Below are 72,089 nucleotides of genomic sequence, written 5' to 3'. Positions count from 1 at the left end.
CCTCCAGGGCTCGGCAACGACTGGAACCAATCAACCGCCTTCCATCGCCTTTCCCTCTCCCCTCCTGAGAGGAACCGGAACGCCCTCGGAGCTTCTGCCAGGCCTACGAGCCAGTTGGCTGGGTTGGGGAACGGAGAGACCCCATGCGATCGCCTCCCATAGGAGCCCTGGCCACCGGCTGCGTTCACACGACACGCAGAACCCCGTTTCTGGGCTGGCTGGTCGTTGCGCGAGTCAAAAAGAGTCACCAGCAATGGGAAGCGATCGGTCTTGAGTTGACCTAATGACACCTAGAGTAGGAATCGACCCAGGAACTCAACCATGCCAATGTCCCAAAGATGTTTTTTATTTTCCAGAGGCAAACTGGACTTTCTGGTTTTGTTTTCTTAGAAGACGTTTGGCTTCTCACCCACAAGAAGATTCTTCAGCTATGACTGGCTGGTGGGATTCCCCACCAGCCAGTCAGAACTGAACAAGCTTCTTTGATGAGAAGCAAAAACGTCTTCCGAGAAAACAAAACCAACCAGAAAGTCCAGTGGCCCTTGAAAAAAAAACATCTTTGGGACAACCGTGATCTGGAGCAGGGTCTCCAACCTTGGCAACTCCCAGACTTGTGGACTTCAACTCCCAGAATTCCTCAGCCAGCTTGCTGGCTGAGGAATTCTGGGAGTTGAAGTCCACAAGTCTTAAAGTTGCCAAGGTTGGAGACCCCTGATCTGGAGGACTGGGAATATCCAGGTGGACAACCTTTACCAATCTTCACCTTGAACCTAGAAATCTGCTTTTTAAAAAGCTGGGTTAATTCTGTGGAGCTCCGTGAAGAGCACAAGGAGTGTGGAGGAAGGTATGTCATGCAGTGGTGGGATTCAACGTTTTTTTACTACCACTTCTGTGGGTGTGGCTTGGTGGGCGTGGCAGGGGAAGGATACTGCAAAATCTCCATTCCCTCCCCCACCCCACTAACCTACTTTCCAGCTCCGTTCTCCTGTGAAGGGCAACCAAAGAAGACCCCAGCCAATCAGCTGGGACTCGGGAGGCGGAGAATAGATGGGGGCGGAGCCAGTCAGAGGTGGTATTTGCTGGTTGTCCAAACTACTCAAAATTTCCACTACCGGTTCTCCAGAACTGGTCGGAACCTGCTGAATACCCACCTCTGATGTCATGACCATTCGGGTTTGGGTAAACCACGGCTTGTTGACTAAGTAAGATTTCACAGAAGAGGCCAAACTGAAAACAAACAAAGCCTTAAGGTTTGACTGGATTATCTGGATCCAACCTGGTTGGATCGTGGTGACCCCCAGATGTGGATTATTTGCAGGAACCTCTACAGCACCAGTGATGCCCTGAACACTGGACGAGAGTGGGGAGAGGAGAGTCCATTGGTCTTAAGAACTGCATTCCTAGATACTAAATATAATACGGGTTAAAACTTGATTAGAATCCTTTTATGGAAAGGGACCCAGTCGGTTATTATTTCCTAGATGTGTATCTTGCTTTTCCTTCAGGAGCTCAAAGGGTCTGTGCATAGTATTCCCTTCAATTCATTGTTCCCTAGAACAACATCCTTGTGAGGTAGGCTGGGCTGGGACAGAGGAACTGGCCAGTGGTGGGATTTAATTTTTTTTTTTTACTACCGGTTCTGTAGGGGTGGCTTAGTGAGCGTGGCAGAAGGATCCCATTCCCTCCTCACCCCACTAACCTGCTTTCCAGCTCCATTCTCCTGTGCAGGACAACCAAAGAAGACCCAGCTGATTATCTGGGACTCGGGAGGCAGAGAATAGATGGTGTGTGTGGGGCCAGTCAGAGGTGGGATTTGCCGGTTCTCCGAACGACTCAAAATTTCCGCTACCGGTTCTCCAGAACTGGTCAGAACCTGCTGAAGACCACCTCTGGAACTGGCCCAAAATCACCCAAAGTCACTCCCAAAGATGCTTTTTCAAGGGGCAACTGAACTTGAAGATGTTTTGTTTCTCGTCCAAGAAGCTTCTTCAGTTTTGATTGAACTCAACTGAGAAGCGAAACGAAAAACCAGAAAGTCCAGTTGCCTCTTGAAAAAGCACCTTTGGGACAACCGTGACCTGGATGACGGAAAATCTCCAGAGATACCTAGTGAATTCCCAGGGTTGAAGTGGAGATTTGAACCCAGGTCCCTCCGGTTTTGTTCTATATCCGAACCACCATACCCTGTTAGTTCTCTTTGGGCTTGATGGTATTGTGTGTTAGAGGTTACAGCAGAAATTCACGTCCAGAAAACACACAGATTTCGCAAGATCATTAACTTCTTTATAAACGTATTAACATGAGTAAACTTTACAATACCGTTTGTAGATTCTTTCAACGTAAGGTAAGCAAAACCACCAAGCAGCAGCAGCAGCTCAGAGCAGAACTCAGTTTCGGCAAGCAAGCAAGTTAGTTTCGCTTTCAATTCTCAGCAAAGCACACAGAGCCGAACCACACCCAGTTTGTCAGCTCCCATTGGCTGGTCTGTTGCCATGCTTACTCACTTGCTGACTTTGTTAACCATGTCCCTGCCAGTTAATGAATATACCCTGACATCGTGGGAGTCTAGAAAAAGGAGTTAATTCCATCCCAAGGTTAAACATGTCCTGGGCATCTTGTCCAAGGGAGATGTGAAGAGAAGAGGCAGCAAAAATGAACTGTTGTTCTCCAGTGAATACACGTAAGTTATTTGGTTTCAAATGAGGGCCTTCCTCAGTTTCCACGTGTCCATACTGGCTGGGGAGAACCATCATACTAACTTAACAAATGAGATGGTTCGCTTGGCAACCGTGGCAAGAAAAGTCGCAAAAATGGGACAAACTCACTTAACAAATAGTTTCACTTAGCAGCATAAATATTGGGCTCTACCCCACTTAGGGTAGAAAAGTTGGCTTGGGTTGCCCCAAAGAGTTCTCCCTTGTCTTCTGCTGCCCTGAAGTTCGCATTACAGTCAGGCTGAAGCTATTTTACAGCTAGTCCTCGAGTTACGACCACAGTGGAGTCCAACCTTTATGCCGCTGAGTGAGCTTGTCCCATCGGACGACGTTTCTTGCCACAGTTCTTAAAGTGAATCATCGCGTTGGTTAAGTTAGACACACGGTTGTTAAGTGACTCTGCCTTCCCCACTGACTTGGCTGGTCAGAAGGTCGCAAAAGGGGGGATCACGTGACCCCGGGACACTGCAACGGTCATAAATAGGAACCCCTGGCCAAGCAATTGAATTTGCATCACGTGACCATGGGGATGCTGCAGCAGTCGTATGGGTGATTAAAAAGTCACAAGTCACTGTTTCCAGTGTAACTTGGAAGGATCTTTAAATGAACTGTTGTAAGTCGAGGACTACCTGTATATTTTTCTGATCTATTTGATAGGATCAATCCAGGTAGCATTTCTCTCCTCTCCCCTTTCCTTTCCCCTTTCCCCTTCTGCTCCTCTCCCTCCTCCTTTCCCTCCCCTTCCCTCCCTCTCTCCCACTCCTCCCCTTTCCCCCTTTCCCTCCCTCTTCCTCTCCCTTTCCTTCACTCTCTCCTTCTCCCCTTCCCCTCCTCTCCCTTTCTCTGCCTCCCTCCCTCTCCCGCCCCTCCCCTTTCCCCTTCCACTCCTCTCCCTCCTTCTTTCCCTCCCTTTCCCTCCCTCTCTCTCCCACTCCTCCCCTTTCCCCCGTTCCCCTCCCTCTCCCTCTCCTTTTCTCTGCCTCCCTCTCTCTCCCACTCCTCCCCTTTCCCCTTCTGCTCCTCTCCCTCCTTTTTTCCCTCCCCTCCCTCCCTCTCTCTCTCCCACTCCTCCCCTTTCCCCCTTTCCCCTCCCTCTTCCTCTCCCTTTCCTTCACTCTCTCCTTCTCCCTTCCCCTCCTCTCCCTTTCTCTGCCTCCCTTTCCTTCAACAATACGGAAGCATTTGCTGTTTTAAATTTCCTTATTCTAAGCTGCAGCCTTAGAATTGACTTGCGGTCTCCGCTCCGAATACTTAACCTTCCTTGTGATTAGCTGGGATCTGCTAGGTGCCGCCATCTGCTGAGGACCAGGGACTTCCAACTCTTGCTCCCAGCCTCACCCCAGTCAGCCTTGTCCAATCCTGAGAGTAAATTTGTTCCCGCGATGTAAAAGATGAACGGTTACACGCAGCATTCAACTACTTGAAAAGATTTGCTATGTTTCGAATCCCTGTGCTGAATTTAATTAATTTTTTTTTTCATTTACATTTGAATTTATACTTTAAACAGATCGAACGCAAGCTTGGCCTAACTTAACCCACCTGATGTTGGTTATGCAAATGTCCTGGGGACTTTAACCAAACCTGTAGAAGATACACAGCTCTTAGCTAAAGAAACCTGTGCACCATCCCCATAAGCGATCCATACAGAGTGTGTGAACAAGTTCCTGAGTGCAGGTTGTCCTTCGTTTACAAGGGACGGTTCAAAGTTACAACAGCACTGAAAAAAAATGGTGGTATGATGGTTGTCCCCACTTCCCCTTTTGCTAACCAGTTGGGGAAAACAAATTCATTTAACAACCAACAACTGCAGTGATTCACTTAATAACCGTGGCAAGAAAGGTTATAAAATGGGGCAAAACTCATTTAACATCTGTCTCACTTAGAAACAAATGGTCCGTTATGGCCGTAAGATGAGGACTACCTGTATACCGATGTTGCAGTTTATGTTGTGTGCTCCGTGGTTAACCGAACTCCTAACTAACCTCTCTGACTTCACACCGCATTCTGGATACCCCTGTGGTTGGCTTTGTAATTCAATCACTCCATGGAGGGCATCTGTGGTTCAAACACAATCCTGTTCCTTGCCTTGGGCTACGAAATCTGATTGCCTTTCACCCCGCACTTCACTCAGCCTGCCAGAAATAAGGCTCAGTTCAAATTCCCTCTTCACTCTGATCTTCAGTTCAGGGTTGAGTTGGGTTCACACAACCTTCTAAAGTTCTGTTTAGCTTTAACCCGGCTTGGTCAACATAGTCAAAACCAAAAATCCTTCCAGTCAAACCTCGCATAGTTTTCTAGTTCTTTCCTCCCGGGTGTAGTATTTGCCTCCTCCTGGGATGGATATATTTATATTTGTATCTATATCTAAATCTATATCTATATCTATATGTATGGCATTCAGCTTTGTTCGGGTATTTCCCCACATCATTATAGTTGTGCTTTTAAAGTTGTGGCAACGTTTCAGCAGAATCTCATCGGCCATCATCAGGCTTCTGTATTGCGTTCGTCTGTGAGTCAGAGTTTCACAGCTGTTTCTGTTTTAAATTTGGTGCTAGCCTACTGCTGTGCCAGAATGGCTAGCACCAAATTTAAAACAGAAATGGCTGTAAAAGCCTGACTCACAGATGAACGCAATACAGAAGCCTGATGATGGCAGATGAGATTCTGCCGAAACGTTGCTACAACTTTAAAAGCACAACTATAATGATGTGGGAAAATACCCAAACAAAGCTGAATACCATACATATAAATACCCATGAAAACTTAAGAAAATATCTATATCTATATCTATATCTATATCTATATCTATATCTATATCTATCTTTCTATCTATCTATCTATCTATCTATCTATCTATCTATCTATCTATCTATCTATCTATCTATCTATCTATATTCTCAGTCTAGAAATTAAATATATATTTAAATTCTCAGTCTAGTCTATGTCCCTGGGACTTCCTGGTGATCTCCCATCCAAAGATCTACCTTTAGCTTCTTTAGATAAAGTTCAGGCTAAGCCAACACAAGTTGATTTAAATTATTGCTTAAAATGTCTCAATCTAGGCGTTATAAGGTATAAGGAGTTCCAAGGATGGATTAAAAACTTCCTCTCCCTTCCCCTCACCTGGGCCTTTGAATATACAGTATTCAGAATTCAGCCAGATAATGAATCTCCTTTGGTTTATATTTATTTATTTGTATCCTACCTTTATTATTTTTTACCAATAACTTCAGGAGGCGAATATATCTAACACACCTTCTTTCTCCTATTTTCCCCATGATAACAACCCCGTGATGTGGGTTGGGGTGAAAGAGAATGACTGGCTCAAGGTCACCCAGATGGAACTAGAACTCACAGTCTCCTGGTGATTGGCCCGAAGACACCCAGCTGGTTTTTTTGTCTAAGGCAGGACTCGAACTCACCATCTCCTGATGATTGATCCAAAGTCACCTAGCCGGATTTCATGCCTAATGCAGGACTCAAACTCACCATCTCCTGGTGATTGGCCCAAAGTCACCCAGCTGGTTTTTATGTCTAAGGCAGGACTCGAACTCACAATCACAGTCTCATTGTGATTGGCCCAAAGTCACCCCAGCTTTGATGTTCATGGCTAAAGGGGAGCTAGAACTCATACTCTCCCACATTCTAGCTTTGGGCCTTAACCACTAGAACCAAACTGGCTCACCATGGATGCATTTCCTGCATGGGTAGTTTACCTGGCAATTCAAAGGAAGGTTATCCACCTGTTAGAACTTTGAAGAAAGTCACCTACATAGGGAATGTCGGATCAACCTGCTTGCTTTTGGCTTGGCTTTCTGAACTGAGATTAAGTTTAATAGAGTTGGAAGGGACCTTGTAGGTCATCTAGTCCAACCCCCTCTCCCCCACCCAAGCAGAAGATCCTGCTTACACCATTTCACCCACCTGGTCCTGCTTATTAGCTGAGTATTTGATAAACCAGGTTTAAGCAAACCATACCTTAACTCCTTTGGTGTACAGAGCTACCACAGAGACAGAGGCCTGTCTCGATTTGAAGGAGGGTCAGTGACTCTGGGAGAGTCAATGAGTTGTCCTCTACCAGTTTATTATCCATACTACCACCTCTTACAATACTAGACCACCCAGTATCAACAGTAGAGACCTTCAAATTTCTAGGTTCTTTCATAAGACCTAAAATGGACACCTAACATCAAAAACGTCATCAAAAAAGCACAACAAAGAATGTTCTTTCTACGCCAACTCAGAAAGCTCAAACTGCCCAAGGAGCTGCTGATCCAGTTCTACAGAGGAATGATTGAGTCTGTCATCTGCACCTCTATAACTGTCTGGTTTGGTTCTGCAACCCAACAGGACAGACACAGACTTCAGAGAGTAATTAGGACTGCAGAAAAAAAACCATTGCCTTCCACGGAGGGCCTGTATACTGCACGAGTCAAAAAGAGGGCTGTGAAAATATTTACAGACCCCTCACATCCCGGACATAAACTGTTTCAACTCCTTCCCTCAAAACGACGCTACAGAGCACCGCACAGCAGAACAACTAGACACAAGAACAGTTTTTCCCCCCCAAAAAACCATCACTTTCTTTTTTTAAAAAAAACCCACCACTCGAAGGGGAGGGGGGGCCACCGAAGAGCAAACATAAACATCGTTTCCCCCACCCCATCGCCCTAATGAGTTCAATTACAATGTGGTAAACACATTGCCTCTACGCTTTAATTAAGCCTGCTGTCCAATTTTAACTCATTAGTAATTCATTAAGAGAACAGCCCTGAGCGAAGCTGCAAGAAGGAGGGGGGCTGGAGATGGCAGAAGGGTGGGGAGGGGGCGGATGGCGGGCACTGAGGCAAGCTCCTGTGGGCCTGGGGGAGCGGGGGGAGGAGGAGAACGGGGAGCAGAGGGGGGCTGCCCTCCGGCTACACAGGAATGTTAGCCTCCCCCCTTCCCCCACTGAAAGTTTTGGTGGGTGTGGGGGGGTCAGAGCATGCTTGGCTAGGCTCCAAGTATGACACCTCCAAGTATGTTGGATTCAAGACCCATCATCCACCTCCGGGCTGGGGCAAAGGGAACTGCAAATCCCAACCTTGGCAGAGACTTTCTTGCCGAATTGCTTCGTTGAGGTAACTAACCCAAGTTTCTCCTTAAAGCTTCTTGAGGTTGTGTGAAGGCCAGCAGGTTTTGGAATGTCTTTCAAGGACCATGGGCCTTTATCCTGGATGTGGAATATTAATAAGCTCCATAGAAAATTTGTATTAATTGTCTTCTCTCCATTTGTGAAGATAGATAGATAGATAGATAGATAGATAGATGGATGGATGGATGGATGGATGGATGGATGATAGATAGATAGATAGATAGATAGATAGATAGATAGATAGATAGATATAGATAAAAAGAATACTTTATTGGCCAAGTGTGATTAGACACACAAGGAATTTGTCTTGGTGTAAATGCTCTCAGTGTACATAAAAGAAAAGATACATTCATCAAGAGTCAAGAATCATAAGGTACAACACTTAATGATAGTCATAGGGTACAATAAGCAATCAAATCATACTAGGAAACAGTCAATATAAATCATAAGGATACAAGGAGCAAAGTTTCAGTCATAAAGTCACAAGTGAGAGGGGATGGGTGATAAGGAGTGACGAAAAGATTAATAGTAATAGTAGTGCAGACTTTGTAATAGTTGAACAGGGTTGAGGGAGTTATTTCTTCAGCAGAGTAATGGCTTTCGGGGGAAAAAACTGTTCTTGTGCCTAGTTGTTCTGGTGTGCAGTGCTCTAAATCCAAGATCTATTGTGGAGTAGGATATTATTATTATTATTATTATTATTATTATTATTATTATTATTATTATTGCATCCTGTCCAGCCTTTAGTCCAGAGGTCTCCAAACTTGGCAACTTTAAGACTTGTGGACTTCAACTCTGCTATGCTGGCTGGAGAATTCTGGGAGTTGAAGTCCACAAGACTTAAAGTTGCCAAGTTTGGGGACCCCTGCTTTAGTGTTCAAAGAAGGATGGTTCTATTCCATTCCACTCTACTCCACTCCATTCATTCCATTCCATTCCATTCCAGGCACTATTGGGTGTCCTTATAATAGGCATAACTACGATCAATTTAACCGAGATCAGTCTAACCATGGTCGACCTAGTTAAACCCAGTGAGTGTGGTTAGAGCTTCTCTACTTCATTCTGCCAGGCATTTGCCCCAAAGGATCGTCCTGACGATGCCCCCGCATTCTCCTTCTCGCATGTTACTATCCCTAGCTGCGACCTCTCTCTTTCCCTCTAGCCTGCCACGCCGGAGATCCTCCCCATCTTCCAGATTGTCAAGAACTACAACACCCATCCTTCTGGACTTCTCGGGGAACCCCCAAGGCCGGACAAGGCGGTTGGACTGAATATCTACCGCCGGGGAAGAAGACAGCAAACAAAACGGCTGGCGTTCTCTAACGGCCGGAGTACGTACAACCAGGTGTAGCGATCGCGGGAAGACGGCGCTGGCTTGTAACTCGACGGGCGTCGCTGCAGCCTGGTGGCCTCGCCATCCCAGCGGTTCTTCAAAGGATTGGAAACCTCGGCACAAGATCTGAATTGCCATCTTATGCAGTGAAAAGACGAAGGAAATTCTCCGCGCCGTGCAGAAAATTTGATTTAAAGGCCGGCGCCCGAGCTGCGGAACTTCCTGCCACAAGAAACCGTAGGCCCTGCAAAAGGCAAAAGCCGTTTGGAAAAGGGATTTCTCCTAAAGATCGCGGAGACCACCTTCGCTCAGCACCACGAGGCCGGCTGACAGCTAAAAAGCGATTCCTCTAAAACAGAGCTCTCCAAACTTGGCAACTTTAAGACTTGTGGACTTCAACTCCCAGAATTCTCCAGCCAGCAGAGCTTAAAGTTGCCTTAAAGTTGCCAAGTTTGAGGACCCCTGCTCTAAAATCAGGACTCGATGATAGGAATACAAATTCAACTTCTGTCCTGCTTGCCGGACTCCTAGACTAAAAGGGGAAAGAGAGATTGTACAAGGAAGCTCTCAACTTTAAAACTACAATTTGAGCTCAAAGTTGACATTGCTAAGTGAGGAATTTGTTCAGTGAATTTTGTCCAATTTTTCAACCTTTCTTACCACCTTGGTTAAGTGAATCACTGCAGTGGTTAAATTATTAACGCAGTTGTTAAGTGAATCTGACACTACGACCGTCATAAAGGTGAATCAGTTGTCAAGCACCCAAAAGTAAATCGCATGTCCATGGGGATGCTGCAATCGCCATAAGTGTGAAAAATACAGGGAGCCCTCAAGTTGCAACAGTTTGTTAAGTGACAGTTCAAAGTTATAACGTGTTGTGGTTCGCCGGCAGCAGGTGCGGACAGCTGAGGTCTCAGAGAACGAGGACTCAGATGAGGGGCCTACATGTGATGCAGGGATGGGGCCAGGACCATCAGGGAGTGGAAGGCTGCCTTTGGAGACTGTGGAGGCTGGCAGCAGTGATGAAGAGGCCCCCGAGGAGCCTGTGCCCAGCGTGCGTGTGCGCCCAGGGCTGCTCGAAGGAAAGAGCAGCTGCAGCAGCACGGGCAACTCAGGAGTAAGGCTGCAAGGTAATGGCCCCTCCCTTCAGAGATAAAAGCCAGCTGAGAAACCGGAGTTCTTTGCAGGAAGCAAAGAAGTTTTTGCACTCAAGCCTTGGGGATGTTTGGATTCTCTTAGTTTGTGTTTGGAGACTCTTTGTGTTTGAAATACTTCTTGGCAACTTTATCTAGTGTTCTTGGCAGCCTTGCACAACCTTGGCAAGGCTCGTTCTTATCAGAGACAATTAGTTTGGAAACAGCCTTTTAACCGTGAAGGAACAGAATTTGTAAAGAATCATGAAAACGGTTTGGCTATTACCTCTGTTTCGTGTTTGTTTCCTTGGAACAAGGTTTGGGTCAGAACACCTCATGATCATGTGAACAAAATTCAGATGCTTGGCAGCTGACTCACATTTATGACCGTTGCATCGTCACGGGGTTATGTGATCCCCTTTTGCGACCTTCTGACAAGTAAAGTCAATGGTGAAGCCAGATTCACTTAACAACCGTGTTACTAACTTATCAACTGCAGTGATTCCCTTGACATCTTTGCAAGAAAGGTCGCAAAACGATGCAAAACTCCCTGAACAACTGTTTCACTTAACCACAGAATTTTGGGGCTCAATTGTGGCCGTAAGAACGAGGACTACCTGTAGTCATAAGTCACTTTTTTTCAGTGCTGTTGTAACATTGAGCGATCGACTAAACAACTGGTTGTAAGTTCAGGACTCTGTACTAAAGAATTGATTTCGTATTTCCAACTAATCCTGGCAGAATTTCCCCAAAATGTAGGGAAAACCTCCCTGTTGGTTCTTCCTCATCAGATTCCGGTTTTTTTCCCTCTTTCCTTATCACCTCTGTGTAAGGAATCTATCAGCTGACCGGATCCATCATGTTTGATAGCTGTGAATTGTTGCTTTAAAACTCCAGTAAGTTTTTAATACTGCTCAGAATTCCGTTTATTGATATAATGCAGTTTCACCAAAGAGCATTATCATAAACTGACGAAGACAGCATGAGTTTTAAGGGGATCAATATTCATTTAGAAACCACTCTGAAGTATATATTTCTTTTGTTTAATCCCATTCATCCCTTTGCCAATCCATTTATAGTTGTGTTTAAATTTGGCATTCCGATATTCTGGCCAACTTCCTTCGTAGAAGGCAGGTTAAAACTCTGATGGAAGAGGTGCTTTCTCCAGTTAAATTAAGACACATTAAAAATGTGATTTAGACCAAGGGGGAGGAGAGACACCCAGGTCACAAAATTGAAATGTGAAACCTCCTTGTTAGAAGTGAAAATTGAAGACTTAAGATAGCGCTGAAATGTTTATTCTGTTTACAAATTTGCAATCGCAGTTTCTTGGAAGTCAACAGACATTTTTGCAGGACAGAGAAAAAAAAAATCTTTAAATTCTAAAAACAGTTTTCAATTAGAGATTTCAGAAGTTGAAGCCATCAGTGAAATTTGGTTCCCCCGGTTTTTATTTTTGTCCAGTATCAAATTCAGGATGGAAACTGAACAAGGAGAGATTCAACCTAGAAATAAGGAGAAATTTTCTGACAGTGAGAACAATCAACTGATGGAACAGAAGTTGCTTTCAGAAGTTGTGGGAGCTTCATCACTGGAGGCTTTCAGAAAGACATTGGACTGCCATTTGTCAGAAATGGTGTAAGGTCTCCTGCTTGGGTGGGGGGCTGGACTAGATGACCTACAAGGTCCCTTCTAACTCTGTTCATCTGTTAAGTCCTCCTGAAAAAAAATGCAACCTTTTTCTATGCTTTTCCCCTGCCTATTTGTTTTATCTCTCCTTTTGGTATGTAGATGTTTTTTATAAAAGAGTGCACTTATGAATGATTTTCCCTTCTTATTTTTGTGCATTTTTTATTGGAAAGTAGCATTACACAATTCAAAGAAATCCGTTTCAGGTAATTGAGTTTCATTTTATGTACAGATTTGAAAGTTGATTCTCATTCAAGTGCAAATTCAGTGAAATTGATTATTTTAATGTAAATGCCATTTGGACAGCAGGAAACAGCAACAACAAAAAAATGCAAAAAAGAGAAATCAATGGCATTCTGTGTGGTTTTTTGTTTAGTTTATTTTTTTGTTGTTGTTTTTGCTAAAGGCTGGTGATTCCCTGATGCTACCTGGCCAGCAATGAAAGAGCTGTGTGGGGTTTCTTCCCAACTATCAAATAGCCAGATAAGTGGGTGATGTTGCTGTTTTTTCATGCACTATAAATAGAATAGAATAAAGAAAATAGAATAGAATAGAATAAAGGAAATAGAATAGAATAGAATGGAATGGAATAGAATAGAATAGAATAGAATAGAATAGAATAGAATAGAATAGAATAGAATGCTGACTAAGTGACTTTGGGCCAATCACTGGGAGTCTGTGAGTTCTAGTCTTGCCTCAGACTTGAAAGCTAACTAGGTGACTTTTACCAGGAGACTGTCAATTCTAGTCTCGTCTGAGGCACTGAAGTCAGCTGGGTGACTTTGGACCAATCACTGGGAAACTGTGAGTTCTACTCCCACCTCAGACATGAAAGCTAACTAGGTGACTTTTGCCAGGAGACTGTGAGTTCTAGTCCTGCCTCAGACATGAAAGCTAACTAGGTGACTTTCATCAGGAGACTGTGATTTCTAGTCTCGTCTGAGGCACCGAAGTCAGCTGGGTGACTTTGGACCAATCACTGGGAGACTGTGAGTTCCAGTCCCACCTCAGTCATGAAAGCTAACTAGGTGACTTTTGCCAGGAGACTGTGAGTTCCAGTCCCACCTCAGACATGCAAGCTAACTAGGTGACTTTTACCAGGAGACTGTGAGTTCTAGTCCTGCCTCAGACATGAAAGGTAACTAGATGACTTTCACCAGGAGACTGTGAGTTCTAGTCTCGTCTGAGGCACCGAAGTCAGCTGGGTGACTTTGGACCAATCACTGGGAGACTGTGAGTCCCAGTCCTGCCTCAGACATGAAAGCTATCTAGGTGACTTTGGGCCAATCCCCAGGAGACGGTGAGTTCTAGTCCCTTCTTAGGCATGAAAGGCGGCTGGGTGACTTTGGAGCCTGTCATTCTCTCTCAGGCGAACCCACCTTGCAGGGTTGTTGTTATGAGGAAAATAGGAGGAGGAGGAGGACTTATTAGGTACGCTTGCTGTCTCGAATTATTTACAGAAACAATAAAGTCCCAATTCTCTTGATGTGTGTCATGGGGGGGTGGGGAGGAAGAAGGCTTGGATTACACAGTGGCGGCTGTCGTGTTTTACTTTTTTTTGACTCTTGTCTCCCGGTGGACTCCCATGTCTATAAGCCAATTTTAAGTCCAAGTCTACTGGTTTAAGTAGTTTTATAGTCCACTCCCCGGCTAGTCTGTACTAGCTCTTAACACGGATGCTAATTTTGCTTTGCTAATTAACCAGCTGAGCACTGGCCAAATTCCTGCCTTCTCTCCCAGGGAATCTCATTTTTTTCCATTGGATTCGGCCAGACTCTCTTCCTTTACGAAGCTATTGATCAGATCCACGGCTCTTCTTCGCACAGCTGGCTGGAGTGCTCTTCTCCCGAAATCTCGGGGGTCTCAAGTGCACACAGTTACTCTCACGAGCGCCTTGTAAACAGGTTTTAATGGGGCTATTAGTGTAAAAGGACAGGAAACTTTCAAAAAACAGGCGTTTAACTATTCATGAGGATGATTAATCTGGTGCTTAATCACCACGGTTTGTTTGCACGCAGCCGAGAGGGAATGGGAGCTGACAGCCAAGATTTCTCTATTAGCTCATGAGAGGGACATTAATAAATGCCCTTAGACATCTGATGAATGGAGAGCATGACCAGGAAGGAAGAGAAGGAGAAGGAGAAAGAGGAGGAGAAGAAGGAGAAGGAGGAGGAGGAGGAGAAGGAGGAGGAGGAGAAGGAGGAGGAGGAGAAGGAGGAGGAGGAGGAGGAGGAGGAGGAGAAGGAGGAAAGAGGAGGAGGAAGAGAAAGACAAGTGGAAGAAGAACAGGAAAAGGAAGAGAAGGCAGAGGAAGAAGAATAGAATATAATTCTTTATTGGCCAAGTGTGATTGGACACACAAGGAATTTGTCTTGGTGCACATGCTCTTAGTGTACATATGAAGAAGAAGAAGAAGAAGAAGAAGAAGAAGAAGAAGAAGAAGAAGAAGAAGAAGAAGAAGAAGAAGAAGAAGAAGAAGAAGAAGAAGAAGAAGAAGAAGAAGGAGGAGGAGAAAGAGAAGAAAAAGAAGACTAAGAGAGAAGAAGAAAAAGGAGGAGGAGAAAGAGAAGAAGAGGAAGAGGAACAGGAAGAGGAGGAGGAAGAAGAAGAAGAAGAAGAAGAAGAAGAAGAAGAAGAAGAAGAAGAAGAAGAAGAAGAAGAAGAAGAAGAAGAAGAAGAAGAAGAAGAAGGGAGGAGGAGAAAGAGAAGAAAAAGAAGACTAAGAGAGAAGAAGAAAAAGGAGGAGGAGAAAGAGAAGAGGAACAGGAAGAGGAGGAGGAGGAAGAAGAAGATGAAGAAATCGAAGAAGAAAGAAGAGGAGGAGAAAGAGAAGAAGAAGAAAAAAGAGGAGGAGGACGCTGAGGAGGGGAAAAGAAAAGGGGAAGAAGAAATAGTAGAAGAAAAAGAAAGCCGTGTTTTTCTGGAATGAATTCATCAAATAGTGATCAGCCAGGCATGTTACAGTGTTCCAAAGAGGAAAGTTGTATGCAAAGTACAGGTAGACCTTGATTTACGACTACAATTCAGCCCAACGGTTCTGTTGCTAAGCGAGACCGTTGTTAAGTGAGTTTTGCTCCATTTTACGACCTTTCTCATCACAGTTGTTAAGGGAATCCCTCCAGTTGCTAAGTTAGTAACATGGTTGTGAAGTGAATCTGGCTTCACCATTGTCTTTGCTTGTCCAAAAATTCAAAATTCAGACGCTCGGCAATAGACTCATATTTATGTCCGCTGCAGCGTCCCGGGGATCAATGCAGTCCCCTTTGGCGACTTTCTGAGAGGCAAAATCAATGGGGGAAGCCAGATTCACTTAACAACCGTGTTTCTAACTTAATAACCGCAGCGATGCACTTATGAACTGCCACGAGAAAGTTCGTAAAATGGGACAAAGCTCACTGAACAAAGGCGTGATGACCCCGGGGCGTGGCACAAAAGCAACAAAGTCACAAAAATAGGTAAAGTCCCTTTAATTCTTCCAATTTGGCCCCCAATGTCCAGTTATCATCGGCTGGAGAAAAAACTCTCCCAAAAACAGTTTTCAAAGGGAAGAAATTCCATCCGCAGGATAAGGGATTGACAACGTCAACAGATAATGAAACACACACACACTTGGGAGGATTCCAGAACCCAGATAAGATTTGACAAACCAGAATAATTTAACGCTTTGCTTCCAGCAACTTTGCTGTGCACAGTTTGCCCTTTCAAACAGTCTTCCCAGTTGCAGCCCATGAAGGGGATCAGGGCCCTTTCCTCCTCCGTAAACCACACAACTCATGTTGCTCCCTAATCCACTCCTCCCTGCATGTCCTAGGATGAAGAGGGGATGGGCCTGGGCCTTCCTCTGAATGCCCAGCTGGCTGTGCCCTTCCCCAGTTTGCTCCACAGCTACCAGGGCCACACTCCCACTCTCTGTCGGCTGTTCCACCTCTCCCTTGGAATCAAATTCCAACAGGGGCATGACAAAAGGTCTCCCTGAACAACGGATATTGTCTGTTGCGAGTCTATTGTGGTCATAAATCAAGTCTATTGTGGTCATAAATCAAGGACTACCTGTGCATTTCCCCTATCCTAAACAGGATATCCCTCCCCCATTTTTAGCCTTTCAACCCCATCTGAACGAGGTCATGATTCCTCCTGCAGGCGCTGAAAGCTAATGTGCTTCCACGGAGTCAGCCACACATTAACAAACTGCCTTAGCCTTGCGCATTAAGCGTTTTATATCCCATCTTTAAAGTCAGATTAACCGAGATTAGCGGCACCACTTAAGAGTTTAAAACATAAACACTGACCCAAATCAGGCACCCAAAGGCCGGAGTGCCGAGTCTGTGAAAGGAAACACAATGAACAAAAAATGCCTCCCGATGCTGCGGAAAGTGATGTTTATTTATCTGTTTCGACATAAAGAAAGCTTGCTTTGATGTCTCCCTTTAATCCCCCTTCGGGCACTTCCCCAGTCTTAGCTGATTATCCGGCTGCGTAAAGGGTCCATTTGATAATCAAAGTCGTTTCCAAGTCTTTCTCCACTTGACCTAAAAAAAGGAAACGTCCTAAAATAGAAGAGGGATGGGGATCGAAGTCGATCTCGGCCTTCTCTAGATCTCTTGCGTAGCACGTCAGCAACCACTTCTGATTTCTCATGGCTTAGCCACGACAGCAACCAAATGACCTAACAGACATGCATGCTGAATTACATACAGGTAGTTCTCCACTCTTGTTCACACTTACTGTTCACTGCAGGGGCAGGCAAACAAGCCAAGGGAATCCTAAATGGCATTAACAGTTTAGTTTAGTTTACTTTATTGTCATTGCACCTCGTACAACGAAACCAAACACCGTCTTCAGGGCACATCATGACCATGATCACGAAAATAAACACAAACACGCATCCTTCACCCTCCACACATTGAACCGAAAACCCCTGACACTGCACCAACACTGCACTATACAGCAGAATTCAAAATAACTGCTGCCCTGGGATAGAAGCTGTTTTTCAGCCTGTTTTGAGGGATACAATCAGTAGTGGGATTCAAATTTTTTTACTACTGGTTCTGTGGACGTAGCTTGGTGGGTGTGGCAGGGGAAGGATACTGTAAAATCTCCAGTCAGAGGTGGGATTTGCTGGTTCTCCGAACTACTCCAAATTTCAGCTGCAGGTTCTCCAGAACTGGTCAGAATCTGCTGAATAGCACCCCTGGATACAATCAAGATCAAGGGAGGTGCTAATACCACTCTATAAAGTCTTAGTAAGTTTTGGTCATGGCATCTAGTTTTAGTCATCACACTATAAAAAAAGAGGTTGAGACTCTAGAAAGAGTGCAGAGAAGAGCAACCAGGATGATCAGGGAACTGGAGACTAAAACATATGACGAACGGCTGCAGGAACTGGGCATGGCTGGTCTAGTGAAGAGAAGGACCAGGGGAGACAGGAGAGCAGTCTTCTAATATTTAAGGGACTGCTGCCACAGAGAGGAAGGGGTCAAGCTATTTTCCAAGGTTATTTGAAGGCCAGACAAGGAACAAAGGATCAGGGAGATATTCTGGAACTGATCAGGGAGATATTCAATCTAGAAATAAGGAGGAATTTTCTGACAGGGAGAACAATCAACCCATGGATCAGAAGTTGCCCTCAGAAGTTGTGGGAACTTCATCACTGGAGGCTTTCAAGAAGAGATTGGACTGCCATCTGTCTGAAATGGGGCAGGGTCTCCTGCTTAGAGTAGGAGAACTTTCTTAAGGCAGCGGGAGCTATAAAACTCTTTCAAAGAGGGAAGAGGGCAACCAATGATATTTTAACTCTCTGGAGTATTGTCTATTTGCCACTGTGCAATTGGCAAACCGTACAGAGGTTCAATATGTTAAAATGCTCTCTATGGTGCAGCGGTAGAAGGTCACCAGCAGTTTTTCATTCAGTTGTTGTTTCCTGAGAAGTCTCAGGTAGTATAATTCCATCACCCTGGAGCTGAAGGTCTTTTGTCTTGTAGATAGGCTGGCGCAGTCCTGCTGGGGCTATTAAGAAAGGAGGGGACTGCTTTCCAAGAGCATGTAAGAAAATATAATATGCTGCCTTTTTAAATATTTCTCAGAATATTTCATTCTTCTAGGAGGGGGGAGGTCTTCCCTCAATATTATGACTTGATTCAAATTGGCAGCTCATAGTAGACTTGAACCTCTCTCTTCCCAATCGTAGTTCAACAGTTTTACCATCATTGTATGGCTGCTGGTCTTGGTTGGGTTGGCCTCATCTTGGCCTGTCATCTGAAGAGACATTCACTCCAGGTGTCCTGGCTGCCCTTACATAATGTTAGCGAATTGCCTGCTCACTCAATTACCTTTTATTTAATCATCTGTAATAATAACAGTTATGCTGATGGTAGGAAATGTTCACGTGGGTTCCTAATTGGCCACTGATTAATTGCTTGTGCTGAGTTGTTGTATTATTGCGTGAGAAGATTCAAGGAAGACAGCAAAAGATATGTAAAGCAGAGATGGTATTCAGCAGGTTCTGACCAGTTCTGAAGAACCGGTAAGTGGAAATTTTGAGTTGTTTGGAGAACTGGCAAATCCTACCTTTGACTGGCCCCGCCCCATCTCTTCTCTGCCTCCTGAGTCCCAGGTGATTGGCTGGGTCTTCTTTGGTTGCCCCGCACAGGAGAAAGGAGATGGAAAGCAGGTTAGTGGGGTAGGGAGGGAATGGGATTTTTATTTATTTTTATTTTATTTATTTTGTCAAGTGATTATAAGATAACAGGTATAAGTATAAACATAGTTATGAATACATGAAATGGATACATATAAGAAAAATAAAAAGAGACAATCGGACAGGGACGGTAGGCACGTTGGGCACTTATGCACTCTTCCTACAGACCTCTTAGGAAAGGGGTGAGGTCAATAGTAATTACTGGCTGAATGTATAAAGACAGACAGGCAAACTCTACAAAGTCTTCCATACAAAGGTTTTTTTATTGGTCACAAGGCATCCTCAAATATAACTCACGGTTACGTCGAGATTCATCTGATGTCCAATTCTTTGCATGGCTGGCTTCATAGTGTAAAAGTATAGTGATCTTTCATCCTATAATGAAGGAGCAAGGGGGGTGAGGCAGTAGCACGCTGCTGGGGTCCAGGCAAGAGTGAAGGAACCTCCCCCAACCCAACCAAGGGTCAATTCAGTGACCACTCAGGGTTGCAGATGTGACCGCGTGACATGAACTATATTTCCCTGATTATTCTCTTGTTGAAGTGTTCAGTACTGGAGATTAATTTTCTTCTTTCCTCCCTTTTCCAGTACCTTAAAGCCACAGGACATGAAATTAATTTTGAGGGAACCAAATTAATCTCCAGTACTGAACACTTCAATAAGAGAATAATCAGGGAAGCCATCGAAATAGAGAAACACCCCCATAACATGAATAATAAACAGGACGATACCTCCCGCCTACCAGACATTTGGAAACTAGCCCTTATCAACAAATGAGTCCCAACCACGAAAGCCAACACCGGACCTAAAACAACACATGATGCCACCACCAATCTCCCTCACCAGACTCAAACCCAAACCCACCCCATAAATGAAAGGCAACCACCGTCTAGAAACCAGACCATGGCTGCATCACCAGCTGCCACACACCCCGACCCCCAAACCAAGCAAACTGATACACACCATGAACACATAGCTAGGGCTCAAACTCGGAGCCAAACTAAAACCCGGAATGTCACATCACAACCACCCGCTCAGGACATCACATCACAGAACTCAGGAGGTTACACCACAACACCTCAGGATGTTACAACACAGCCAAGGACCCAGGAGATTACAGCACAAGACCCAGGATGTCAAAACAATAGAACTCAGAAGAACTCAGAACAATAGAACACAGCCCATTACCCAGGTCATTACAACACAGGAGGCTGATAGACAAACAGCAAATACCTCAGCTACATATGTTCTTAAGAAAAAGCCAGCCAATCTGCAAACATCAACTCCATCAACCAATCAAGAAATGACAACACAGCCAACCTCCCCACCAGTATATATAGGGAGATGGCAGCTCCGATCATGCTTTACTCGCACAAGCACAAAGCCAAAAGCACCAACCTGAAGATGGTGAGTGGAACCTGCTCGAAACATTGCCAAGATGCTCTCAATCTTACATGGGAAAAGACCTGAACACACCAAGACCTGCATACCTGTACCCGTAAAAATCTACGAAAACAAATATATGTATGTATGTATGTATGTATGTATGTATGTATGTATGTATGTATGTTATTCAGCTTTGTTTGGGTATTTTCCCATGTCATCATAGTTCTGCTTTTAAAGTTGTAGCGACGTTTTGGCAGAATCTCATCTGCCATCATCAGGCTTGTATATTATGTATTGTGTGTGTGTACATATATATATGTTTTCTGAGGTTTTCCCAGGTATTTGTATGTGGATCTTTGCTTATTTGGATTTTCTCCTGTGTAAAATTGGAAGTATCTTGGTGACGTTTTGACAAAATCTCATTCATCATCTTCAGGCTTGTGTCTTTGACTTTGTGCTTCTCGGAGTAAGCACAAAGCCGAAGACACAAGCCTGAAGATGACGAATGAGATTTCGTCCAAATGTCGCCAAGATACTTCCAATTTTATGCAGGAGAAAACCCGAATAACCAAGATCCATATATATATATATGGCATTCAGCTTTGTTCGGGTATTTTCCCACGTCATTGTAGTTGTGCTTTTAAAGTTGTAGCAACGTTTTGGCAGAATCTCATCCGCCATCATCAGGCTTCTGTAAAACTTAAGAAAACATATATATATGCCTGATTTATATATGTATGTATGTATGTATGTATGTATGTATGTATGTTGTGGCTCTGATTCCCAAGCCTGTGCTGTTCGAGGAAGAGGACTTGGAAGATGAGGAATTGGGAATGCCTTCCTCCCCAGGACCTTCCTCTCTGGCAATGCCTTCCTCCCTGATAATGCCTCAGGCTTTATCAGACATCCTAGAGGAACAGCCTGAGATTAATCAGGAGGAAGGCATATCAGAGCAGCCCCTGACAGGGAGTCAAGAGGAAGAATGTTGGCTTGATCCTAGGCAGCGTCGTAGGGAGAAACGTGAGTAGCAACGTAGGAGGCGTGGGAGGGTCAGAGAGTGAGCTGAGTCATTGAGCCACACCCCACAGGGGATAAGAGTGGGTGTGTTGTTGGCTGGAACTTTGTACGGGACAAAGTTTACTTTTACTTCAGGTTTTCATTGTGAATGTTTTTCGTGGTCGGCCTTGTAATTTTCAGTGAGTAGCTTTTTACTTGTTATCAATTCGGACTTGGCAGGCAGAGCTTTGGAATGCCAAGGACATTATCAGTTCCAAAGAATTAACTCTGTGAAGTCCGAGTCAGCTTGCCTGCCCATGGTTGTGTGAGTTTGTACTCTTTCATCTTTTGTGAAAGAAGAAAGGTGAGACAGAACATATATAAATATATATATGTTTTCTTAAGTTTTCGCAGGTACTTACATGTATGGTATTCAGCTTTGTTCGGGTATTTTCCATGTCATTATAGTTGTGCTTTTTAAAGTTGTAGCAACGTTTCGGCAGAATCTCATCTGCCATCATCAAGCTTCTGTACTGTGTTCGTCTGTGAGTCAGACTTTCACAGCCGTTTCTGTTTTAAACGTAGGCTAGCACCAAATTTAAAACAGAAACGGCTGTGAAAGTTTGACTCGCAGATTCTGCTGAAACGTTGCTACAACTTTAAAAGCACAACTATAATGATGTGGGAAAATACCCGAACAAAGCTGAATACCATATATATATATATATATATATATATATATATATATATATATCCATCCATAATCTTCCAACTTAAGGAAGGACCCAACTTTGTTCAGCAAAATAAATATGTTTGGGTTATCAAGAGAGATCATGGCTCGGTCTCCTCATTTCTATTGAGTCACACCTGAACTCTGCTTAATAGTGATCACATGACCTCAGGACACTGCAGCTGTCATAAATATGAGTTGGTTGTCAAATGTCCGAATTTTGATCACGTGACCTCAATGGCTGTAAGTATTAAAAAAAACCCAATTTTAATGGCTGTCTATGAAGATTCTCCATCATCCAGGTCATGGTTGACCCAAAGGTGCTTTTTCAAAAGGCGACTGGACTTTCTGGTTTTTCTTTGAAGACTTTTCACTTCTTATCCAAGAAGCTTCCTCAGTTCTGACTGGATGGTGGAGAATGGAAGGATTTATACAGACAGCTGGTCATTTGCATTGTTTTAATGGGTTGTTAAGGTCACCTGGAGGTTTATCTGTGTCATAAGGATCAACTGAGTGGCGCAATTGGGTGTGGAGCCTTCTTGGAACCTTTGAAACGATGGTGTTGTAAATTGGAGAGAGATGATGTTGTATCCTTACCCCCCTGTTGAGAGAGGGCTATTCAATTTGGACATAGATGGGATCTTTGACCCCTCTTTGAAACCAGTGGTCCTCTCTTGTGATGACCCAGGGAATGTCACAAAAGCAACAAAGTCACAAAAATAGGTAAAGTCCCTTTAATTCCTCCAACTTGGCCTCCAATGTCCAGTTATCATCGGCTGGAGAAAAAACTCTCCCAAAAACAGTTTTCAAGGAAAGAAATTCCATCCGAACTCAAAGTCCATAGAAATTATAAATAAAAATCAACACAAACCACACTGCAGCAATTAACGAGACATGGCAGGATAAGGGATTGAAGACATCAAAAGATAATGAAACACTTGGGAGGATGCCAGAAGCCAGATAAGACTTGATAAACCAAAATAATTCACACTTTGCTTCCAGCAGCTTTGCCATGTGCAGTTTGCCCTTTCAAACAGTCTTCCCAGCTGCAGCCAGTAAAGGGGATCAGGGCCCTTTCCTCCCCCATAAACCATGCAACTCATTTTGCTCCCTTATCCATTCCTCCCTGTGAGCTCTAAGATGAAGAGGGGGTGGGCCTGGGTCTTCCTCTGAATGCCCAGCCGGACTGTGCCCTTTCCCAGTTTCCTCCACAACCTCTGGAGCCACACTCCCACTCCCTGTCGGCTGTTCCTCCTCTCCCTCGGAATGGATTACAACAGGGACATGACATCTCTGTCCAAAATGTGGACTTCATTGTCTTCAAAAGAGTGGTCTGTGTCTTTTAAATGCAGATGGACTGCTGAATCTAGTCCTGATGGGTTTGTTCTCCTATGTTGTGCCATGCGTTTGTGAACTGGCTGTTTTGTTTCCCCAATGTACAGATTTTAATGGATGAATCTGGCTTCTCCACTGACTTTGCTTGTCAGAAGGTCTCAAAAGCTGATCACGTGACCCCAGGACACTGTAACCATCATAAATATGAGTCAGTGGCCAAGTGTCTGAATTTTGATCACAGAGATATGGTCCTAAATGTAAAAAATGCCATTGTAACTTTGAATAGGCACTGAACAAATTGTTGTAGGTCGAGGAATACTTGTATGGAACTCCTGGAAGAAAAGATGGGATCGAGATCTAAAATCAAGCAAGTACATGAGATCCATCGATATTGCAATTGTGAAGGCTCTCTTTTCAATCAATCCGACTGTATCAAATATGGATAATTCCCTGTTAACTATGTGCAAGAAAAATCTGTAGCAAAGGTGGTATTCAACGCAGCTTCTGACCAGTTCTGGAGAACTGGTAGCAGAAATTTGGAGTAGTTTGGAGAACCGGCAAATCCCACCTCTGACTGGCCCCACCCAGGGGTGGGATTCAAATTTTTTAACAACTGGCTTCATGGGCGTGGCTTAGTTAGTGGGCGTGGCTTGGTGGTCCGGTTATTAGCTGCATGTGGCCAACTCAATATCACTCACATCAAGGCACACATCTCCTTGCCTGGTCTCTCGTGACTATGGGGATGCTGCAACAGTCGTAAGTGTGAAATACGGTCCTAAGTCATTTTTTTCAGTGCCATTGTAACTTTGAATGGTCACTCCACACAAGCAAAGTACCAGCAAAGGAGGGAAAAAAAACTCCAGAGAAGTTCCAGAGACAGGAAGTCTAGTCCTGCCAATGTTAACAACCAGTTCTAGCAAATAGGTGTGAACCGTAGAATCCCACCCCTGGCCCCACCCCCATCTATTCTCTGCCTCCCAAGTCCCAGCTGATTGGCTGGCTCTTCTTTGGTTGCCCTGCACAGGAGAACAGAGCTGGAAAGCAGGTTAGTGGGGTGTGGAGGGGATGGGGATTTTGCAGTAACCTTCCCCTACCACTCTCACCAAGCCATGCCCACCAAGCCACGTCACGACCACAGAACTGGTAGTAAAAAATTTTTGAATCCCACCACTGATCTGTAGGATTGTAAGAAAAATACTAAATCGATGAAAGGATTACTTCCATTATTTCTGGCTTGTCGTCCAGCCCTAACCGAGTTTGTCCTTTTGTCTCCCACTTGCCTTTGTGCCAGTGCTGGGATCCTCTCGAATGGACACACGCAGGCCCACCGACGTCCAGTGGCCGATTCCCCGGTGGAGTAGAAAAAAGACAAGGGTTGCCTAAGCTGTGAGGATATTACTTATCTAGTAGTGTTTAATTCATTAATTAACACTGTAAAATGCCCGGAGGAGAGAATGTGTTGATGAAGTGTTCACAAATGTTCGGATAATTTGTGCTGTTTTGTAAATGCAAACAAATGGCCGGAAGGGAACAAGGAAATGAGATTAGAAGGGAAAAGACTGTTCAGTAGGGTGTGTGTGTTTGTGTGTGTGTGTGCTTAATAAACCGATTATAGTAATAGATGGATATTCTCTCCAACATCTTTTAGAACAATGGGCTTGCATCCTCCTGCTGTATAGAACTGGGATATAAAAACCCACAAGCCATATGCACAAATTGAGCTCCTATTTTAATTAAGAATAGAGCTGGAAGGGACATTGGAGGTCTTCTAGTCCAGCCCACTGCTCAAGCAAAAGACCCCATACCATTCCAGATATGTGGTTATCCAGTCTCTTCTTAAAAACCTCCACTGATGAAGCCCCTACAACTTCTGAAGGCGAGCGGTTCCACTGGTTAATTGTCCTCCCTGTTAGGAAGTTTGTGTTTACTTCTAGGTTGCTTCTCTCCTTGATTAATTTCCATCCATTGTTTCTTCTGGTGCTCTGGAGGATAAGTTGAACCCCCTCTTCTTTGTGACAGCCTCTCAACTACTGGCATACTATTACATCACATCTAGTTCTAAGGAAGGAAGGAAGGAAGGAAGGAAGGAAGGAAGGAAGGAAGGAAGGAAGGAAGAGAGGGAGGGAGGGAGGAAAGGAAGGAAGGAAGGAAGGAAGAAAAGGAAGGAAAGAAGGAAAGGAAGGAAGGAAGGAAAGGAAGGAAGGAAAGGAAAGAAGGAAAAAGGAAGGAAGGAAGGAAGGAAAGAAAGAAAGGAAGGGAGGGAGGAAAGGAAGGAAGGGAGGAAAGGAAGGAAGAAAAGGAAGGAAGGAAGGAAGAAAGGAAGGAAGGAAGGAAAGGAAGGAAGAAAAGGGAAGGAAGGAAGAAAAGGGAGGAAAGAAAGAAAGAAAGAAAGGGAGGGAGGGAGGAAAGGAAGGAAGGAAGAAAAGGAAGGAAGGAAGGAAAGGAAGGAAAGAAGGAAAGGAAGGAAGGAAAGGAAAGAAGGAAAAAGGAAGGAAGGAAGGAAAAAGAAAGAAAGGAAGGGAGGGAGGAAAGGAAGGAAAGAAGGAAAGGAAGGAAGAAAGAAAAGGAAGAAAAGGAAGGAAGGAGGAAAGGAAAGAAGAAAAGGAAAGAAGGAAGGAAGGAAGGAAGGAAAGAAAGGGAGGGAGGGAGGGAGGAAGGAAGCAAGGAAAGAAAGGAACGAAAAAAATGAAGGAAAGTAAGAAAGGGAGGGAGGGAAGGGAGGGAGGGAGGAGATGCAAGCGGTGATGGATACATGATTAACAATAGTTTACATCAGGAAAATCTGCATCTCAAACCAGGAAACATTCAAATTTGCAACTACAGGTAGACCTCAACTTACAACCAATTGCTTAGTGACCATTCAGATCCCCCCAAAGCTACTTATGATGTAGTTACAATTTCTGATGGCTGCTCCTCCCCCCTCCCAGTCACATGTCTGCATTTTGGGTGCCTGGCAATGCCCCACATTTCCAGCCAATTGCATCATCTCGCAGTCATAGGATTGCAATTTACAATGTTTGGGCCAAAACTGACATTTATTTCCAGTTTCTGAGGGGAAAAAAAACGTCCATAACAAACAATGGGTTCGCTTGACAACTGTGGCATTTTCAAGGCCATAATTTCCCCAGCTTCTGATCTTCTACACACATTTATAAACATATTTAAACTGTTTCCCCTTTCAAAATTATATAATATGCTTCCCTTCTCCCCAGATTCTGCCCTTGTTAATCAGTACATCCAGAACTCATCAATCTATTTTTATCTCTTTTCAGCAAGAAGTCCATAAACGGTTTCCGGCCCAAGTAGTAGTTTTAGTCTAATCAAGTAAGTCAGATTAGCCATTTCTGCAAATTTAGCCAGGTTTATTATCAGTTATTATCAGGAAAGATTGAAGGCCAATGTGGTCCAGGCAGAAGGAGAACATCATGGCTTCAAAATCTAAGGGTCTGGTTTGGATAAAACTCAGCAGCACTTTTTCATGCAGCTTTGATTAAAAATAAAATCGCTAACGTGACTGCCAACGTCCGATGATGGATATGGCAGAAGAAGAAGGAGAAAGAGAAGGAGGAAGAGGAGGAGGAGGAGGAGGAGGAGGAGATTATTGCTTATTCCATTACAGATATTTCTATATTCTTCCATTTTTGCTTATATAATACCCTTTTTTCTTTTATACATTGTTTATTGTATATTGTTTCTGGAATGCATCATATTATAAACTGCCAAAAATCCCCAGGGATTTGACAGTATATAAAGGGAAGTAATTACCAATCAACCAACGAATTCTGATAGATATACTTCTGATTTTTTCTGCCAATAACAAGAATCCTTGGATAAATTCTCTCCCTTCCCATTTTTATTCTGTACTGTTCCTCAGGACACAAACAAAAAGGGGTGGAGCTTTTGATTTCATGGCCATCATTCTGACTTTTTTTTTTTGACACGCCCTACCCATGGATACCTCTGCTATTGTAAGTCTCTTGAAAACAGTTCAACTGAAATGACAAGGACAAGTTAAAAATCCAAGGTGGGATTCCCACTTGGAAATCTTGTGGTGGGTGTCAACAGAGAGTCATCCTTGGTTTGTGGATAGTCAACGCTCTAGAATCATAACAGAATAACAGAGTTGGATGGAACCTTGTAGGTCATCTAGTCCAACCCCCCCATCCAAGCAGGAGACCCTACACCATTTCTGACAGATGAGAATCCAGTCTCTTCTTAAAAGCCTTCAGTGATGAAGCTCAGACAACTTCTGAAGGCAACTTCTGTTCCATGGGTTGATTGTTCTCACTGTCAGAAAGTTTCTCCTTATTTCTAGGTTGAATTTCTCCTTGATCAGTTTCCATCCATTATTCCTTGTCTGGCCTTCAGGTGCTTTGGAAAATAGCTTGACCCCTTTTCCGCTCTGTGGCAGCCCCTCAAATATTGGAAGACCTCTATCCTGTCTCCCCTGGTCCTTCTCTTCACTAGACTAGCCATGCCCAGTTCCCGCAACCGTTCTTCGTATGTTTTAGCCTCCAGTCCCCTAATCATCCTGGTTGTTCTTCTCTGCACTCTTTCTAGAGCCTCAATTCGTGGTGGGATTCAACTGTTTTTTACTACCGATTCTGTGGGTGTGGCTTGATGGGCATGGCAGGGGAAGGATACTGCAAAATCTCCAGTCAGAGGCCGGTTCTCCAAACTACTCAAGATTTCTGCTACCAGTTTTTCAGAACTGGTCAGAACCTGCTGAATACCACCTCTGCTACCGGTTCTGTGGCTGTGGCTCGGTGGGTTTGCCTTGGCTTCGCTTGGCAGGCGTGGCTTGGAGGGCGTGGCAGGGGAAGGATACTGCAAAATCCCCATTCCCTCCCCACCCCACTAACCTGCTTTCCAGCTCCGTTCTCCTGTGCAGGGCAACCAAAGGAGACCCAGACGATCAGATAGGACTCAATGGGAGGCAGAGAAGAGATGGGGTTCGCGGGGCCAGTCAGAGGCGGGATTTGCCGGCTGTCCAAACTACTCAAAATTTCCGCTACCGGTTCTCCAGAACTAGTCAGAACCTGCTGAATGCCACCTCTGCTCAACGTCTATTTTAATACTGTGGTGAACAAAACTGGACATAGTACTCTAGGTGTGGTCTTACGAGAGCCTTAACTCGAGAGGGGCTTGCATCATCACTATCACTGCCAACTGTTTAAATCACCCTGATTTTGTTTTTGCAAAAGGGGAGGGCAAAACGCACAGACAAAATGTCCCCCCCTCCCCAGCAGATAAAGTTGGCTGATGCTTTTTAAAAATGCAGGAGCTACATAGCTGATGGTGCTTCTCTCTCTGTTAATTCTCATAAAAGGTCATTAATGATGTGCAGGTGGGACTGACGGGGGGGAGGGGGCTAGATTAGAGGGGAGGGAGCATCAGAGTGAATGATGTTTAATGCTTCAGGGTCAGTGCATTACAAAATGATGCTCGTGCATTATTTAAGGACCTTGGTTCCTTGCCTAAGAAGCCCTGATCTTGCCGGCAGGACTTCCTCAGGCTGCTTGGTGACTGTTGTGGACATGACTTGGCATCCCACAAGGAAATCCACAGGAATTTTCAATGCGCATATAGGAGCAGGAACAATAATACTCTTCTCGTGAATCCAGGGATTGCTGTTTAATGGGGAGCCCCTGCTCCGGTGTCACTCCTGGGAAAAAAGGCAACTAACATTTTGAGATGATCTGATGGACCGCAGAGGTTATTTCTCCCACGCGCTCTGATGGACTGGACCATCGATCGAAAAACAAGGGAGGGGAAAAAAAGACTTCAACCCAGGATACATGAGGGAAGGAGGCTGTGGTGAGGGGTTTCAGAGGGCACTCTGTCCCTCCCCAAACTTTTGAAATTATTCAAAGGTTGAATGAAGAAAAATCTGGCTTAGACGCTTGGAATGTTAGACGTCTATTAAATCAATAAATCAGTCCTTCCTTCCTTCCTTCCTTCCTTCCTTCCTTCCTTTCTTTGTTTCTCATTCCTTCCTTCCTTCCCTCCTTCCTTCCCTCCCTCCTTCCTTCCTTCCTTCCTTCCTTCCTTCCCTCCTTCCTTCCTTCCTTCCTTTGTTGCTCCTTCCTTCCTTCCTTCCTTTCTTTGTTTCTCATTCCTTCCTTCCTTCCCTCCTTCCTTCCCTCCCTCCTTCCTTCCTTCCTTCCTTCCTTCCCTCCTTCCTTCCTTCCTTCCTTCCTTTGTTGCTCCTTCCTTCCTTCCTTTCTTTGTTGCTCATTCCTTCCTTCCTTCCTTCCTTCCCTCCCTCCCTCCCTCCCTCCCTCCCTCCCTCCCTCCCTCCCTCCCTCCCTCCCTCCCTCCTTCCTTCCTTCCTTCCTTCCTTCCTTCCTTCCTTCCTTCCTTCCTTCCTTCCTTCCTGGCTCTTGGGCTCTTAACTCTGAAATTTGGGTGAACTCTAACTTCTGCAGCATCAGTTTTTCCAAAGATAACTAACTCATACAGACCAGGTTTCACAATCTGTAGATAAGAATAAATGACTAGGTGGTGATTTGGTTCACTGCATGTGACAGCTGAGTTAGGATCTTAGGGCAGGGTAGAAAGCAGAGCTTCCAATCTATTCTAAATGTTGGCTGTTTGGCCACATCACATTGTATGGGAGAACATCAATTGTACTTGTTAATTAGAGTTTAGGGTTAAGAGTGTTGAACCCGCTCAAAAGATATTACAATGATGCCCTGAGTTTCATATGCCTACCACCTTCTCTTTATTTTGATTTATTTATCTCACGATAGTATTGCTTTATATTGCTTTGGTGAAACCACACTGGTGTCCGGTTTTGGCCACACCCATACCAAAAATGGCAAAAGCACTTATATATGGCTTCATAATGCTTTACAGCCCCCTCTAAGCAGTTTACAGACTCATCATATTGCCCCCAACAATCTGAGCGCTCATTTTACGATCCTCAAAAGATGGAAGGTTAAGTCAACCTTGAGCCGGTGAGGAGCAAACTCCAGACTGTGGGCAGAGTTAGCCTGCAATACTGCATTCTGACCACTGCACCATCAGAAAGAGTGCAGAGAAGAGCAACAAAGATTGGGCTGTCCAGACCGTTTTAGAGTTAATGGGATTTGGGATAGTTAGTTAGGACTTCTGAGCTGTCCCCTTAAGGGAATGCATCATGGTAAATGTAGTTAAGGTATCCTGGGAAATGTAGTCCATGTCATGTGGCTACATCTGTAACCCTGATTGGTCACTGAATTGACCCTTGGTGGGTTGGGGGATGTTCCTTCACTCTTGCCTGAAGCCACTACCATGCGGCTGCTTCAATCATCATGGGGTTGAGACCTTATTATCTTCCTACACCACAATTCAGATATGCAAAGGATTGGACATTACGTAGAACCTCATCATAAATGTGAGTTGACAGGATGCCTGATGAACCAATAAAAAAAGACTTTGTGTGGATGCTTTGTGGAGTTGATCTATCTGCCTTTGTACAATATTTGTACAGTATTTGTACAGGACAGGCAGAATGAACTAAAGCATATGAAGAATGGGTGGAGGAACTGGGTATATCTAGTCTAATGAAGAGAAGGACTAGGGGGTGACATGATAGCAGTGCCCCAATATCTAAGGGGCTGCCCCTCAAAGAAGAGGGAGTCAAGCTATTCTCCAAAGCAGTTCAAGGCAGAATAAGAAGCAATGGGTGGGAACCAAACAACGAGAGAAGCAACTTAGAACTAAAGAGAAATTTCCTGACTGGGAGAACAATTAATCAGAGGAACAACTTGCCACCAGAAATTGTGAGTGCTCCATCAGTGGATGTTTTCAAGGAGAACAGGACAACCATTAATCCAGAAGGTCATAGGATTTCCTGCTCAAGCAAGGGATTGGACTAGATCATAGAAGATATCCAAGATCTCTTCCAACCCTATGATAAGTTTTACGTTCTAAGAAAATCCATTTGACAAATCTCTTCTCTGTTCCCTTGGTCCCTGCCCAGATCGTGCCAGTCCGTCTGGTTATTTAATCAGCACTATGTCCTAAACATCTAGCAATGGTCGCTGCCTAATTTGACAGGCATCAAGTTGACTCTTGACAGCAGCCCATAAAGGCTTGGATTGGCGCGAAATGGAGCTGAGCTGGCCACAATAAATTCTGAGTTATTTAAGGAGTGACTAAAGGTCACAGTAAACACATAGAGGTTACTGCAATATATATATCCCTACAACATTTAGGAACCAAATAAACCGAGACAAATCTCATTCAAAAACACTGAGCGAGGCCAATAAATGTATTTTATCGTCACCAAGGCTGCAAATCCATGGACTTCTCACGCAACGTACACAGAGAGACATATAAATTAAATTTAGGGCAGCAGCCACATCTCCTTCCATTCATTCCTTCGGCTTGTTCTGGAGGTTAAATTGTGAGTGCCATTTCTATTCCTCTCTTTTATATTTAGGACTTCGCTTCGCTGTCGTTGTTTTTTTTCCCCGTCCCTATTGCCTTCCTGGTGTGTCCCCCGTTCTGCCTCCAACTCAAGCTTTTCAAAGTGATTTTTAAAGCGTTCCCTGCTAGCCTAAGGCCCCGTTCTGACATTTAGCATCTTGAGGGGAAAAAATAGGGCGGGTGGCATCGGATGATGAGAAGTGCTTCTTCTGGGGAAATGGGATACACCCCAGAGAGGAATCAGGGCAATTGAACTGCTGCTTGGAACTGAATTTCCTTTATGTTTCCCCATCTTAAAAATAATGGTTCGTAATTGGTCCATACAGGGGACCTAATTCACCAGCCAGGATCCACCCTGTTTGGTTGCTAAGTCATCTGGCTATTCATGAGCCCATGGACAACAGCAAGCCAGCCCTACCCCTCAGGAGGGGTGGGGGGAGTGAAAGGATCAGAATCAGTGGTGGGTTTCAAAAATTATTCCTACCGGTTCTGTGGGCGTGGCTTGATGGGTGTGGCCGGGGAAGGATACTGCAGAATCCCCATTCGCTTTCCACTCCTGGGGGAAGGTTACTGCAAAATCTCATTCCATCCCCACCCCACTATCCTGCTTTCCAGCTCCGTTCTCCTGTGCAGGGCAACCAAAGAAGACCCAGCCAATCAGCTGGGACTTGGGAGGTGGAGAATAGATGGGGGCGGGGCCAGTCAGAGGTGGGATTGGCCGGTTCTCCGGACTACTCAATATTTCTGCTACCGGTTCTCCAGAACTGATCAGAACCTGCTGAATGCCACCTCTGATCCGGATGTCTTTTTAAAAAAAATTTGAACCACCAAATAAATATTTTCAGGCAAGTCGTTTCATTGGTTAATTGTTCTCCTTGTCAGAAAATATCGTCCTTCTAGGTTGGTTCTCTCCTTGACTATCTCACATTAGATACAGTCATATAACATCCTTAATCTAGATCACCGGTTCCCAAACTTTTTCAGTCCATCGCCCCCTTTGTGCTACAAACTCATCCTCCGTGCCTCCCCCACCCAGGGGTGGGATTTAAATCTCTGTGGGCGTGGCCTAATTTGAGGGTGTGGCTTGCTGGTCACATGACTGGCTGGGTGTGGCTTGCTGGTCATGTGACTTGCTGGCATGGCTTGCTGGCTAGGCTTGGCTTGCTGGTCACATGACCGGATAGGTGTGGCTTGGTGGTCATGTGACTGGGTGGGCGTGGCCAGGTGACTGGCAAACCCAATACAAGTAGTCCTCCCTCAATGGCTTAGCAAGTGTTCTAATTTATGACTGGCCTCCCCAGAGCTACTTGAACCTGTTTTTGAATTTTGACAGCCATGCACACACATACACACACACATACACACACACACTCCCTTCTAACCCTGCTGGAGCAGGTCATTGGACTAGAATCGGCAAAGCATCTCTGATTAGAAGATCCCGAATTATTATTTGTTTTTGTTCAATTGCTAAGTCATGTCTGATTCTTCATGGCTTCATGGACCACAGCACACCAGGCCTCCTGTCTTTCCCTGACTCTCCAGGTTTTCCCAAATCCATGTACATTGCACTGATGATCCTATCTAACCCTCCTGTCCTCTGCCATCTTCTTCTCCTTTTGCCTTCTGTCTTCTTCAACGTCAGAGTTTTCTCCAAGGCTTTCTCTCTTCTCGTTGGGTGGCCAAAGTCTTTGAACTTCAGCTTCAGGATCTGTCCTTTCAAAGGACAGTCAAGGTTGATTTCCTTTTTTTAAAAAACAACAACAACACAGTTTTTATTCGCTTATAATGTAGCATACAAAGAAAATACAAAAGTAAATAATGGGAAAAAACAGGGGAGGGAAAAGGGAAGAAAAGAAAGGGGGGGAAAGAAAGAAAAGTCATGGACTTCCAAATCCTTTTGGTGCAGTAGAATAAGGCATTAACATCAAACCTCAACTTTTTAAATTTTCTATAACGACAAATCTATCTGATCGTTAAAACCCAACATCAAAGTTTCCTTCCTCTCCCACCTCAAGCACAAAGTCCAGAAGTGGTTTCCAAGTGAGGGGTTGATTTCCTTTGGGATTGGCTGATGTAATCTCCATGCAGACCAAGAGACTCTTACGGGTCTTCTCCAACACCACGATTCGAAAGCATCAATTCTTTGGCACTCAGACTTCCTTATGGTCCAATTCTCACGGCCATATATGCTATCAAAGAGAGAGAGAATACAACTGGCCTCCATTTACTATACCTCCATTCATTTAGAAGTTTTGAAGTTACAACGGCGCCGAAGAAAGTGTCTTATGACCGATTTTCACACTTATGACTGTTGCAGCATCCCCACAGTCACATGGTCAAGCTTGGCAACTGACTCACATTTAGTTGCAGTCAAGGGCTGCTTGTACTGAGTAATGAAACCTCTGCGTGAAAACCATCATGTTTCGAGAGCACCCAAGGATTCCACGCATAGAGACAAACCACATTTACACATCATTCAAAAGAGAATTCAAAAAAAAAAATTAAGAAGGCAACCAAAGGACCAAAACGCATCCTGTCCTGCAACCAATACCCGGATAAGCAGGGATTAACACCAGACAAACACCACACTGACACCAAACAGCACCGGTTTGATTGGAAGAACTCAAATATCATCGGCTGTGCTACCATCCACCACCCTTGTGAGTTCATTGAAGCCTTTCCAAGCAATTCCATCCACAGACACATTGACCTACAACCAGCCTACAACCCTCAGAATCCAAATCAACCGCAGAGCCAACCAGGAACAGCACCGACCCTCAACCAACCCATACAACCCTCCCTTTTTTCAGTACAGTGGTGTGTTTCAAATATTTTTTTACCACCGGTGCGGTGGGCGTGGCTTGGTGGGCACGCACACGCTTTGCCCACGGGTGTGGGGCAAACACACACTTTGCGCAGGTGCAGAGGCATTTTGAGTCACCTCCTGCAATCCTGCACTCTCCCTGGCGCTTCAGCAACTGCCGCGCGGCAATTGCTGTGCCACCCAAAGCAGCTGCGCTTCAAAAGCAGGACATAAAGTGGAGTATGGGAGCTATGGCGGGCAGGTGGGTGGGCCCAAGAAAGAGCGTCGGAGAGAAGCTGTTCAGTCTCCGCTGCTCATCAGCGCTACCGGCTTGGCAGAGCCGGGCTGAACCAGTAGAATACCACCACTACTTTAGCAGTTTTCCTCCCAATGACCCTGACCTGATGTAAACTCCTTATCACAAGACTTAACACAAGACTCACTGTGGACCGGTAGCCTCTCAAAAATAACACAAAAACTAAAACATGAACAAGGTCTTGTAATGCCTTCAATTTAGCTTTGCTGTTTAATTAGTCACGATTTAAATTCAAAAAAGTAGATCATGAAGCAAAAGGAAACCAAAAATAAACCTCATTGACGAGAGTTCCAAGGCAAACCAAGATAATTAATCACACATTCCAGGAAGATAACCGGGGAGAGTCCATGGGAAGAACGCCAACAAATATAAACCTCATCCAAAGAAAGCACTAATTTTAATCCAACATCTGTGAACACGCAGCTTCAAACTCTTATACAGAGCTCACAGCTGCAACCCACGAGGAGGATCATGGCCCTCTCCTCCCAAGTAGACCATGCTTTTCCCTGATCCTCTCCTCCCTGTGTGCCCTAGGATGGAGAGGGGACGGGCCTGGATCCTCCTCTGATTGCTCAGCCGGCCTCTGCCCTTCCCCAGCCTCCTCCACCACTTCCGGAGCCACATTTCCACTCCCTGACGGCTGTTCCTCCTCTCCCTCAGAGACAGTCTCCACCAAGGGCATGACACTCACTGAGGACTCACAGCTGACATGGGGTGGGCTGCTGGGGGTTTGCAAGGGTTCGGGAGAGCCTCTAGCTAAGGTTCTGTGCAGTTCAGAGAACCCCCAAATCCCACTCCTGGCTGGCCCCGCCCACTCCTCCCCTCCCCTCCCCTCCCAGGAGTTCCCAGGTGGCCCGTTTTGGATGCAGGTAAGTGCAGGGTGCATGGGGAGGCTCGGGAAGGGTGAAAAACGGCCTCCTGGAAGTTTGGGAAGGCCGTAAATGGGCCTGTTCCCAGTCACCAGAGAGCCTCCGGAGCCCGGGGAGGGCAAAAACACCCACCCTAAATTCTGCTGAAGATGTTACCTAGCCTGGTAGCGAAATGTTTGGAAACCAACCCACAAGCTTGGAGAACGAGCCTTTACCCTCACCAGACAAACAATCAGGCAGAATACAATGCCCTAACCAAGGAGAAAACCATCTCCCACCCACCCCCAGAAAACCAGGGCAAATACTGCATATAAACAGGGTCCAACCCTCACACCTTCTAGGACTGATGAAGTTGCCCAGTTGGGTAATGAAATGTCTGCAAGAAAACAAAGTTCAGAGAGCAGCAAAGACTCCATAAAATCAATGTATGCACCCGAGGAAGAACCCAAGGGGACAGAGGTTCGTGCAGTGTTACCTGGTGGCATTCACTTCTTTCATCTCTCTTAACAGAATAACAGAGTTGGAAGGGACCTTGGAGGTCTTCTAGTCCAACCCCTTGCTCAAACAGGAATCCTTATATCACCCCAGACAAATGTCCAATCTTTTCTTGAAAACCTCCCGTGTTGGAGCACCCACAATTTCTGGAGGCATATATTATTCTGGAGCTTAATTATTCTCACTGTTAGGAAATAATTGATGGACTTGGTTCAGGATAAACAGCATGGGGGAGGGTGGAGTGAGAGGATCAGGGTGTCTTTTTTAAAATTTTTGAACCCCCCATGGGATGACCTGGAGTGTAACACAAACTAACAAAATCCAAAACGTAAATAAATGTCCTTTAATGCCTCCAGCTTGGCCCCACTAATTCTCAGTTGGCGATAAAACATGTTGAAAAATAGTCTTCAAAAGAAAGCAATACAGTCCAAACTTAATGAGCAGATAGAGGTGAAATAAAAAACCAGAACAAACTACAATGAAGGAAATTCCACAATGGATCAGGATAAGTAATTACCAACTTCAAGGAGATAACAAGGCACAGTCTGTTGGAAGGACGCCAACCAAGATAACTTCAGCCCAAAATAAAACACGCTTTGCTTCTGGCAACGCTGTGTTTTAACCGTCTCTCTTATATACTATTCTCCCCAGCTGCCACCAATGAGGGGGATCATGACTGCTTCCTCTCTCGTAAGCCAAGTTGTTTCCTTCTCTGTTCCTCCCTGCATGTCCTAGGATACAGAGGGGATGGACCTGGTTCTTCCTCTGGCTGCCCAGCCGGCCTCTGCCCTTCCCCAGCCTCCTCCACCACCTCCGGAGCCACACCTCCACTCCCTGTGGCTGTTCCTTCTCTCCCTCAGAGTCTAACAAGGGCATGACATACCAAATAACATTTTTCATTGCCCCTGTCCTTCCTCTGTTCCCCCAACCAGAAGCCTGTGGTTTGTTAACCAATCCCATCCTCACATTTTCTTTCCATTGTGTCCAACCCTTGGGGGCTTCCATGATTACAAAATAATATTGTTTTAGAAAAGAACAGTAAACAAAAATCAAGAAATACTGCACATCTTTCGGGCTTTGGCAGCCTACTAAACCCTTACACGCCTGTGTAGCCCCCCCCTCCCCGCCCGGAATAAGAACGGATGGGCACGCAGCTTCTCTGTGGGTGTGTTTAATGTAGTAATTTCTTTTCCATAAGATTATTTTGTAGGCAACAAGGGATCGCAAGAAGATGGTGGTTACTGCTGCTTTATTGAATGAGGCCTGGAAAATGTTTATCCTGGGAAAATATGATCTGGGCCCAGACTTCCTTCTCATTAACATCTGCTTGGAGTTTTGTTGGGGGTGGGTGGGGGGTGGGAGGAGAGGAGGACACGAGGGCTGGATGGAAAATCCTTGTATTAGAGTAGTAGGACCCAGAAATGAGTAGAATTATTTGAGACAAGTTTGCTCATCAGGAATATGTCAAATCCCACAGATCGGAGATGGTTTCTACCCGTTTAATGAGGGCTGTTTTTCTCTTGTTGATCTCTCTTTGAATTTTACTTAGTAGCACAGAGAGAATTTGGTGTGTGGTGCAAATATTCTTGCAGATTGCAATGAATCTATGAGCAATATTTTATATATCTATATCTACTTCTAAATCTACATTTCTCTCTCCTTCTTCTCTTTCTCTCTCTCTCTCCTCTCTTTCTCTATACATTTAGCATCCTCTCTCTCTCCCCCTCCTCTCTGTATCCCCCCTCTCTCTCTCTCTAATCTCTCTTCACTCTATCTATCTATCTATCTATCTATCTATCTATCTATCTATCTATCTATCTATCTATCTATCTATCTATCTATCTATCTATCTATCTATCTATCTATCTATCTATCTATCTATCTATCTATCTATTTATCTATCTATCATCTCTCTGTTATCTCTCTCTCATCTACCTATCTATCGTCTATCTACGTATATACACACATATACTACACACACACACACACACACACACACACACACATACAGAAATGCACGCGCACACACACACACACACTATATATATATATATGGGAGGGGAGGGGTGATAAGGAGTGATGAGGAGATTAAAAATAATAGTAGTGCAGACTTTGTAAATAATTGGACAGTGTTTGAAGGAATTATTTGTTTAACAGAGTGATGGCGTTCAGGGAAAAGCTGTCCTTGTGTCTAGTAGTTCTGGTGTGCAGTGCTCTATAGCGTCGTTTGGAGGTAAGGAGTTGAAACAGTTTATGTCTGGGATGTGAGAGGTCTGTAAAATATTTTCACTGCTCTCTTTTTGACTTGTGCAGTATACAAGTCATCGATTGAACGAAAATTGGTAGCAATTGTTTTTTCTGCAGTCCTAATTAATGCCTTCAGAAGTAGTTGGTACTCCATCACGGGAGATTTTAAAGAAAATATTGGACAATCATTCATCCAAAATGGTATAAGGTCTCCTGCCATGGGCAGAGGGGTCAGATTAGAGGACCTCTGAGGTCCCTCCCAACTCTTTCATTTTTCTGTCATTTCTATCGGCGACTCCTTGTTTGATTTTTCAAATCACGCAGGTTGTTTTGCCTCCTGAGTTTAACCCCGGGTTGTTTTTGCAGGTTAACTGGCATTAAAAGATGTCAGACCTATCAAAGTTAATTCCTACACACACACACACACACACCCCGCACCCCTGCCTCTGACTTTTGTTAAAGCCAAATGAAACAATGTAATTAGCTGGTTACAATTAAAGTGACTCGACTGGATAAATTGTAATCACCCAGATTGAAAGAAGAAGGGCTCCCTGCAGGTCTCGGACAGCGCAGCTGAGCTGCCTCATTTACATAATTAAAATATACAAATGATAATGGATTTTGTACTCAATTTCCAGCGGCTGTAAATTTGAGAAACTATGAAATTAGAAGGAGGGACCTGGGAACTTGCCTCGAGGTTATGGAGATAATGACAAGTTTTGACCGTAGGATTTTTTTTTTTCCTACACCGTGGAAGTGACCCATTGGAAAATAAATAAATATAAGGCAAGATTAGTAGCAATGCTAGTGAATGGTTCCATGGGCAGGAAGGGGGAGAATAAAAAATTAAGATAGACTCAGTCTTTACTTCTTGCAAATTTATGCGGTCTATTCTCTCCTTCCTCCCCTCCCCTCAGCTTTTACAAAGCTCCGTTCCTAACCTGAGGGGACGTTGTGTTGATGATAAGAAATTGAGAATGAATTAAACACATCAAAAGGGATGTCACCAATAGACAAACTAAAGGGAAGGAAATGAAATTAGCCATGCCGTTTTAGCTTCCAGCAGGAGGGAAGAGGTTGCAAAGGAAGGGAAAAGGGACACGGTGGGAGCTTGGATAATCAGTCCAGAAGGCGAAGAAGGTTTCTAGTGACCAACGAATTAACATGGGACGAATGCCAATTATTTGAGGTGGTTTTACATTTTAACAGAGGCAATCATCCCCCGTTCACAGATCAAGGCTATTCTGTCCGTAAAGTTGTTCTCCAGTGCAATTTTTAGGATAATGCAATCTGGGAGCCACCTAATGAGAAGGGAGGACTCACTGGAGAAGAGTTTAATGCTGGGAACGATGTAGGGCAAAAGAAGAAGAAGGGGACGACAGAGGATGAGGTGGCTGGATGGAGTCCAGTGGTGGGATTCAAATTTTTTTTTACTAGCGGTTCTGCGAGCATGGCTTGGTGGGTGTGGCATGGTTTGGTGGGCGTAGTGTGGTGTGGCGGGCATGGCTTGGTGGGTGTGGCAAGGGAAGGATACTGCAAAATCCCCATTCCCTCCCCACCCCATTAACCTGCTTTCCAGCTCCGTTCTCCTGTGCAGGGCAACCAAAGAAGACCCAGCTGATCAGCTGGGACTCAGGAGGCAGAGAAGAGATGGGGGCGGGGCCAGTATTTGCCGGTTCTCCGAACTACTCACAATTTCTGCTACCAGTTCTCCAGAACTGGCCAGAACGTGCTGAATGGAGTCCCTGAAACAGTCAGGATGCACTTAAATGGACTCTAGAAGATGGTAGTGGAAGGAAGGCCTGCAGGAACATTTTTCATGGGGCCGTGATGGGTCAGACACGACTTCGCAACTAACAACAACAAATCTAGTAGGAGGTGGTGATGGAAGAACATCTAGGCCCAGGATGTCCAACCTTGGCAGCATTAAGACTTGGCAGCTTTAAAAGATTCCCCGTAATGGCTGGGGAATTCTGGGGATTGAAGTTCTCACGTCTTAAAGTAAGCATGGTTGGACGTTCCTGATGTAGGACAGAAGCCCCACATAACCTTGATCCCTGAAGCCATTAGCATGTCCTTAAAACACCAAATTTATTTTATTTATTTATTCGGCGAACAAAAATTTATAAATCGCGAAGCAAGCTCTCCGAATCGGTGGGGGATCATTTTTTGAAACCCACCACTGGTCCCATGGTGAGTTGGCGGTGGGGAGTTGGCTGCGGTGACTTGGCTGCACAAAGTTGTCCCATTCCAGATCCATTTATCTGTAGCATTTTGACCCCTCACATCCTGGACATAAACTTTCAACTCCTTCCCTCAAAACGACAATATAGAGCACTGCACACCAGAACAACTAGACAAAAGGACAGTTTTTCCCCAAACACCATCACTCTGCTAAACAAATAATTCCCTCAACACTGTCCAACTATTTACAAAGTCTGCACTGCTATTACTGTTAATCTTGTCATCACTCCTTATCACCCCTCCCCTCCCACTTGTGACTGTGTGACTGTAACTTTGTTGCTTGCATCATTACAATTTTTACTGATTGTTTCCTAGTATGATTTGTTTGCTTATTGTACCCTATGGCTATTACTAAGTGTTGTATTTTATGATTCTTGACTCTTGACAAATGTATCTTTTCTTTTTATGTACACTGAGAGCATTTGCACCAAGACAAATTCCTTGTGTGTCTAATCATACTTGGCCAATGAAGAATTCTTTCTTTCTTTCTTTCTTTCTTTCTTTCTTTCTTTCTTTCTTTCTTTCTTTCTTTCTTTCTTTCTTTCTTTCTTTTTCTTTCTTCCATCATTCATTCATTCATTCATTCATCATTCATTTATTCATTCATTCATTCATTATCAGGGTTCCAATTAATACATCCATTGCAAGCAAAAACTTGCAGGTAAGTTCCTCAAAGAACAGCTTTATTGGAAATATCATGTTGGCACATATCTGGTGAAAACCGATTCTGAAGAGTCCCTTGGTTTTCACCTAATTTAAAAGTGAAAATCCCTCCCCCCCAATCCCAAACAATCAGTCACATGGCCCAATCAAGGCAACATCTGCTGCTCTGGTGATATCATTTCTCCTTCCTCTTGCCAGATGTGAGAACGTCTTTGGTTCCCAAGAGAAAGTATTTTATTCTGACTACACAACCCCAGCTATCTCTAATCCTACTTCCCTATCTCTCAGCTCTAGTGTGGCAACATCCAAGATGGCTGCAGCCAGGCTAGCTTCCTACTTCCCTATCCCTCAGCTCTGGTGGGGCAACATCCAAGATGGCTGCAGCCAGGCTAGCTTCCTACTTCCCTATCCCTCAGCTCTAGTGGGGCAACATCCAAGATGGCTGCAGCCAGGCTAGCTTCCTACTTCCCTATCCCTCAGCTCTAGTGGGGCAACATCCAAGATGGCTGCAGCCAGGCTAGCTTCCTACTTCCCTATCCCTCAGCTCTGGTGGGGCAACATCCAAGATGGCTGCAGCCAGGCTAGCTTCCTACTTCCCTATCCCTCAGCTCTCGTGGGGCAACATCCAAGATGGCTGCAGCCAGGCTAGCTTCCTACTTCCCTATCCCTCAGCTCTAGTGGGGCAACATCCAAGATGGCTGCAGCCAGGCTAGCTTCCTACTTCCCTATCCCTCAGCTCTGGTGGGGCAACATCCAAGATGGCTGCAGCCAGGCTAGCTTCCTACTTCCCTATCCCTCAGCTCTAGTGGGGCAACATCCAAGATGGCTGCAGCCAGGCTAGCTTCCTACTTCCCTATCCCTCAGCTCTAGTGGGGCAACATCCAAGATGGCTGCAGCCAGGCTAGCTTCCTACTTCCCTATCCCTCAGCTCTAGTGGGGCAACATCCAAGATGGCTGCAGCCAGGCTAGCTTCCTACTTCCCTATCCCTCAGCTCTAGTGGGGCAACATCCAAGATGGCTGCAGCCAGGCTAGCTTCCTACTTCCCTATCCCTCAGCTCTGGTGGGGCAACATCCAAGATGGCTGCAGCCAGGCTAGCTTCCTACTTCCCTATCCCTCAGCTCTGGTGGGGCAACATCCAAGATGGCTGCAGCCAGGCTAGCTTCCTACTTCCCTATCCCTCAGCTCTCGTGGGGCAACATCCAAGATGGCTGCAGCCAGGCTAGCTTCCTACTTCCCTATCCCTCAGCTCTCGTGGGGCAACATCCAAGATGGCTGCAGCCAGGCTAGCTTCCTACTTCCCTATCCCTCAGCTCTGGTGGGGCAACATCCAAGATGGCTGCAGCCAGGCTAGCTTCCTACTTCCCTATCCCTCAGCTCTGGTGGGGCAACATCCAAGATGGCTGCAGCCAGGCTAGCTTCCTACTTCCCTATCCCTCAGCTCTAGTGGGGCAACATCCAAGATGGCTGCAGCCAGGCTAGCTTCCTACTTCCCTATCCCTCAGCTCTAGTGGGGCAACATCCAAGATGGCTGCAGCCAGGCTAGCTTCCTACTTCCCTATCCCTCAGCTCTAGTGGGGCAACATCCAAGATGGCTGCAGCCAGGCTAGCTTCCTACTTCCCTATCCCTCAGCTCTAGTGTGGCAACATCCAAGATGGCTGCAGACAGGCTAGCTTCCTACTTCCCTATCCCTCAGCTCTAGTGTGGCAACATCCAAGATGGCTGCAGCCAGGCTAGCTTCCTACTTCCCTATCCCTCAGCTCTGTGTGGCAACATCCAAGATGGCTGCAGCCAGGCTAGCTTCCTACTTCCCTATCCCTCAGCTCTGGTGGGGCAACATCCAAGATGGCTGCAGCCCGGCTAGCTTCCTACTTCCCTATCCCTCAGCTCTAGTGGGGCAACATCCAAGATGGCTGCAGCCAGGCTAGCTTCCTACTTCCCTATCCCTCAGCTCTCGTGGGCCAACATCCAAGATGGCTGCAGCCAGGCTAGCTTCCTACTTCCCTATCCCTCAGCTCTAGTGTGGCAACATCCAAGATGGCTGCAGCCAGGCTAGCTTCCTACTTCCCTATCCCTCAGCTCTCGTGGGGCAACATCCAAGATGGCTGCAGCCAGGCTAGCTTCCTACTTCCCTATCCCTCAGCTCTCGTGGGGCAACATCCAAGATGGCTGCAGCCAGGCTAGCTTCAGGGCTGACACATTTATTGTTGGGGAGCCATTCCTAAATCTAATGTCCAGTGGAATTGGGTGGAGGGGAATCAAATGGTCTCTAAAACTGTGAGCCTAAGTTTTATTTGTTGACTTGTTGAAATGCATAAAGGCTTAATGCAAATATATCCTTTATGTACGTGCAAGGCCTTTATGTATGACTTCAACTGCACAATTCTTGGCACATTTATGTAGCACTCCGACTGTACTCAATGAGGCTTATTCCCAAGTTAAATATGATTGGGATTTCAGCTTGAGGCAAGGATCCTAACACCAGCTGTTTGGCAGTGAGATTTAGGAAGAACTCATTAAGAACAATCTGAACTGTAAAAGGCCATCGACACAGTTGAGCCATTGCTTCCCAGCGTTCCCATTCATGAACTATGAACATGGGAAGCATTCGTTCTATTTTATCATGTCTTTGTAAGATCATCCTTGGAATATTGCAAATCGGTGTTGGTTTCCACGATAAAAACAAGATGTTGAGACTCTAGAAAGAGTGCAGAGAAGAGCAACAAAGATGATTATGCGGCTGGAGACTAAAACACACGAAGAACAATTGCAGGAATTGGGTACGTCTAGTTTAATGAAAACAAGGACTAGGGGTGACATGATAGCAGTCTTCAAATATCTAAGGGGCTTCCACAAAGAAGAGGGAGTCAAGCTCTTCTCCAAAACACAAGAAGGCAAGGCAACAAACAATGGATGAAAACTCATCAAGGACAGAAGCAACCTGGAACGAAGGAGAAATTCCCTAACAGTGAGAACAATTAACCAGTGGAACAACTTGCCTCCAGAAGCTGTGCGGTCTCCAACACTGGAGGTTTTAAAGAAGAGATTGGACAACCACTTGTCTGAAATGGTATTGGGCAGTGGTGGCTAACCTTTTTGGTCTCCTGTGCCAAATGTTGTGCACATGCTGCATGCCAGCACCCAGAAGGCAATGCATGCCCCCACATGCCCCCTGTGCATGTGCACGCAATACAAGCCCCCACTGCCCCTCTCCACACTGCCCCCTTACGTGCACTGCACCTCACTGCTGATTTTCGGCTGGCTTGAGCCCTTTTTCGGCCTCCCAGAGGCTTGAAAAAAGCTACTGCAGGATTTGCAGGACGAATAATAGGCCCATTTCATCATTTCCGGTATTACAGGAAGTGATGAAATGTTATTTGGTTAACTACAGGTTGAAGCAATCTTATTCTCAATTGTTTGGGGCCAGGTAATATAAGTACAATTTTCAGTAAATATTAGGAATGATTTCAGTTTTTGATTGTAGGAATGTTTAGGGTGCTTTTCTGTGGATGTTTGTTTATTTATTCCAATGTATATGGTCTCATCAAACTAACTTGGATGACTAGCAACATTAAAAAGCATAGCCTACAGGGGTGGGATGCAAATATTTTTACTACCGGTTCTGTGGGTGTGGCTAAGTGGGCATGGCTAGGTGGGCGTGGCTAGGTGGGCGTGGCCATGTCATTGGGTGGGTGTGGCTTTTTTTTTTTTTTTGCAGCACCCCCTGCACCCCTTTTTGCCTCCCGGGCCTCTTTTTGTTTTACTTCTGGTGTTTTTTTACTACCAGTTCGGCTGAGTGGTAACATTTTTTTATTACCGGTTTGCCCGAACTGGGCCAAATGGGTAGAATACCACCACTGATAGCCTAGCTGTGATGATGCTGTGGTTAGAAAGCAGTATTGCAAGCTGACTCTGCCCAATGCCAGCAGTTCGATTCTGACCAGTTCAAGTTTGACTCAGCACTACATCTTTCCAAGGTATTGATAAAATGAGGACCCAGATTGCTGGGGGCAATAGGCTGACTCTAAATCATTTAGAGAAGGCTGTAAAGCAGTATATAAGCAGGGGTGGGATGATACCCGTTCGCACCTGTTCGCTAGAACCAGTTGTTAACATTCTAAGCAGTTCAGAGAACCGGTTGTTAGAAGAAATTACTGGCCTAATCCTGTAAGGAAGGCAGGAAGGAAACATTCTGGTGTTGCTTACAGAAACTGCCTCTCCGTTAACCCCTATTACAGTCTTGGCAGGACTAGACTTCCTGTCACAGGAGTTTTTTTCCCCTCCTTTGCTGCTACTTTGCTTGCATGGAGGTTACAATGGCACTGAAAAAAGTGACTTGTGACCATTTTTCATACTTACAACTGTTGCAGCCTCCCCACGGTCATGAGAGGCCAGGCGAGGAGATGCGTGCCTCGATGTGAATGATATTGAGTGGGCCATGCCCAGCCAGTCACATGACCACCAAGCCATGTCCAACCAGTCACATGACCACCAAGCCACGCCCACCAACTAAGCCACGCCCACATAACCAGTTGTTAAAAAAATTGAATCCCACCCCTGTATATAAGTCTATGTGCTATTGCTATACAACGTGGAATCATTGGGCTGGAAGGGAGCCTTGAGGTCTTCTAGTCAACTCTCCTGCTCAAGGCAGGAGGCCATATACCATCCTGGTCAAATGGCTGTCCATTCTTTTCTTTAAAACCTCCAGTGAAGGAGCCACAAATAACAAGCTACTCCATTGATTAATTGTTCTAACTGTCAGGAAATTTCTCCTTAGTTCTAGATTGGTTCTCTCCTTAACAAGCTTCCACCCATAATTTCTTGTCCTGCCCTCTGGTAATTGGAAGAAAAAGTCAGTCACCTCTTTTATGCCCAGGAACTGGAGATATTTCTCAGAAAATTTTTGAAATCTTCCCAATGAATGCATAAAATTCAGCTTAGGACACAAGGTTATTCAGTCCAGTTTTACTACTGCAGTACAGGGAAAGGAGAAAGGAGAAAGAAATCGTGCCAGTGCAGTTTTTAAAACGTTAAATCATAATTCAGCTGATTTCAGTGGGTGGGATTCAAAATTAATTAATTAATTTATTTATTTGTCAAGCAAGTATTAGATAATAGGTATAAGTATAAGCATGATTATGAACACATGAAATGGATACGAATATAAAAAAAGAAACAATAGGACAGGGACGGTAGGCATGTTGGTGCGCTTATGCACGCCCCCTACAGACCTCTTAGGAAAGGAGTGAGTGAGGTCAATAGTAGACAGTCTAAGGTTAAAGTTTTTGGGGTTTGGGGAAGAAACCACAGAGTCAGGTAGAGTATTCCAGACATTGACCACTCTGTTGCTGAAGTCGTATTTCCTGCAATCGAGTTTGGTGTGGTTTACCTTGAGTTTGTATCTATTGTGTGCTCTTGTATTGTTATGGTTGAAGCTGAAGTATTCAATTGACTGCCTTGGGGGACACCACTGTTGACAGGTACAGAATTTGATAGGACACTCCCAATTCTGACCATTTGCTGCCTGTTTGACAGGAATGCATCTATCCAGTTATGCAGGTGTCCGGAAATGCCATAAGATTTTAGTTTTAGGAGTAGTTTCTTGTGTAACACTGAATCAAAGGCTTTACAGAAGTCTATGTTATTTCCAGTTTTTACTACCGGTTCTGTGGGTGTGGCTTGTTGGGCATGGCATGGCTTGGTGGTTGTGGCTTGGTGGTTGTGGCAGGGGAAGGATACTGCAAAACCCCAATTCCCTCCCTACTCCACTAACCTGCTTTCCAGCTCCATTCTCCTGTGCAGGACAACCCAAGAAGACCCAGCCAATCAGCTGGGATTCAGGAGGTGGAGAAGAGATGGGGGTGGGGCCAGTCAGAGGTGGTATTGGCTGGTTCTCCAAACTACTCAAAATTTCCGCTACCAGTTCTCCAGAACTGGTCAGAACCAGCTGAATACCACCTCTGGCTGGTTTCTCCAAAAGGTAAATTCTTCATTTTTTCCCTCTGTTTCTTCACGGAAACAGGACACAATCTTCTCAGTATTGACGTTCACCAAAAAGTATGTTATTTTCACAATACTTTCACAATATTGACTTTAAAAATGACGTTTTCCACAAACAGATGTTTATATTAAAAGAAGCAGCGGCAGCAAACCCTGCTCTTTAAAATTAAAAATGCAGAAATTTGTGAGGGTATTATTTATGTTTGAACATTTCTTAAATGGAAAATTTTGGAACACGTTTTAACCACTCGTTGGCTAAACACAGATGTTGCTTCGTGTTAATTTTGGTCCCCATCAATATTTAAGAGCACGGCAGCATTTTTAGTGGCTAATTTTTTTTTTTTAATAAAACATGATAATAAAACGTTTGTGAAAGCAGCACATTTAATGGACATTAAATGTGCTTAATTAAGTGGCAATTTGAAAATTGCAGAAGGAAACATTTTATGAGTTCTAAAAACATTACAAACCCAACTCCATATAATTTTTATATGTGATTTTGCCAATATCCTGTTAATATTAAAAAAAAGAAAAGAAATCCAGGAGTAGTTCTGTGCAAAGTTTCCATCTATAGTTAGTCTTAAAAATCTTAGAAATCAAGAAATGTTGGCCTTTTTAGGCAGTTTTAAATTCCTTCTCTTCCTTCCTCTTCTCCTTTTTGGCCACCCCTAAAATAACTAGCACAATTTATGGTCTGATAGTATCTTTTTCAACGAACACATAATTTTTAATCCGTTTTAAATTTTAATAGTCAGAAAGAGGCTACTGATCAGATTTTATGACATTTTTCGCAATAGTCATTAAGTGAATCCCTTTGGTTGTTAAGCAAGCCCATTGCCCTCAATGGGCGTTTTTTTGTTGGAAACGAGAAATAAAATCAGTTTCTGACAAAAATTGTTATAAATCATAGTCATGTGACAGCAAGATCCGGCAAAGAGACATAAACGCCGGCCTGTTCCGGAGAGCCCAAAATGTGATCATGTGACCATGGGGGGAAGTTTCCATCAGAACCTCAAATACGTATTGTAAGTTTTTTTTGGGGGGGGGTGTCCACCGTAATTTTAAACAGTCGGTAAGCGACCAGTCATAAGTTGAGGACTACCTGTACAACAAGGAAAAAATAAAGGAAAAAAAATACCTTGCTGGTTAGAATATGAATCACTCTCTGGTTCAAAATATGCCACGGCACCTCAATACAATGTATTTGCTCTAACCCTTTCCTTTCCCTTCCCATTTCACCCTTCCTCTTCTTCCCTTCTCCCTCCCCTCCCCTCCCCTCCCCCTTTTCCTTTTCTCCCCCCTTTGCCCTTTTTCCTTTCCCCTCCCCCCCGCCCCGCCCTGCTCTTTTTTCTCCTCTCTTTTCCTTTTCTTTCCCCATATCCTATGACTATCACTAAGAGTTATATCTTACGGTTCTTGGTGAATGTATTGTTATGTACACGGAGAGCTTATTTGTAAATTCCTTGTGTGTCCAATCACACTTGGCCAATAAAGAATTCTATCCTATCCTGTTCTGATCTGTTCTGTTCTATTCTGTTCCGTTTATTCCGTTCTGTTCTGTTCCGTTCTGTTCCATTCTGTTCTATTCTGTTCCGTTCCGTTCCATTCCATTCCATTCTATTCCTTTCTATTCTGTTCTGTTCTGTTCTGTTCTGTTCTGTTCTGCTCTGCTCTGCTCTGCCCTGCCCTGCCCTGCCCTGTCTTGTCCTGTCCTGTCCTGTTCCATTCCGTTCCGTTCCATTCCATTCCATTCCATTCCATTCTATTCTACTCCATTCCATTCTGTTTTGTTCCATTCCGTTCTGTTCTATTCTATTCCATTCTATTCCATTTATTCCGTTCTGTTCTGTTCCATTCTGTTCCATTCTGTTCTGTTCCATTCTGTTCTGTTCCATTCCGTTCCATTCCATTCTGTTCCGTTCCATTCTGTCCTGTCCAGTTCCATTCCATTCAATTCCCATTTCATTTCATTCCATTCTATTCTACTCTATTCCATTCCATTCCGTTCTGTTCTGTTCTGTTCCCTTCCCTTCCATTCTATTCTACTCAATTCCATTCTATTCCGTTCCGTTCCGTTTTGTTTCGTTCTGTTCCGTCCTGTTCTGTTCTGTCCTGTCCTGTCCTGTCCCATTCCGTTCTATTCCATTCTATTCTGTTCTATTCCGTTCTGTTCTCTCCATTCCGTTCCGTTCCGTTCCATTCTTTCCCCTTCCTGCTTCCCTGCCCTGCCCTCTCCCCCCCATCTCTGTGTGGTCAGCATCTTTGTTAATATCTTTTACAGTGGTTTGTTAAGGCATTATCTGTTTAAAGGATACATTTTTAATGTATTTCATAAGCACGCTTTATAAATAATTTATTAAAGAATGTACCTGAAGCTAGCGCTCACTTAATAAATATTAATAAAGCAATTACAAATAGGGAGCCTTCGTTTCAACATGTTGCAGAACACCCAGACTGGTAAAGGCAGAAGGAAAAGCAAGATTCACTGTGTAAGATGATTAAGGAAGTCCCAGAGTTTAGGGACAGATGTTAGCAAAATTGCTTATTACTTTTCTTCCTGACAGATGCTCTTTTTATTAGCGTTTTGGGTTAACTTTAACAGACTTTATAGTAGCCTTATATCAGCATTTCTTAAATGTCTGGTTCTAAGATCCTTGGGGCTCCCCCAAGACTCTCTCAGTCACTCACAAAATCAAAATGATTTTCCAGTCTATTTTGAAAAAAATAATAATAATAGTAAAACCCCATCCAGCAATCACAAAAAGCACCAGTGAAAATTGGTAAAGGTTGATAAATATAATTCAGCATTTCTCAAACTCGGGAACTTTCAGGCAGGACTGGAACTCCCCATCTCTGGGTGATTGGCTCAAAGTCACCAGCTGGCTTTCATGCCAAAGGCAGAACTAGAACTCACCGTCTCCTGGTGATTGGTCCAAAGTCACACAATCAGCTTTCATGGCTAAGGTGGGGCTAGAAGTCACCGTCTTCTGGCGATCAGCCCAAAATCACAGAGTCAGCTTTTATGCCAAAGGCAGAACTAGAACTCACAGTCTCCTGGCCCAAAATCACAGAGTCAGCTTTCATGCCAAAGGCAGAACTAGAACTCACTGTCTCCTGGCAATTGGCTCAAAGTCACCAGCTGGCTTTCATGCCAAAGGCAGAACTAGAACTCACCGTCTCCTGGTGATTGGCCCAAAGTCACACAATCAGCTTTCATGGCTAAGATGAGGCTAGAACTCACCGTCTTCTGGTGATCAGCCCAAAATCACAGAGTCAGCTTTCATGCCAAAGGCAGAACTAGAACTCACCATCTCCTGGCCCAAAACCACAGAGTCAGCTTTCATGCCAAAGGCAGAACTAGAACTCACCACCTCCTGGCAGTTAGCCCAAAGTCATACAGCTTTCATGGCTAAGGCAGGACTAGAATTCCCTGTCTCCTGGTGATTGGCTCAAAGTCACACAATTAGTTTTCCTGCCTAAGGCAGAACTAAAACTCACTGTCTCCTGATTTCTAGCCTGCTGCCTTAACCACTAGACCAGGGGTCTCCAACCTTGGCAACTTTAAGACTTGTGGACTTCAACTTGTGGACTTCAACTCCCAGAATTCCTCAGCCAGCTTTGCTGGCTGAGGAATTCTGGGAGTTGAAGTCCACAAGTCTTAAAGTTGCCAAGGTTGTAGACCCCTGCACTAGACCAAACCAAATACGACTTGGCGTAACTTGATCTTAGTCTTAATTTGCAGTGCATATTTTAGTTGATTTCGTGATTAGGAAACAAATTGTTCTTGTTTTATCTCCTTTTCTTTCTGAGAATCCCTTCCTGCATATGCCACCCCAAAACACCAAATGCGTGCCTGGTAATATCTCTTTTTTAAAAAAAATGCTATTGATTGTGACTGGTGATATATGCAGAAGATTTATCTTAATTGTAGAGCAAGACAAGGATGGAGTGGGGAGGAAACCGGCTGTCTATTACGGCCAGTAATGTTGCTGAATGATAGGTGGGTCCATCCATTATTTTCAGGAAAGGTCAGTTCTAGAGAAGATGAGTTACATCTTCAGGTCAAGTGATGGCTATTCTATCATGGGGTTTTCTTTGCACTGCCTAATAGCTTTATGCCTTCTTCCCAGACCTGGGTTTTTGGAAGAAAAGCTAGTTCTTGACTTACAACCATTCATCCTTCAAAATTACAATGGAACTGGAATAAAAAAAACACCCCACAATATTACCAGTTCTCACACTTACGACGGGTGCAACATCCATGGTGGTGCAGTGGTTTGAATGCAGCACTGCAGGCTACGTCAGCTGACTGCCAGCTGCCTGCAGTCCGGCAGTTCGATCCTCACCAGGCTCAAGGTTGTCTCAGCCTTCCGTCCTTCCGAGGTGGGTAAAATGAGGACCCAGATTGTTGAGAGCAATAGGCTGGTTCTGTAAACCACTTAGAGAGGGCTGGAAAGCACTGTGAAGCGGTATATAAGTCTAAGTGCTATTGTGAAGGAAGGGAAGGGAAGGGAAGGAAGGAGCCAGGGGGGCATAGTGGTCAGAATGCAGTACTGCAGGCTAACTCACTGCTCACTGCCAGGAGTTCGATCCTCACCAGGCTCAAGGTTGACTCAGCCTTCCATCCTTCCGAGGTGGGTCAAATGAGGACCCAGATTGTTGGGGGCAAGAGGCTGGCTCTATAAAACAGCTTAGAGAAGGCAGTAAAAAGCACTATAATATATAAGTCCAAGTGCTATTGCTAAGTGCTGTGATTCGCTTAACAACTGTGACTGCAGGATGCTGCAAACGGCTGCAAATGTGGTCTTGTTGCCAAGCCTCCAAAATAAAGTCACATGACCGCAGAAGGGTGCAGCCCTTGGAAGTTTGGAACCAAGACATAAATATCCCAGGCAGTCTGTCATCACTTCAAGCTGTCACTACATGACCTGTCATAAATGAAGGAATGGTCTTAAACCAATTGCTTCCCAGGACCCAAATGCAAAGTTGCTGTTCTCTTTGTTTTTGAAAATATGGACAAATCAATGTGACATTAAGTAAGATATTTTTAAGCAATGAGATCCATATTCTCTCTTTCTGCCTCCCTCCTTCTCCCTCCCTCGCTCTTTCTCCCTCCCTCCCTCCATCTCTTTCCCTCTTTCTCTCTCCTTCTCCTTCTTCCTTTCTCCCTCCATCTCATTCCCTCTTTCTTTCCCTCTCTCTCTCCCTCCATCTTTCTCTCTCCTCCTCCCTCTTCCTCCCTCCATCCATTCCCTCTTTCTCTCTCTTCTCTCCATCTTTCTCTCCCCTCCATCTCTTTCCCTCTCTCTCTCTCCCCTCTCTCCTTCTTCCTTCTCTCCCTCCATCCATCTTGTTCCCTCTTTCTCTCTCTCTCCCTCCTCTTTCTCTCTCCCTCTCCCCTCCCTCCATCTCTTTCCCTCTCTCTCTCTCTCCCTCCCTCCATCTCTTTCCCTCTTTCTCTCTCCCCCCCTCCCTCCCTCCATCTCTTTCCCTCTTTCTCTCTCTCCCTCCCTCCCTCCATCTCTTTCCCTCTTTCTCTCTCTCTCTCCTCCATCTCTTTCCCTCTCTCTCCTCCCTCCATCTCTTTCCCTCTTTCTCTCTTTCCATCCCTCTTTCTCTCTCCTCCCTCCATCTCTCCGTCTCTTTGTCTCCTCTCACTTCTCCCCTCATCTCTCTCTCTCTCTCTCTCTCTTTGTCTCTCTCTCTCTCCCTCACTCCTTCTTCCTGTTTCCCTCTTTCTCTCTCTCTCTCTTCCTCCCTCAGTCTTTCTCTCTCTCTCTCTCTCCTCTCTCTCACTTCTCCCCCCATCTCTGTCTACCAGTCTATCTCTCTTTCTCTCTCTCTCTGCCCCCACCATGGATTAAAATGATTTCCAAAATCAGACTAAAGAAGCCATGATGTAAATGCAGTGGGATAAGATGATTAAATGTTATTTACAGAAAAAGGCGAAGAGGCCACATAAATCATGCAGGGCCCCCTCCCTTTCATTCTATAATACCCGAAGAAAGAGAGAGAGAGAGAGAGAGAGAGAGAGAGAGAGAGAGAGAGAGAGAGAGTCCAAAAAGAGCGTTGTCTCTTTTCAATAATTAGAGACCAAAACAAGTTGGACAGTCTGTCAGTTTCAATATGGCGGAACAGACAGGTACATCATGTAAATAAAATCTATCATATTAGATGGAAAATTAAATTGCTATTAGGCTTATTCCGGCTTTTCTTTCGATTTTCGTTATGAAAATCCATGTTCGAAGTCTGTCTCACTTTGTTCAGAAGCCTCCGGTTGTCAAAAGATATTCACAACTGCGTTTCTGCTTCCTGCTTTTATTTCTCAGCTTTGCATCATAGGTGATGTCGGGTGTAAAAGTAAAATAGCATTTCCTGCTCATGGGAAGAAAAGAAAAAAAAAAGAGCCAGAATCTTAACAGGGGAATGAATTTTCAGAGAAAAGCTTTACAAGTGTGAAATGAGAAAAATCTTTAATCACCTTAGGACCTCTTTCTCCAGACAAGGAATGTCCAAAACGAATTTTTGAAGTTCTTAACATGTAAAATTCATAACAGATAATCAGAGTAGGAAGGGACCTTGTAGGTCGTCTAGTCCAACCCCCTGCCCAAGCGGGAGACCCTACACCATTTCTGACCAAGGGCAGTCCAATCTCTTCTTGAAAGCCTCCAGGGATGAAGCTCCCACAACTTCTGAAGGCGACTTCTGTTCCATGGGTTGATTGTTCTCCCTGTCAGAAAGTTTCTCCTTATTTCCAGGTTGAATCTCTCCTTGTTTCCATCCATTGTTCCTTGTCTGGCCTTCAGGTGCTTTAGAAAATAACTTGACCCCCTTCCTCCTCTCCGTGGCAGCCCCTCAAATATTGGAAGACTGCTATCCTGTCTCCCCTGGTCCTTCTAGACCAGCCATGCCCGGTTCCTGTAACCATTTTTCATATGTTTTAGTCTCCAGTCCCCTGTTCCAGTGAACACAATTCATTTCATAACTCACAAGGCTCACCTATGTTATCATCATATATTCACCACCTTAAGGACTAGAAATTCCTCTTTAAAAAAACAAACAAACCCAACCTTCTCATTTGAATGTTATCAGGATACAGTTATGGATACAAGGGCTCTTACTGTCCTTGCATGGAAGAGTTGCAAACTTGGGGTGTTTTTACCAAGCATATTTGGAAGCCATTTTCTTCCCCCAATTTCTTCTGCCTGTTGCATTCAACAGCATCTTTCAAGTTATGGCTGCCACCATTAAAAATCCGGTGTTTGACTGCCAAAGGCACTGATAATGATGTTAGTGCATTGCCTTCTCATTATAACCAGAGCTACTCTAGAATCTACTGTTACCTCCACGGAGTGACAAATGCAGTTTTAATGACACCTTCTCTCTCTGTAAACTATAATTAAAAAAGAAAGGAAAGTCTCTGGCAGGGCAATTACTTGCTTTCCATGGATTTATGGATGAGAGGATTTGTGCAAATTAGGGATGAGTTTGTCAGGGACCAGTTATTAGAATAAACAGGGCGTGATCAATCTCTTTTTTGGAATAGGTAGAATAAAAGGGGTGAATGTGATTAACCATGGCTAGGAAGTCACTAGATATTGTTAGCAGAGGTGGTATTCAGCAGGTTCTGACCAGTTCTGGAGAATCGGTAGTGGAAATTTTGAGTAGTTCGGAGAACCGGCAAACCCCACCTCTAACTGGCCCCGCCCCCATCTATTCTCTGCCTCCCGAGTCCCATCTGATTGGCTGGGTCTTCTTTGGTTGCCTTGCACAGGAGAACGGAGCTGTAAAGCAGGTTAGTGGGGTGGGGAGGGAATGGGGATTTTGCAGTAACCTTGCCACGCCCATCAAGCCACGCCCATCAAGCCACGCCCACCAAGTAACATCACACCCACCAAGCCATGCCCACAGAATCGGTAGTAAAAACTTTTGAATCTCACCAATGATTGTTAGGCATTTTTCTCAGCCTCAGTTGTCTGTCTGTAATACAGGGGGTCATAATACTGTTCAACATTTCAGGATAGTTTTAAAGACAGGTATGTGAATTGTACATACCGTTTTCTGCATCTGCTTGGCCAGCCTGCAGGATTCTTGCACTGTTCGATGAGGGTTAAGGCATCGGGCTAGAAACCAGGAGATTGTGAGTTCTAGTCCTGCCTTAGGCACATATGCTGGCTGGGCATGGCTAGTCTAATGAAGAGAAGAGAAGGACCAGTGAAGACAGGAGAGCAGTCTTCCAATATTTGAGGGGCTACTACAGAGAGAAAGGGGTCAAGCTACTTGCCAAAGCACCTGAAGGCCAGACAAGGAATAATGGATGGAAACTGAACAAGGAGAGATTTAACCTGGAAATAAGGTTGACTCAGCCTTCTGTTCTTCCCCGATTGATAAAATGACAACCCAGATTATTGGGGCAATATGCTGACATTATAAATGTCATAAACTTTAAAGAGAGTGCCATAAATCTATATGGAATGACATATAGATATAACTGCTATTGCTATTATTCCTCCCTCCCTCCTCCTTCCTTCCTTTTTTCCCTCTTTCCTTCCTCCCTTCTTCACCCCTCCTTTCCTCCCCCTCCCTCCCTCTTTCCTTCTTTCTTCCTTCCTTCCTCCTTCCCCCCCACCCCCCCACTCCCTTGAGGCACAGTGGTTGGAATGCAGGAATTGCAAGGCAACTCTGCCCACTGTCTGGAGTTCAATCCTGACCGGCTCAAGGTTGACTCAGCCTTCCATCCTTCCGAAGTTGGTAAAATGAGGAGCCAGATGGTGGGTGGGGCAAGAGGCTGACTCTGTAAACCACTTAGAGGGGACTGTATATAGCACTGTGAAGCTGTAGGTAGTCCAAATGCCAGTGCTATAATGGGCGAGTGTTCCAGGGTTACATGTTCGCCATTTGCAACCTTCCCAGTCTGCCTTCTGAAAACAAAGTCAACGGGGCAAGCTAGCCTCTCTTAACAATTATGTGACTTCCACATATCTTGAAGTTACCAAGGTTGAGATACACTGCCCTAAGAAATTCACAAATCATGCGACCCAGGGACGCGGCAACTATCATAAATACATGCCTGTTTCAAAGTCTCAAATTCTAACCATGTGACACCAGGGACACTGCAGCAGTTGTTAAGTGTGAGGACCGGGTGGTGAGTTACTTTTTTTTCAGTGCTGTCGTAACTTTGAACTGTTGTTCAACGAACGGTCGTACGTCAAGGACTATCTGTATATATTCACTTTTCTATGCATTCTTGCAAAGCTGACCTCCATGATTTTCTGAGCAACTTTTTAACTTTACAAAGTGCTTTTTAAAAAAGGAATGTAAAAGAAAAGCTGACCGTTTCTGTCTACTATAATTGCTTTCTTTTGCTCACTTTTGTAGATGGGAGCCTTCTATCACATTTGAAGTCTATATCCAGGATATAAATAGAAGGATTGTCCCTAATAATAAATGGACTACTACCCAATCAATATATGCTAGCATGCAGCATAGAAGTCAATTAATCATGATATTCACTTCAACATCATTCAGTGTCCGGTTACTGATTTTAAGGGTAATGAAAAGTAAATACGTGAGACCTGATCTTGCCTTAGGTATGAAAGTGACAAGAGCACCAGATATTCAACATTAAAATGATCCAACTGCACATTCTTCAACCTGGCGCCCTCCAGATGTTCTACTATCTCAGCACACCTGCTGGCTGCCAAGCTGTGAAAGCTAAATTAAAAGAATATATCCAAAGCGTATAACTAAATGAGCATAATTAAAAGGTCTAAAGTCTTGTTTCTTTCTTTGTCCTTTTGAAAAAACATTACCTCCATCTTGTTAGACCATCTTTTGTAGCAGGAGTTTGTCCCAAACCAGCAGGAGCAAGTCACCTACCAAACATATTTTGGGGGTTTGAGATCAAACCTCCAGCCCCAGTCATCTTTATTCAACATGCTAACTTGAGAAGGCAGAAGAAATACTCCAAGAAAATTTGCAAAAGACCAGGCCAAGGAAAGTGGCTTAAATTTTGCCTAACCGTCTCTGCTAAAAAGAAAGCAATGTGTATTCTTTTCTTTTCTTTTCTTTTCTTTTCTTTTCTTTTCTTTTCTTTTCTTTTCTTTTCTTTTCTTTTCTTCTCTTCTCTTCTCTTCTCTTCTCTTCTCTTCTCTTCTCTTCTCTTCTCTTCTTCCCTCCCTTCTCTTTTCCCTTCCCTTCCTTTCCCTTCCCTCCCCTTCTCCGCTCCCCTTTCCCCTTCCCTTTTTTTTCACATTTCTTTTCTCCTTTCATTTTCCTCTTCCCTTCCCTTCTTCCTTTCCCCAGTTCATAGGGTTCCTGCATATATTCCTAAAGGAAAACAAAGAAAAGAATTACTTTGAAACAGAACAAAGGCATGATGATGATCGGCAAATCTTAGTAGTGGGCAGTGTGTAAACTAGCTGAAAAGGAAGAGACAATAGGTCTCATTAGTGCTCAGGATTAATTATTCAGTGATTTTGTAAGGATGGCTGGAAGATACAGTTTGGCTGAAACTGGCACCATGGTTAATTGGTATCCAAAACTTGCCTCGGTCATTTGATATTTTAAACGGAATTTGAAGCTATTTTCGGTACGTGGAAAACCTTTACCCAAAGGACGAAAACAAAATGAAAATCAGAATAAACATGGGAAGCTTGTGACCTACACATCTCTAGATATGGCAGAAGAACTGATCCTGTGCCACCAGGGTGTTCTTGTTATATTTGGGAGGCTTGAAAAATGGGATTCTCCTCTCCACCCGGACCATTTTAAAGCCTTTATGGATGCTATTTAAACTTGACATGTCATAAATCCACCAGCTACCAGCAAGGGAACATTTGTTTTCTGTCCGGTCTCATTTGACTTCTGGGAAAGAAAGATTTGCCCTGAGCAAAAACAGTTGCAACTGAGCTCCCTGCTAAGTTTTTATTAAGTGCACATCCTGTCTTGTGATTCAGATGGAAGAGGCTCTTTTATTTTTTATTTTTTCTTGCAAGCCTCACCTAGTGGCAGCCCTCCAACTCAGGATTCACCCCACTGAAAAGGCCAGCCGGACTGAGGAAGTGATTACACGTCTCAAAATGCAATTGGGGTGCATTTGTGATCCGTTACTCTGTGCAGGAGGGCACAAATGTTCAAATGTCTTTCCTCTGTGGGCCAGAAATCTGAATCTGAGAAAATTATCCAGCTGATTTGCCATACCTGTATTCTTTAACATCTAAATAGTCAAAAGATAGAAGCTACTATCTTGATTTTTTTTTTTACTACGTAGTCACATGATACATTTATTTTATTTATTTAATGGATTTATATTGCTGCCTATTTGCCCATGATGGCGATAGCATTTATCACAGTGGAAATAATAAGCAAAAGATCACACCATGAATGGGATCCGGTCAGCAAAGAATACTGAAACAAATGCTTGAAGTTCTTCCTGAGCAATGTTTCCAGACCATACAACTTTCAGATAGAAGGACTTCAACTCCCAGAATCCCCTGAGGAGCATGGCCATTGCAGAACATCCAGAGAATTGACCTACACCTCTTTGGAAGTTGTCGTAGTTGTGAGACATTGCTCAAAAAGCTTAAAATATAGCTCAAGCTTGATCCTGTTGGAGATGTGATATTTGTTTTTATTTTTATTTATTTCCCGCATTTGCTATTTTATAAACAACTCAAGGTGGCAAATCTACACAATAATCCTTTCTCCTCCTATTTTATCCACAACAAGTAGATTGGGCTGAGAATGATTGGCCCAAAGTGAGCCAGCTTTCATGCCTAAGGCAGGACTAGAACTCACTAAGTATAATATATAAAAGTATAAAATTTATAGATAGATAGATAGATAGATAGATAGATAGATAGATAGATAGATAGATAAAGTTTTCGTGGGTACTTACATGTATGGTATTCAGCTTTGTTCAGGTATTTTCCCACGTCATTATAGTTGTGCTTTTAAAGTTGGAGCAACGTTTCGGCAGAATCTCATCTGCCATCATCAGGCTTCTGTATTGTGTTCGTGGGTGAGTCAGACTTTCACAGCCGTTTCTGTTTTAAATTTGGTGCTAGCCTACTGCTGTGCCAGAATTTTTTTTTTCTTCATCCTGATTGGTTGGGAGTCTTGGTCTGTGTTTATTGGTCTTGGAGTTCGCTGTGTTCCGCTTGATTGGTGTTTCTAATATCTTCTGTCTGTTTTGTAGCTTTTTTGTCTTGATTGGTTCCGAGTAAACGGACAGTTATTATTTATTAGGAATCTGGGTTTCATCTGGGTGCCTGGTTGGGGTGTGTTTGAGCTGGAGGTATTGGGGGTGTCTGTTTGTGCCCAGGTGTTTGCCTGGCTTGTGGTGTGGAGATGTTTTTGTTTGAGAGTGCAGACTTCCAGATAATTGACAATCTGGTGGAATCATCTCTTCTATTCATGCTTTCATGTCTTTTTTCAATCTCTATGGCTTCTCTGATAATTCTGTGGCTGGGGTTTTCTATAGTGGCTAGGGTTTTGGTGCCATTGAAGTTGATGCTATGACCTGTGGCTTTCATGTGTTGGACTAGTGAGGAAGTGTGTTCCAGCTTTTTTACTGCATGTTTGTGTTCATCCAGGAGGGTACTTATTCTTCTATTGGTCTGTCTGATGTATGTGACAGGGCATGATGTGCAGAGGACTTCGTATATGCCTTGGTTTTCCAGGTCAATTTTATCTTTGGGGTTTCTTAGGATGGCTGCTATTTTTCTGTCTGTTTTGAAGGCAGTCTTGATGTAATGCCTGTGTAGTATCTTACTGATTTTATCTGTAGTACTTCTTATGTAGGGCAGGACAGCTGTTCCATAGGTCTGTTCATCTTCTAGGTCTCCATTATGTCTCAGTGTGTTTTTGTGGATCAGGCCAGTGATTTTGCACCGTTTCCATGGTGAATTTGATTTTGGGGTGTGTGCTGTTTAGGTGTTTTAGGAAATTGTTTAGGCTCTTCTTTTCCATGGGGCCAAATAACAAATGTGTCATCGATGTATCTTAACCATAGTTTGAGTTTCTGTGTGGCATTGGCTAGGGCTATGGATTCAAATTCTTCCATGAACAGATTTGCAATGATGGGTGACAGTGGTGATCCCATAGGGGCTCCTTCAATTTGCTTGTATCTTTGTCATTTGGATATGAAATATGTGTTGGTTAAGCGGTAGTTCCAGTTCCATGAGGTGTTTGGGTGGTTGGTATTTATTTTTGATGATTTCAAGAGTTTCTTTTATCGGGACTTGAGTGAATAGTGAAACCACGTCGAAACTTACAAGCAGATCTTTTTGTTCCACGTGTAGATCTTTGATCATTTCCAAGAGGTGGTATGAGTTTTGTACACCTGAAGCTGCTGCTTCAGCATGGGATTGTAGCTGCTTTGCTAGGTATTTGGCTAGGTTTTGTAATGGTGCTCCTCTGGAGCTGACTCACAGATGAACACAATACAGAAGCCTGATGATGGCAGATGAGATTCTGCCGAAACGTTGCTCCAACTTTAAAAGCACAACTATAATGACGTGGGAAAATACCCAAACAAAGCTGAATACCATATATATATTTATATATACTAAAAAGTATAGTATATAAAATCATACATTGCAAAGTCCTACTGTCAATGAATACTTCAACTTCAACCATAACAGCACAAGAGCAAACAATAGATACAAACTCAAGTTTAACTGCACCAAACTTGATTGCAGGAAATAGGACTTCAGCAACAGAGTGGTCAGTGTCTGGAATACTCTACCTCATTCTGTGGTTTCTTCCACAAACCCCAAAAACTTTAACCTTAGACTGTCTGCTATTGATCTCACCCCTTTCCTAAGAGGTCTATAGGGGGCGTGCATAAGCGCGCCAATGTGCCTAACGTCCCTGTCCTATTGTTTCTTTTATTTTTCTTATATGTATCCATGTATTCATAACTATGTTTTTACTTATACCTATTATCTTGTAAACAGTTGACAAAAGTAAATAAACAATAAATAAATAAATAAATATCCTGGTGATTGGCCAAAAGTCATCTAATCAGCTTTAATGATGAAAGTGGGACTAGAACTCACAGTCTCCAGGTGATTGGCTCAAAGTCACCCAGTCGGCTTTCATGATGAAGGTGGGACTAGAACTCGCAGTCTCCTGATGATTGGTCAAAAGTCACCCAGTCAGCTTTCATGATGAAGGTGGGACTAGAAATCACAGTCTCCTGATGATTGGCCCAAAGTCACCCAGTCAGCTTTCATAATGAAAGTGGGACTAGAACTCACAGTCTCCAGGTGATTGGCTCAAAGTCACCCAGTTGGCTTTCATGACAAAAGTGGGACTCGAACTCACAGTCTCCAGGTGATTGGCTCAAAGTCACCCAGTCGGCTTTCATGATGAAGGTAGGACTAGAATTCACAGTCTCCAGGTGATTGGCTCAAAGTCACCCAGTCGGCTTTCATGATGAAGGTGGGACTAGAACTCACAGTCTCCTGATGATTGGCTCAAAGTCACCCAGTCGGCTTTCATGATGAAGGTGGGACTAGAACTCACAGTCTCCAGGTGATTGGCTCAAAGTCATCCAGTCGGCTTTCATAATGAAGGTGGGACTAGAACTCACAGTCTCCAGGTGATTGGCTCAAAGTCACCCAGTTGGCTTTCATGACAAAAGTGGGACTCGAACTCACAGTCTTCTGGTGATTGGCCCAAAGTCACCCAGTCAGCTTTCATAATGAAAGTGGGACTAGAACTCACAGTCTCCTGGTGATTGGTTCAAAGTCACCCAGTTGACTTTCCTGCCTAAGGTGGGACTAGAACTCACAGTCTCCCAACTTCTAGCCTGGCATCTTAACTATTAGGTAAGTCTGTCTCTTTGGATCAAACGTACAGTTTTTATCCTAATAAATGTTTCTTTTTAAAAGAAATATCCTGTTCAGTGTATTCAAGAATTCCACGTGCTTTATAAAGCTTCCCCATTAGTAACTTATGATTAGATGTCTCTATAAGAAATTGAACGTGGCTTGGTAGGAACTGTAGTTTCCCTTCCAACAGACGTTTTCAGACTGCAGACAGGCTGAATTTCACTCAGTTTTCTGCCGTCACAAAGAGTGCAAAATCCAGGTCATATGCCATCCTTTCAAAAACACCAACCGTCCATAAACATAAAATAAATGAAATAACAGCATTTTAAGTACTAAGGATAAAGCCGTGGGTTATTATCATAATTGCTCTTTGGATTCAGTATTCCCTGGGCTTGGAATTGGATAAACCTTGAGTGAATGGGGGATCAGAGATGGAGTGAGAAAGTGGTGTAGGTTTACATACCCCTCTTCTCATGGTTGCGCATTGAAGGACTATGCAAACGTTACAGTTCAGAAATTTAATTCCGACGTTGTTGTCAGGTTGTAAATTGGGTTGCTAGCAAATATTTCTCATGGTGTCCATCAAGTCCCTACCTCACCTGAGTTAATTTTTTTTTAAAAATACACATTAATTAGAACAAAATCATATGGGAAAGTGGTATGTTGTAAGACGAAGCATCAACTTGGAGTGCCATTTTTATTTTAAAAAACATCAAAGCCTTTTGTCAGATAAGTTTTTTAATTTTCAATAATTTTATCAACAATGCATTACCTGGGTCAAATCTTTTTTAAACAATGAAAACATTAGTAATATTTATAGGTATGTGTAATTCTAATCTTCCAACTTCCACAACTTCAGCAGGGCTAATCTCTTTTCATAATCCATTTCTCATTTTTCCCATTAATTCATTTAGACATAATAACATTTCTTTATGCCTTGTGTTTATAGTCCCTAAATACTATTATTTAATATTTTCTAGGAATAATTCATAGTTCTACCATCACTTCAATATTCCAAATGTGTAGGGTTAATAATAACGCTAAATATTGACAATGTTTAATCAATCCCGGGAGTGTATCTCAAAATCCCACACAGTTTCTAGTCCTTAATTATTTTAAATTCATAATATACTTTAACACACTATTAATATTAATAGTACAGTTTAATTACCTACTCCTAGATTCCCATCTACTGTTTTGACTTATTTGGATTATATTATTAAATTATATTTTCTATTAATACGTATCCTACTATTTTCCCTGTATATATTTTCCCATTTTATTGAAATATTTTCTCATTATCCATCATCTCTTGACCTTTTTGAAATTCCATCGTTTATTGATTTTTAAATCAACCTTTTATCTCTCTCTCGCTCTCTCTTACAATCTTATATCTCCTTTTCTTTTGTTTTTTGTACCTACTAACCCTCCCCTTCTGAGTACCATTTATCACTTTCTTCTGTTGTATTTGGATAAAACTTCTGTTTGATTTTTCTTAAGGAGATTTTTTTTTCCTTTTCCCTCTATTCTGTTATAAATTTTTATGCGGTTATGTCTTTTACTTATTAACACTTTCTCCTCTTTAATTTTAACTTCTTGTGAATGATCAAGAGCTTTCATCGATGTCTATTTTGCAGATAATCCTCGAGTTATAACAATTACAACGATTCATTTAGTGACTGTTTGAAGTTACAAGGGCACTGAAAAAAAAGGATCTGTGTCCATTTTTCACACTTACGACCACTGCAGCATCCCCATGGTCACATGATCAAAATTCAGATGCCAGGGTTTCCAAGTACAAGACAACAGATGCTGGGAAACTGACTCGTATTTATGACAGTTGCAGTGTCCTGGGGTCCTGTGATCCCCTTTTGCGACCTTCTGACAAGACAACATCAATGGGGAAGCCAGATTCACTTTAACAACCACATTACTAATTTAAAAATTGCATTTAACAACTATGGCAAGAAAAGTGTTGTGGTTTGCTGGCAGCCGGTGTAGCCGGCAGTGGAATCGGACAGTGTGGAAGAACGGGGATCAGTCCAGGAGTCTGGAGAGGACTTGGATGAGGTCCTGCATCCAATGCAGAGATGGGGCCAAGTCCACCTGGAAGTGGGGTGCTGACTCTGGAGCCTTCGGAGTCTGGCAGCAGCGAGGCAGAGGACCCAGGGGAGCCTGTTCCCAGTGTGCGTATGCACAGAGCTGCTAGAAGTCGAGAGCAGCTGAAACAAAAGGGATGACTCGGGAATAAGGCTGGGAGGTGATTGCCCCTCCCATCAGCAAAATGTAAAATCACCGATCTGGTAGTTACACTGGTCGGATTCCACCCCTGGAAAGGAAGGAAGGAACGAAGGAAGGAAGGAAGGAAGGAAGGAAGGAAGGAAAGGGAAGGAACGAAGGAAGGAGCCAGGGTGGCATAATGGTTAGAATGCAGTACTGCAGGCTAACTCACTGCTCACTGCCAGGAGTTCGATCTTCACCGGCTCAAGGTTGACTCAGCCTTCCATCCTTCCGAGGTGGGTAAAAGGAAGACTCAGATTGTTGGGGGCAAGAGGCTGACTCTGTAAACCACTTAGAGAGGCCTGTAAAGCATTACGGAGCGGTATACAAGTCTAAGTGCTGTTGCTATTGCTATCACAATCCACACAGGAGCAACACTGAGAAAGAAGGAGCACATAAGACTGGAGGGGAAAAAACGGGATCTGTGAATCAAGACAAATAAACATTGGGGCAAAAACATTAGAAAAACCGTGATATGAGATGCAGTTCTAGACTTCTTTCAGAGCAAAGGGATGTCACAGATAAAAGAGTTAAGAAATAAAAATTAGAGGTGATTTGTCTTCCACCCTGCTTTCTCCCCCACCCCCACCGTTGTTTTCCAAGTACATTTCAGCAACTGGAGGCTGACAGAAATGATAAGTTATCTACCAGACAAGTACAGATTTCTCCTATTTGTCTTTACCATCGCCCTGAGCTCTGAGGAGGTTCAAGCAAAATAACCTGATTAAATGGTTGCCAACTCTCTTCTTTGCGGGGTGGTGCGTGTGGTGAAGACAAGATGGCTGCTTTTGCACAAGTTAAAGCTTTTTAATGCTTTTCATATTTAAGGGGTCTGTTACTTGGATGGATCGTAGTCAGGGAGTCAGTTCTAGGACTGGGTCTCAGGGCCAAAATGGGTCAATTTAATTATCAACTCTCTCTCTCTCTCCATCCCTCCCTTCCTCCGTCTCTCTCATCTATCTATCTATATCTGTTGCAGCAAATCTTGCTTCCAAATCAAGACACAAGACCACGAAAGATGGGAGAATACAGGTTTCATTTGTGCACAAGGTTCAGAGCATTTAGCATGGCAAATTCTGAACCCCTGGCTCTTCCTGAGGCATCACTTTTATACATTTCATGACCTCAGCTTAGCCCGGGGCGTTTCTCTTATTAAACTATACCATAAAAGGAGAATAACATATATACCAAAAGAAGAAGTACATTCAATTATTCACTTTATCTTACACCATCTGTTATTTTCCATATCCACCCTTGTTTACTGGAACATTGCTAGTTCCTTGGTTCAGTAACTTTGTGGTTTTGCACAATATTGTATCAGCAAAGCTTGGGGCTTGGGGACTTCTACTAAATGTAAAAATACTTTGTTTGTAACTTTCCACTGCTTCATATCTATCATGTATCTATCACACATTGAAGCCCTTAAATGGCGGCGCCCAACTAGGAAGTTGAGGCTCTCACTCCTGGTGCACTGTCTCCCTATAAAGCCACCACCTGCACCAGAAATCACTTTTAAAGCTGCCGCTTGCACCAGTAACCGTGAGTAAACCAGAGCCCAAAAAACAAGCCCCCAAACGCTAGATTCTGAAGCCGTGGGGTCCTAATAAAGCTGGCGGAGCTCCTGCTAGCTGATCCGGAGCCCTCCTCTCCTTCCCCAGAGAAGTGAAGCTCTTTCCATCGAGCCCTATTAACCACACTGGTGGAGCTCTTGAACTGGATCACTTGGAGCAAACGGAGTGCAAACAACGTACCTTCATTTAAATCCCTCACACAGCTGATAGAAGAATCTTCCACACCAGACAACGTGTTTCCATTAATATCCCCCACACGGTTTCTCCGGAGCCACATCGGACAGCTGTCAGGAAGAAACAAGGAGGGAGGAGAAATCCCTGAGGCTCTTAGGAGCCGAAAGTCACCCTGGACGGGTGATAAAGGCAGAGGAATGCTTCGGGGGTCGCGAGGAGAGGAGAGTCTCCTCGACTGACCCGAAGAAAACCCCTCCATCCGAACTAAAAAGAGAACTGCCAGCATGGCTAAATCGAAGCCAGGAAGGCAGCTGAGACAGAAGTGAAAAAGAAAGGAAAGATCTTGTAACAGCGTGCTTAGTCTTGGTAAGAATCACTCCAATTTCTGCAGTGGAATTTTCCTTGGAAAGTGGAACTCAAAGAAGGAAAATAGCTGCGATTAACGATCTGGAGTGACTGTCAGATTTAGGTTTTTTAAAAAAAGATATTGCAACTAGAAGTAACTTTACAAGTAAAGGACAGATTGGATTGGTTAACCCAAATTTCTGAACTGTATTTTTACTACTACTCAACTTGAAGAATCAAATAAATAAATAAAATCTATCTATCTCCATCTATCTAACTATCTATATCTCTATCACCATCTCTCTCTCTCTCTATCATCTATTTATCTTTGTCCATCCAAATATCCTCTATATCTGTCTATCTCTATCATTATCTATCTATCTCCATCTATCTAGCTATCTATATCTCCCTATCTATCACTATCTCTCTTTCTCTCTCTCTCTCTCTCTCCATCTATCTATCCTCTATATCTGTCTATCTCTATCATTACCTATCTATCCATTTATCCATTTATCATCTCTCTCTCTCTCTCTACCTACCTACCTACCTACCTACCAACCATCTATCCAGGTATCTAGGTGGCAAAGCAGCAATGGATCAATCATAGTGCTTTTCTCTTTGCGAATAGCAGCTTCTAATCAATGCTTTTCATCAGCAGGAGGAGACAGTTTGGTCTAGTGGTTAAGGCACCAGGCTAAAAAGTGGGAGATTGTGAGTTCTAGCTCCATCCTGGCTAAAAAGCCAGTTGAGTGACCAGTCATTTCCCCTCAGCCCAACTCACATCACAAGATTGTTGCGGTGTGGAAATTAAGAGGAGGAAGGTAATTTAGAATAACAGAGTTGGAAGGGATCTTGTAGGTCATCTAGTCCAACCTCCTGCCCAAGCAAGAGGACCCTACATCATTTCTGACAGATGGCAGTCCAGTCTCTTCTTGAAAGCTTCTGGGGAATGAAGCTCCCACTACTTCTGAATTCCATTGCTTGATTGATTGTTCTCACTGTCAGAAAGTTTCTCCTTATTTCCAGGTTGAATTTCTCCTTGATCAGTTTCCATCCTTTGTTCCTTATCTTGTCCTTGGAAAATAGCTTGACCCCCTCCTCTCTGGGGCAGCCCCTCAAATATTGGAAGACTGCTCTCCTGTCTCCCCTGGTCCTTCTCTTCCCTAGACTAGCCAGGCCCAGTTCCTGTAACCCGTTCTTCATATGTTTTAGCCTCCATTCCCCTAATCATCCTGGTTGCTCTTCTCTGCACTTTTTCTAGAGTCTCAACATCTTTTTTTACATCACGGTGACCAAAACTGAAAACCAAGGAGAAGGAAGGAAGGATGCAAGCAAGCAAGGAGGAAAGGAGGAAGGAAGGAAAGGGAAGGGAGGAAGGGAGGAAGAGGAAGGGGAAAGGAAGGAAATCCTGAAGCCACCACATTTTCCATTGCAACCCTACTTATGGAAGCTTTACTCCTAGAAACAAATGGGACTGCCATTAGGACAGCACCAAAAGGCAAGATGGGGAACAATAGATGGAAATTAACCAAGGAGAAGGAAGGAAGGAAGGAAGGAAGGAAGGAAGGAAGGAAGGAAGGAAGGAAGGAAGGAAGGGAGGAAAGGAGGGAAGAAAGGAAGGAAGGAAAGGTGGAAGGGAGGGAGGAAGGAAGGAAGGAAGGAAGGAAGGAAGGAGGGAAGGGAGGGAGGGAGGGAGGGATGAAGGAAAGAAAGGGGGAAGCGAGGGAAGAAAGGAAGGAAGGAAAGGGGGAAGGGAGGGAGGGAAGAAGGAAGGAAGGGAAGGAGGGAAGGGAGGGAGGAAGGAAGAAAGGAAGGAAGGAGGGAAGAAAGGAAGGAAGGAAGGAAGGAAGGGGGAAGGGAGGAAGGAGGGAAGAAAGGAAGGAAGGAAAGGTGGAAGGGAGGGAGGAAGGAAGGAAGAAAGGAAGGAAGGAGGGAAGGGAGGGATGGAGGGAGGAAGGAAGGAAGGAAAGAAAGGGGGAAGCGAGGGAAGAAAGGAAGGAAGGAAAGGGGAAGGGAGGGAGGGAAGAAGGAAGGAAGGAAGGAGGAAGGGAGGGAGGAAGGAAGAAAGGAAGGAAGGAGGAAGAAAGGAAGGAAGGGAGGAGGGAAGGGAGGGAGGGAGGAAGGAAGGAAGGAAAGAAAGGGGGAAGCGAGGGAAGAAAGGAAGTAGGAGGGAGGAAGGGGAAAGAGAAGAGGAGGCAATCCTGAAAATCCCCCCCCCCACACACACACACTTTGCATCACAACTCTATTTATGGAAGCTTTACTCCTAGTAACCTATTGGCTCTCTTGGACTTCCACCGGCTGTGTGTGTTCCTTACTTAGAGGCAGCCTGGCCTAAATTTCCCCTTGATAACAAGCCTGGATTGTGGGTTCCAACGACCGGTTCCTTCTTCAACCTTCTTAACCAGGGAGGGCCCATTTCTGAAAAAGCTGCCAGGGACGAGACAAAAAAACCCGATTGGGAACCACCAACCCCGTTGAGCAAAGTCCTCGGTGCAAACCAAGCGAGATCAACCTGACGGGTGTGTTAATGATGTGTTTTATGGGCCCCCATCTGTCTCAGGAAAGGTCAAAGCAAAATGGCAAAGAGCTGCGCTCGGGTGATTGGTGTGCATCTCTGTGCATGTGTGAGTGTGTGAGTGTGTACACGGACAGAGGCCGGAGGGAGGTGTGTCGAATGGTGGCGGAGGAGCAGGGAAATAGCCCTGCTCGTCCCACCATGGCCCAAAGAGCTCCGGTGACATCATCTAAATACCATAATTGGGAAGTGGTCAATCGAGCTGGGCCCACCTTTGGAATTTGATGTGTCAATAAACAAGTTCAAGGTGACACGTCGGATCGATATCGGGCGACAAGAATCATCCGACGAATTTACAGCAAAGTAATTGGGTGCAAAATGACTCGCGTCAACCTTCAGACGGCAGGAAAATCAGAGCAAACTGGGCCAAGCTAGAGGCAACGGTTTGTACCTGTCAGACGATGCTTAAGGTGCCTCGCTCAGCGCTAATGGAGCTGTTTTAAGACACACACACACACACACGCGCACACACACGCACCAATATGCCCCACGTAAGAAAATAATAAAAGAGAGCCGTCCTTCTGCCCCCTACCCCCCCAACTCCCATTTTATTATAAAACTTATCCAATGCATTGATATAACCCTGCACACACCTGGAGGGGAATTTGAGCAGAGGAACAGGAGCACCAACCCTTGCGGTGGTCTTCCATATTTATATTTTTCTTCCTGTCTGCATTTAGATGACAAATAAAATGGGCCTAAGAAATCATTCTAAACCCTCCTGACCTCCTCTTTCGATCCAAAGAAGGGGCTTTTTTTCAGGGGCGGGGGTGGGGGCTGGAATTCCTTTTATTTCCCTTTATTTTCTCTCTTGCCTCTGCGTTTTCGATCCAGCAGGAAAACAAATTGAGGATGCATGCACACACACACACACACACAGCCATTGTTTATCTTGTAGAAGGGAGGGTGGGGAAGAACATGTGAGGTACTAATACCACTCTATAAAGCCTTAGTAAGACCACACCTGGAGTACTGTATCCAGTTTTGGTCACCACACTATAAAAAAGATGTTGAGACTCTAGAAAAAGTACAGAGAAGAGCAACCAGGATGATTAGGGAAATGGAGGCTAAAACATATCAAGAACGGTTGCAGGAACTGGGCCTGGCTAGTCTAGTGAAGAGAAGGACCAGGGGAGACAGGATAGCAGTCTTCCAATAGTCGAGGGCTGCCACAGAGAGGAGGGAGGGGTCAAGCTATTTTCCAAAGGCACCGGAAATCCAGACAAGGAATAATGGGTGGAAACTGATCAAGGAGAGATTCAACCTAGAAATAAGGAGAAACTTTCTGACGGTGAGAACAATCAATCCATGGAACAGAAGTTGCCTTCAGAAGTTGTGGGAGCTTCATCACTGGAGGCTTTCAAGAAGAGACTGGATTGCCATCTGTCAGAAATGGTGTAGGATCTCCTGCTTGTGCGGGAGGTTGGGCTAGATGACCTACAAGGTCCCTTCCAACTCTTGTTATCCTAATATTCTAAATTGCCTTCCTCCTCTTAATTTCCACACCACAACAATCTTGTGATGTGAATTGGGCTGAGGGAAAATGACTGGTCACTCAACTGGCTTTTTAGCCAAGATGTGTCTAGAACTCACAGTCTCCTACTTTCTAGCCTGGTGCCTTAACCACTAGACCAAACTGTTTCCTCCTGCTGATAAAAAGCGTTGAAGAGACTGGACTGCCATCTGTCAGAAATGGTGTAGGGTCTCTTGCTTGGGCCGGGGTTGGACTAGATGACCTACAAGGTCCCTTCCAACTCTGTTAATCTGTAATTAATAAAAATAATTAATGGTTTTACATTTTTGGTTTGGGGCAATGTTAGGAAAGTCACCAGGGCATCTGCTCCCCTTGAATGTTGCTAATTAATCTAGCTAATCTAACTTTGAATAACTTCATAATAAAGTGAAATTTCCTTATGGCCAGGGAAGAGAAAGGGAAAGATCCAGAGTTAGGTAGGGAGAAAGGTACATTCAGGTAATCCTCGATGGAGAATCACAACTGAGCCCCAAATTAGCTCAGTGAAACGGTGGGGAAATGACTTTTCTTGCCACGTGTCATGCCTTTGGTAGAATCGGACTCTGAGGGAGAGGAGGAACAGCCAACAGGGAGTGAAGGTTTGGCTCCAGAGGTTGTGGAGGAGGCTGGGGAGGGGCAGAGGCCAGCTGGGCAGTCAGAGGAAGAACCAGGCCCATCTCCTCTGCATCCTGGGACTTGAAGGGAGGAATGGAGAAGGCAACAACTTGGCTTATGAGAGAGGAAACGGCCATGATCCCCCACATTGGTTGCAGCTGGGGAAAATAATATATAAGAGAGACGGTTAAAATACAGTGTTGCCAGAAGCAAAGCGTGTGTTATTTTGGGCTGAAATGATCTTAGTTGGCGTCCTTCCAACAGACTGTGCCTTGTTATCTCTTTGAAGTTGGTACTTACGTATCCTGGTCCGTTGTGGAAATTCCTTCATTGTAGTTTGTTCTGGTTTTTTATTTCACCTCTATCTGCTCATTACGTTCAGACTGTATTGCTTTCTTTTGAAGACTATTTTTCAATGTGTTTTATCTCCAACTGAGAATTATTGAACAGTGGGGCCGAGTTGGAGGCAATAAAGGACATTTATTTACGTTTTGGATTTTGTTACGTTTGTGTTACACTCCAGGTCATCACACCATGGTTGCTAAATGGGTAACTGCTATCGTTACGTTAGTCACATGATTATTAAGTAAATCTGGCTTCCCCATTGACCTTGAATTGTCAGAAAGTCACACATAATCTTGGGACGCTGCCAACCGTCATAAATATGAGTCAGTTGCCAAGCATCTGAATTTGGATCACATGATCGTGGGGAGATTGCAATGGTCTTAAGTGTGGAAAAACAGTCCTAAGCAGAGGTGGTGAATTCAGCAGGTTCTGGCCAGTTCTGGAGAACCAGTGGTGGACTTTTTGAGTAGTTTGGAGAACCGGCACCTCTGACTGGCCCCGCCTCCATCTATTCTCCGCCTCCCGAGTCCCAGCTGATTGGCTGGGTCTTCTTTGGTTGCCCTGCACAGGAGAACAGAGCTGGAAAGCAGGTCAGAGGGGTGGGGAGGGAATGGGGATTTTGCAGT

Source organism: Pseudonaja textilis, chromosome 2, assembly GCF_049901715.1.
Source record: "Pseudonaja textilis isolate UNSWEBS1 chromosome 2, rPseTex1.2, whole genome shotgun sequence".
Lineage (NCBI taxonomy): Eukaryota > Metazoa > Chordata > Lepidosauria > Squamata > Elapidae > Pseudonaja > Pseudonaja textilis.
The sequence above is the reverse complement of the archived record's forward strand: the minus strand, read 5'-3'. Positions refer to the sequence as shown.